This window comes from Tachypleus tridentatus, chromosome 8 (assembly GCF_004210375.1).
Source record: "Tachypleus tridentatus isolate NWPU-2018 chromosome 8, ASM421037v1, whole genome shotgun sequence".
Classification (NCBI taxonomy): domain Eukaryota; kingdom Metazoa; phylum Arthropoda; class Merostomata; order Xiphosura; family Limulidae; genus Tachypleus; species Tachypleus tridentatus.
This window is the reverse complement of record NC_134832.1, coordinates 62215075-62287163: the sequence shown is the minus strand read 5'-3', so window position 1 is coordinate 62287163 and position 72089 is coordinate 62215075. Positions and strand designations below refer to the sequence as shown.

At 33.8% G+C, this 72089-nt stretch overlaps 1 protein-coding gene across 1 annotated transcript; it reads right to left on the bottom strand.

Annotated features, from left to right (window-relative positions):
• Positions 1-32378: 32378 nt before the first annotated feature.
• On the bottom strand, positions 32379-71407 carry LOC143222503 (uncharacterized). Its single transcript, XM_076449107.1, has 3 exons — positions 70291-71407; positions 39665-39831; positions 32379-35870 (listed from the first exon to the last, which is right to left on the bottom strand). The coding sequence occupies exons 1-3, from the start codon at positions 70664-70666 to the stop codon at positions 35550-35552; spliced, it is 864 nt and encodes a 287-aa protein (XP_076305222.1). The 5' UTR covers positions 70667-71407; the 3' UTR covers positions 32379-35549.
• Positions 71408-72089: the final 682 nt, after the last annotated feature.

The following is a 72089-nucleotide window of genomic DNA, read 5'->3' as shown; positions in this document are numbered from 1 at the left end:
AGGCATCGAAACCCGATTTTTAGAATCTCGTTTAATAACAAGTATTGCGGATATAACTAGTTAAAATAACCCAGACGCATTTAACCAGAGAAAATGTGTTCATTAGAACGTCTGTAAATGCGATACGGAAGTAGTGAGAACAAGTACGCAACTTTTATTATAGCAAGTACTTGTATATACAACTTAGATATATGTGTAATAAGAAATTGCTAAAAATATAATATTAATAGTAGAGTAAAAAAATTACTTTTTTAGTTTTGAATCGTATGAGAATTTTTATTCCTGCGTTTAATATAAACGTTTTATCTGGTGTAAAAGATTGGAAACAACTGTGGTTTTCACATGATTATATTTTTCTCTCGGAATAACATTCTCCAAGTCGAGTGGTCAGACGTGAAAAGCCATAAATAACATCATTCTAAGTGTATTGTCACCTTAGTAATGAAGCACTTTATACTAATATAATAATAGGTTGGTGAAAAACGATTTATAACCATAAGAAAGAGGTTTATTGATGGTGGAACATACTGCAGGTTTGAACAGAGCATTGGTCTGTCTTCTTCAGGTATATTTGCCAGTCTATTATTAAATGTGTTGTCAGACTATAAAAAAACTATAAATAACACTGTCTGAGATGCGCGAGTATACGTAAAAAGCTATAAATAACGCCATCCTTAATGCGTGGTCACACATGAAAAGAAATAACTTCCACTTTGTAAACTGTTTGACCAATAAGGTCTGTATTTTGTATTTTTGTAGGTACAGCCTTCTTTCGTACAGACCCCTTTATTATGTGGTTTAAAAATTGTTTTACTTAAATGACTGCCCTTCATCTTGTTCTTCACTTCAAAGATATCCATCGTTCTCGTGTTTATGTGATAATTACGAAGTGATTTCGAAAAATAGTATACCCACTATATAGACGACTGAAGCACTGGGTCTCGTGTTCCTTGGAATGGAATGGACAAGTCAGATACGGCTATCTGAAACGTGATTTATAGACGTACGTTATTATTTTCATTTGGATCTTGTGACTCGTAATTTCTCTCCATCTCATCTTGGATTTCTTTAATATTCCTGCATTTTTCCTTACCTTTTGCGTTCTAGGTCCAATTTATTAGAATCGGTTTCTGCTATGCAGACGCATCTCTCTCTCGTCGCATCAAGTACCAGTTGGTTGGCTCGAGCTGCACTTTTATCCACAGTTTGTTCACTGAGCCATCCATATTGTTACTCCTGATTGAAACAACAGACTTTACAGATATCTAATTACGTTGAATTATGTTTCAGCAGGGCTACAAGAGACTGGAACCCCAGTGGTCGTACATACACTACAATAAAAAATTATCGAGTCATATTTTTTTTTCTTGCACGAGACCGTGACCTCGTTTACAATAATATTCGGCACTGGATATGGCTGCAAGAGTGTGGTTGATATGTTGTTATACATGTTTCTCATAACTTCTTACAGTTAATAACTGGAACGTTAACGTTAACTTACTGGTTTATCAGTTCTGCTAATGATGAGTGAAGTTAATTCGAGTAAAAATAGATAGTAATAAACTGATGTTACCATAATTAAGTAATATCGCGTTATTAATCTTTACCCATATTTTGTTTTGTAAATGGTTCAAATAAAACTGATAATTCTTACACTTGAGGTTCATCTAGTTCACACTTTAACAGTTGTTGTTTATGCAATTGATGATACAAATAGTGTCTCAACCATTACTCTAATAATCTTGTAAACATCTTGCCTAAGTATGACCTCTGACTCCTGAACTCATCCTATTACAGACAATACCTTTTTCACTGGCCTGGCATGGCCAGTTGAGGCGCTTGACCCGCAATCTGAGGGTCGAGGGATCGAATAACCGTCGTACCAAACAAGCTCGTTCTTTCGGCCGTGGGGGCGTTATAATGTAATGATCAATCCCACTAATCGTTAGTTAAAGAGTAGTCCAAGATTTCGGTGAATGGTGATGACTAGTTACCTTTCCTCTAGTCTTAAACTGCTAAATTAGGGACGGCTAGCGTAAATACCCCTCGTGTGCTTTTGCGTGAAATTCAAAAACAAACAAACAGACCTTTTCAACTGTTCGTATTGTTCTTCAGGATTAACAACAACTCTTGGCTTGTGTAGATTAACTTATTCTCTTCTCAGCTATTTCATATTAACTCCTAGAAAAATTTACTGTCCCTCTACCTTTAGAGCCAAACTACTCTCCTCTTTACTCTCTGATTCCTACCGTTCAATAACACTTTCTAGTTTCCTCAGGAAACTTTTTAAATACATCCGGGTACTTTTTCTCTTTTACGGATTATTATATACTACTTAATCCACAAACTAGATTTTTATTTCATCATTCTAGCATGGACGAACTCAAAGTTTCTGACACAATCGCTTCATCTCTCTCACGTCTCTTGGTATGTTTCTTTTTGACTTTCAACGACATGTTGATATTGTAAGAAATAGATACTTAGTATTCAAATGTTATTGTTTTTGTTTCCATTTACTTACATCCGTATTTTCGTCTGGTAAATGTAGCATAATTTTCATTGAAAAAACTTTCTCACGTTTCTTCGTCCTCTACTATGATATCCTCAAATATCAATATGTCTCCTCTTCTTTATATCTTATATATATGTCATTGACATGCCACACCCTAGACTCCCAGTTCATTTTTTTCCAATATGCTGATGATACAACCCTTTTAGACTCCTACACAATAATAATTACTTTGATAAAGTTGTACTGCCTACTTTCAGAATTTTTTGGTTTGAAGACGTCACTGGCGTTTTCTTATTATTGCTTCCAAGACTAGAGCCATATTTTTTTGTTCTTACACACCGTAAATACCATTTTATCTCTGTAATCCATTCCTATTTAATATCCAACCTGACGATGTTCCCATTCAACTATTAGATACAAACAAATATCTTGACATTTTTTCTGATAAACATCTTATACGAAAGGCTCAGATGATGGCTATCAGCTGTATAACAGAAGTGGTGGATTTAGTCTCTGAATGTTTTCTCCGCCTGTATCTCCTCCGTCGAACTCTCAAGAACCTCTTGCTTTGTATTTTTTTATCATTAACTACAAGTTCTGGATTGGTTTGCTTGTTTGTTTTGAATTTCGCGCAAAGCTACTCGAGGGCTATATGTGCTGCCCGTCCCTAATTTAACAGTGTAAGACTAGAGGGAAGGCAGCTAGTCATCACCGCTCACCGCCAACTCTTGGGCTACTTTTTTACAAACGAATATTGGAATTGACCATGACATAATAACGCTCCCACGGCTGAAAGGGCGAGCATGTTTGGTGTAGCGGACACGTTCTGGAAAGCCATGCTCTAGCCATGCGTTTTCTGACAAAATTTCTAATCCTACACAAAAACTGAATCAGCAAATGGCCTTCTCATCGATTTTCATCCGTGTACAAGATTTTTGCATTTGGTAAGCGCAACGATTTTGTCTCATGTTATATTTACTGATATACTCTCTGTGCTCTTCTGAATGTCTCGCAAAGATAATCATTTATTGAACCTTCATGTCCTGTCGCTTTCCCCGATGATCCTAATAACAATGATATTCCTCAACCGAATCTACCCAATTACAAAATTAATCATTTATTGAATCTTCATGTCCTGTCACACTCCCCGATGATATTAATAACAATGATATTCCTCAACCGAATCTACCCAATTACAAAGTTAATCATTTATTGAACCTTCATGTCCTGTCACACTCCCCGATGATCCTAATAACAATGATATTCCTCAACCAAATCTACCCAATTACAAAATTAATCATTTATTGAACCTTCATGTCCTGTCGCTTTCCCGATGATCCTAATAACAATGATATTCCTCAACCTAATCTACCCAATTACAAATGTAATCATTTATTGAACCTTCATGTCCTGTCGCTTTCCCCGATGATCCTGATAAAATTCACGTTTCTCAGCTGAATCTGCCCAGTTTCATTTATCTAAAGAAGTGATGAATTGATATTCTGACCATTTATGCCACTCATCTTTACTGGTTTTCAGTATCTACAATACTAGAATGTTGAAGGAAACCATACTTAGAGTTCGAAGAAAAACCCACTTAGAAACTGAAAAACAAAACTTCATTAAAATATTGAAGAAAACGATACTAGAATGTTGAAGGAAACCACACTTAGAGTTCGAAGAAAAACCCACTTAGAAACTGAAAAACAAAACTTCATTAAAAGATTGAAGAAAACGATACTAGAATGTTGAAGGAAACCACACTTAGAGTTCGAAGAAAAACCCACTTAGAAACTGAAAAACAAAACTTCATTAAAATATTGAAGAAAACGATACTAGAATGTTGAAGGAAACCACACTTAGAGTTCGAAGAAAAACCCACTTAGAAACTGAAAAACAAAACTTCATTAAAAGATTGAAGAAAACCATCTTAGGGCCCAGCATGGCTAGATGGTTAAGGCACTCAACTCGTAATCAAAGGGTCGTTGGTTCAAGTCCCTATCACACCAAACATACTCGCCCTTTCTTCAGTCGGGGTGTTGTAATTTAACGGTTAATCCCACTACTCTTTGATGAAAGAGTAGCCCAAGAGTTGGCGATGGGTAGTGATGACTAGCTGCCTTCCCTCTAGTCTTACACTGTTAAATTAGGAACGGCTTGCAGATAGCTCTCGAGTGGGTTTGCGCGAAATTCAAATTAAACTAAATATAAATGTATGTTTATCATTTGATCGTAAATAAATGTAGAATAGCTTCAAGGTGCTTCAGTTTTCGTTATTTCTTTGGTATCAATATTTTCTTATGTTATTTCGAAATTTAAAAAAAAAATTAAGGTATAAAAGCGAGAAAATGAGGTATAAGATCATTAATTGTTTGACTTCACAAGTTTTATGTTCATCTTGAACTAATGAGAAACTGTAGAAGTCATCATCAACTAATGAAGAAAGTTTGTAAAAGTTGAGAATCACCGCTGAAAAGGAGATATAAAATATACCAGTATAGAAACTACCACTAACTGAAGAATTGAAACTGTAGAGACTAACAGTAACTGAAGAATTGAAACTGTAGAAACTAACAGTAACTGAAGAATTGAAACTGTAGAAACTTACTGTAACTGAAAAATTGAAACTGTTGAAATTTACTGTAACTAAAGAATTGAAACTGTAGAAACTAACATTAACTGAAGAATTTAAACTGTAGAAACTAACAGCAACTGAAGAATTGAAACTGTAAAAACTTACTGTAACTGAATAATTGAAACTGTAGAAACTAACAGTAACTGAAAAATTGAAACTGTAGAAACCAACAGTAACTGAAGAATTGAAACCATAGAAACTAACAGTAACTGCTGAAGAGAAACCGAACTGACACTAGCTGTTGAAAAGCATTTATAAAGTTCAACAGATTAAAATACCTTCTAGAAAGTTGAACTATGTGGAATACAAACAGCTTGTAGTTAACTGATATTAATTGATGAAGATAATATGTAGAAACAGGCATAAACTACTGTAGGTAAAATATTGGAAGTTTAATTTAACTGTTAAAGAGAAGCCATAATAACTGAAGTAACTAATGATGCAAATAATCGAAATAACTTGTAACTAGGTTTGATATTTGATATCATTTATAAAGTGAATGAAGCTCTTATTCGCAATAACAAGTATGCACTATCATAGACGCAATAACAAAGTATGCCCTACCCTAGACGCAATAATAAAGTATGCACAATTATAGACGCCATAGTAAAATATACATAACCACAGGCGCAATAATAAAGTATGCACAATCATAGACGCCATAATAAAATATACATAACCACAGGCGCAATAACAAAGTTAACTTAACCATAGACGCCATAATAAAGTATGCACAATCACAGATAACTTTTTTAAAATTTCGCACAAAGCTACTCGAGGGCTATCTGCGCTAGCCGTCCATAATTTAGCAGTGTAAGACTAGAGGGAAGGCAGCTAGTCAGCACCATACACCGCCAACTCTTGAGCTACTCTTTTACTAACGAATAGTGGGATTGACCGTCACAGTATAACGCCCCCACGGCGGGGAGGCAAGCATGTTTGGTGCGACTAGGATTCGAACCCGCGATCCTCGGATTACGAGTCGAACGCCTTAACACGCTTGGCCATGCCGGGCCCATCTCAGAGAAACGCAAAACTAAACTGTGTAGCCAAGTGTTCTATGGAGATAAATTTTTTTATGGAAAATTACTCCTACACCCTGAAAAAAAGTACAGAAATAAAATATAGTTTCGGTAGTTTGAATATTGTATGATTATTAGTTTGAAATCACAAGTCTTATAAATTTAGAACACCTCAACTTTTGTTTAATGATTGTACGGGAACCTTGACGAAATAGATCAAAGACGACTTCGAATGCATGTGCTGCCACCTGTCGTTATGTAACCTCAATTATAAAACAAATAACAAAACATTGTTTGTTGTTAAGCCCAAAGCTTTACAATGAACTATCTGTGCTGTGTTCACTGTACGCACCAAACCTGAATGTTAGTTTATAAACTCTCATATTTACAGCTGAGACATGAGCATTCGATTCACTATTCCTGACGCATTTTAATTTCAATAAAGTGAAACACGATCTTACAAGTTGGTTGCACAATTATTAGTATGACAAAACAAAAAACATACCTGACAAGTGGAATGTCTTTCTACCGGAAGTTAAAACATGTAAAATATTGGACATATATCAGATTCATTATGATAAATAATATATCTACATAATTCACGATATTACTAGTATTCGAGCATTCTAATATTCATGAAGATTTTGAAATTAAAATATAGATGAGGATTTTTGTTTCAAATATTTAAAATACGATCAGTTCTGAAACATGTTATTGTTTAATTTAAATTGAATTGTCTCTACAAAATCCTTTAGTCTCCATATGGAAATGTTTAAAAATCTGAATAAAGGTAAGATCGACGTCGTGTTGCTTACACTTTTACTTCTAGATGGTTTTTAGACAGTTCCATTAAAGTAAAATACATGTCATGTGGGTAATACTTCCACTTTCATCTGATCTAAATCCACTATTTAGACAGTTACATTAAAGGTAAGATCTAAGTCATGTGGCTCATACTTCTATTTTTATCTCAACTGAAACCAATGTTTAGACAGTTACATTAAAGGTAAGATCCAAGTCATGTGGTTCATACTTCTATTTTTATCTCAACTGAAACCAATGTTTAGACAGTTCCATTAACGTAAAATCAAGGTCATGTGGTTCATACTTCCACTTTCCTCTGAACTGAATCGAATGTTTAGACAGTTCCATTAACGTAAGATCCATCTCATGTGGTTCATACTTCTACTATTATTTGAGCTAAATCCAGTGTTTAGACAGTTCCAATAACGTAAGATTCTTGTCATGTGGTTTATACTTCCACTTTTATCTGAACTGTATCCAGTTCCATTAAACGTAAGATCCATGTTAAGTGGTTCATACCTTTACTTTTATCTGAACTGAATTTACTGGTTATACAGTTCCATTAAACGTAAGATCCATGTCAGGTGGTTCATACTTCCACTTTTATTTGAACTGAATCCAATGTTTACACAGGTCCAATATACTTAAGATCTATATAATGTCGTCCATACTTCCACTTTTGACTGAACTGAATTCAATGTTTAGACAGTTCCATTAAACGTAAGATCCATGTCACATGGTTCGTACTTCCAGTTTTATCTAAACTGAATTCACTATTAACACAGTACCATGAACGTAAGATCCATGTCATGTGGTTCATACTTTTACTTTTATCTACTCTGAGTCCAATGTTTAGGCAGTTCCATTAAACGTAAGATCTATGTCATGTGGTTCATAATTCCACTTTTATCTGAATTCAATGTTAAACGTAAGATGCATGTCATGTTTTTATACTTCTACTTTAATGTGAATTGAATTCACTGTTAAACGTAAGATCCATGTCATGTGGTTCACACTTCTATCTTGGGAAACGATTATTAAGTGGTTAACAGAATCACTAAATGCGTGTGTCACAGAAAGTATTTTATGTGTGAATTTTCGATCAATTTAATGGTTTTGGAATAATTATATTAATTATCAGCTTAAGTCACTGAAACACGTGTATTTGATGATGTTATGTCATTACACTGGTCGTGGTTTCAAACCCATCCTAAATACAGTATGAATCATTATTTGAAATAACGTTGTAACCAAGGTAATGTTGCTTTTTAAATATTTAATATAAGAACGACAAAAGATGTTTATTCAGAAGAGTGCCATAGTAAATGTAATTTGATTAAAGTTTGTTTTGAATTTTGCTCAAAGATAAACGAGGGCTTATCCACTCTAGCCGTCCCTTATTTATAAACGAGGGCTTATCCACTCTAGCCGTCCCTTATTTATCAGTACAAGAGTAAAAGGAAAGCTGCTTGTCATCACCACCCACAGTCAACTCTTGGGCCATTCTTTTACCAACAAATAGTGGAATTAACTGTCACATTATAACGCCCCCATGGCTGAAAGGGCGAGCATTATTGGTTCGACAGGGATTCGAATTCGCGACCTTCATATTACGAGTTGAGCGCGGGGCCTTGACTTCATTAAAACAAAATATATTATGTCTGTGCTAATGACTGGTCTTTGTAATATTGATTTAAAAGTAAACGTAGCTTTTTAGTTTATATGTAACAATTACCAGTGAGCTGGTCTTTGTATCTCTCTTTCACGTGAAGGTGAAATATATTTAAGTGATCCCTGCAGATATAGATACAATTGATAAATAATATCAAACTGGTGGTTTTCTTCACCACATGATATTAAGCTGCAGGTTACCATTAGAAAATTATGTGAACCTAATGGTTATTTTTGGTAGCAAGTTAATGAATGTTTGCAATGGAACGATATGAAGTTAAAGATGAACCACAATTGGTCAATGCTAATCTAACTGCTATTTTTAACATACCAATTCCGAGATGGTGGTTGTTATGATGCAGGATGCACCTCTTAAAAGATGATAATTATATTCGTGATGTCATCTTCTGTTTGTAAACATCTTTTTGCGAGAAGACGATAATTTATTGCCATTCGTGTATATATTTATAAAAACCGATGTTACCAGTTTTTATACCTGTCTTATGTATTTGTGTAATTCTTGAAAAACCGGTTGCATTTAATATAACTGTTTCCAATTAAAAATATTTTCTTTTCCATTGTTATGGATAATGGCAATAAATCAATTATGTTATGTAACATCGAAGATGAAAATAATAAACAGTGACAAGAAGAAAACGATATATTTTTAACTTTTTTAATGAAGTTTACTAAAAAAGACCGTAATTTATTATAATAATAAATATCTATTACTGTCTAAATGTAATTACTTAAACTGAGTTACATACTAAGTATTAAATGAGTTGCTTTTTAGTTAATAAAATCCAGTTGTAGAACTTGATTCATGTGTTTTGTTCTTGAAAAAAAAATCTAAACATATAGACAAGTGAAAATAAATCAAACTATAAATTTTGTTCTTTTTTACATTCCTCTTAATTACAACCATTACTGGTTTCAAATCGAGACATATTAAAATAGAATTTTAAATATATACTTCGTCGATCATAAGTCATTGCCTAGAGATCATTTTATTCAATAATAAAACTATTTAATGGAAAAGAATGTACAGAAAGATCCACAGCTATATATAAAAAATATGAGGTTCAGGATAGGGGTTGATAACAGCAAGAAAAACTGGCGAACGAAGCAAGGCCTGCCCTAACTGTAAGCCTAAAAAACCTTTTTTCCAAGAAGAAGAAAAAAAGCGCTCCAGTTGCGCAGTGATACGTCTGCGGACTTATACTACTGGAAACTTGGTTTCGTACCCATGGTAGGCAGAGCACAGGTACACTTTGTGTAGTTTTGTGTTTAATAACAAATAACAACAATCATTGCTTCATTGGTTTCAGTTTTTGAAGGAAAAGCGTAGTCTCAGCAATATATTTTGTTTTAACTTACAGAGCGTGATAAGTGCTTAAGGCCAAAGTTTATCTCCTAGACAATAATTAATGATCGTATATTGGGATTTACGAACGTCTATGAATATATTTTGTGCTGTTGTCATTTCATGACACACAGTTCAAAGTGTAATAGATAATTTTTTTCTTCGATTAAACTCGCCCTTTGAAAATCCAAGCGTTGTTTAGTTTTGGATTATAGAACTATTATGACAAACAACGTGAATAAATTGTATAATTATAACTTCAAGACTGTCCTGCTCGAAACAGCTCACAGTTATGTAAAAATCACGTTTCGTTGTTTCTATTATAGCACTCAGATACAATCTTTATTTTATTAACATTTGAAACAAATTTCAAAATATAAATTTAATAAGAATAATTTTAATTTTAAATTTTACCTAAATTACTATTTCACGAAATTTCTTTACCTTTGTGAGCTTCATTTAGATTTATGTTCAAGCATAACGAAAGAGATCTATCACAGAAACTTTGTACATCTCAAAATAGGTGTACTTAAGATTATTAAAAAAAGGATATTGTGCTGCCATCTATCAATTTTATAGAGCGATACCTGATGTTCATAATATATTTTATTTTTAGTTCATGTGGTAGATCTTTAATAAATCAGTCACAAAAATAGATAAAAATTGGAGATTGAAAGTGGTTGAAGTTTGAGAAAAACTAAGGAATTTGAAAAGAGCCTAACATAAACATAACGAAGATTTATGTGCAAAAAATTAGGAAAGAAAAGTTATAAAGCAGCCGAAAACAAAGAATGAATAAAAGATGTAACAGAAATATGAGAAGAACCAATCCTAAACAATCTTGTTAAAATTACTGTGTTTATTATAGATATAATCTAATACTTTTAGTGTGTAAAGTATGTTGTTAAGTGAGTTTAAAAACTAAACTATTAGGTCCATAAATGTATCTTAACAACGTTTCTAGTTACTAAAGGTGCTAATTTAACGACGCTAGACTGATAATTGATACGTTTATATCAGTTTTATTCGTGGGTTAAGTTCATTCTTATATACTGCCATTCAGGGCACATGTCTTATAGCCTAACTACATTGCTCTTTTAAGAAGGTCTTCCCTGGGCTAAGATGATTTGGGTAGTAGTGAAGTTTGTTGGAACAGGAGAAAGAGAGAACATGAGAATAAACTATATTATGAGTCAGAACAACACAACTAAACATAGAACACAATTAATGATTCACTATAATTATTATTATTTTATTTTAGGTGGAGACAGCAAATAACCAAATGTGCTTTTGTTCTAAAACAAAAAGGTAGTCAGTACATTGTATTGAAGTAAAATGATGGTCTACAGCAGTCACTTCCGCTTAAAACGTTTTATTTATTTCAGGATTAAGTGAGATTGGAATCAGTGGCACACCAATATGTGTGCGGACTTAAAAGCTTGAAATTGGGCTTCGATACCCGCGATAGGTAGAACACAGATAGCCCGTGTGTAATTTTGTGATAATTACATTATTTTATCTAATTATATTTTATAGTTAACTACAAAATTACACGCTGGCTATTTGTGCTCTGCCCAACACGGGTATCGAAACCCTAATCTTAGCATTTTAAGTCCGCATATTTGCTGCTGAGCCATTAGGAATGTACTTTTGTATCTCACTGTATTATCGTTATATTTTATTTCAATATTCAACAACCGCACTTTGGTGCCGCACATGCACCAAAGGCGAAACAGTCAAATTCCTCTATTCAAACAGATAAGAATAGTGCAACAAATAGATGTAAGTGATGATGAGTAGCTACATTTTCTTCCTCTATTCAAACAGATAAGAATAGTGCAACAAATAGATGTAAGTGATGATGAGTAGCTACATTTTCTTCCTCTATTCAAACAGATAAGAATAGTGCAACAAATAGATGTAAGTGATGATGAGTAGCTACATTTTCTTCCTCTATTCAAACAGATAAGAATAGTGCAACAAATAGATGTAAGTGATGATGAGTAGCTACATTTTCTTCCTCTATTCAAACAGATAAGAATAGTGCAACAAATAGATGTAAGTGATGATGAGTAACTACATTTTCTTCCTCTATTCAAACAGATAAGAATAGTGCAACAAATAGATGTAAGTGATGATGAGTAGCCACATTTTCTTCCTCTATTCAAACAGATAAGAATAGTGCAACAAATAGATGTAAGTGATGATGAGTAGCTACATTTTCTTCCTCTATTCAAACAGATAAGAATAGTGCAACAAATAGATGTAAGTGATGATGAGTAGCTACATTTTCTTCCTCTATTCAAACAGATAAGAATAGTGCAACAAATAGATGTAAGTGATGATGAGTAACTACATTTTCTTCCTCTATTCAAACAGATAAGAATAGTGCAACAAATAGATGTAAGTGATGATGAGTAGCTACATTTTCTTCCTCTATTCAAACAGATAAGAATAGTGCAACAAATAGATGTAAGTGATGATGAGTAGCTACATTTTCTTCCTCTATTCAAACAGATAAGAATAGTGCAAACAAATAGATGTAAGTGATGATGAGTAGCTACATTTTCTTCCTCTATTCAAACAGATAAGAATAGTGCAACAAATAGATGTAAGTGATGATGAGTAGCTACATTTTCTTTCCTCTATTCAAACAGATAAGAATAGTGCAACAAATAGATGTAAGTGATGATGAGTAGCTACATTTTCTTCCTCTATTCAAACAGATAAGAATAGTGCAACAAATAGATGTAAGTGATGATGAGTAGCTACATTTTCTTCCCTCTATTCAAACAGATAAGAATAGTGCAACAAATAGATGTAAGTGATGATGAGTAGCTACATTTTCTTCCCTATTCAAACAGATAAGAATAGTGCAACAAATAGATGTAAGTGATGATGAGTAGTTACACTCTTCCCTCTATTCAAACAGATAAGAATAGTGCAACAAATAGATGTAAGTGATGATGAGTAGCTACATTTTCTTCCTCTATTCAAACAGATAAGAATAGTGCAACAAATAGATGTAAGTGATGATGAGTAGCTACATTTTCTTCCTCTATTCAAACAGATAAGAATAGTGCAACAAATAGATGTAAGTGATGATGAGTAGCTACATTTTCTTCCTCTATTCAAACAGATAAGAATAGTGCAACAAATAGATGTAAGTGATGATGAGTAGCTACATTTTCTTCCTCTATTCAAACAGATAAGAATAGTGCAACAAATAGATGTAAGTGATGATGAGTAGCTACATTTTTCTTCCTCTATTCAAACAGATAAGAATAGTGCAACAAATAGATGTAAGTGATGATGAGTAGCTACATTTTCTTCCTCTATTCAAACAGATAAGAATAGTGCAACAAATAGATGTAAGTGATGATGAGTAGCTACATTTTCTTCCTCTATTCAAACAGATAAGAATAGTGCAACAAATAGATGTAAGTGATGATGAGTAGCTACATTTTCTTCCTCTATTCAAACAGATAAGAATAGTGCAACAAATAGATGTAAGTGATGATGAGTAGCTACATTTTCTTCCTCTATTCAAACAGATAAGAATAGTGCAACAAATAGATGTAAGTGATGATGAGTAGCTACATTTTCTTCCTCTATTCAAACAGATAAGAATAGTGCAACAAATAGATGTAAGTGATGATGAGTAGCTACATTTTCTTCCTCTATTCAAACAGATAAGAATAGTGCAACAAATAGATGTAAGTGATGATGAGTAGCTACATTTTCTTCCTCTATTCAAACAGATAAGAATAGTGCAACAAATAGATGTAAGTGATGATGAGTAGCTACATTTTCTTCCTCTATTCAAACAGATAAGAATAGTGCAACAAATAGATGTAAGTGATGATGAGTAGCTACATTTTCTTCCTCTATTCAAACAGATAAGAATAGTGCAACAAATAGATGTAAGTGATGATGAGTAGCTACATTTTCTTCCTCTATTCAAACAGATAAGAATAGTGCAACAAATAGATGTAAGTGATGATGAGTAACTACATTTTCTTCCTCTATTCAAACAGATAAGAATAGTGCAACAAATAGATGTAAGTGATGATGAGTAACTACATTTTCTTCCTCTATTCAAACAGATAAGAATAGTGCAACAAATAGATGTAAGTGATGATGAGTAACTACATTTTCTTCCTCTATTCAAACAGATAAGAATAGTGCAACAAATAGATGTAAGTGATGATGAGTAACTACATTTTCTTCCTCTATTCAAACAGATAAGAATAGTGCAACAAATAGATGTAAGTGATGATGAGTAGCTACATTTTCTTCCTCTATTCAAACAGATAAGAATAGTGCAACAAATAGATGTAAGTGATGATGAGTAACTACATTTTCTTCCTCTATTCAAACAGATAAGAATAGTGCAACAAATAGATGTAAGTGATGATGAGTAACTACATTTTCTTCCTCTATTCAAACAGATAAGAATAGTGCAACAAATAGATGTAAGTGATGATGAGTAGCTACATTTTCTTCCTCTATTCAAACAGATAAGAATAGTGCAACAAATAGATGTAAGTGATGATGAGTAGCTACATTTTCTTCCTCTATTCAAACAGATAAGAATAGTGCAACAAATAGATGTAAGTGATGATGAGTAGCTACATTTTCTTCCTCTATTCAAACAGATAAGAATAGTGCAACAAATAGATGTAAGTGATGATGAGTAGCTACATTTTCTTCCTCTATTCAAACAGATAAGAATAGTGCAACAAATAGATGTAAGTGATGATGAGTAGCTACATTTTCTTCCTCTATTCAAACAGATAAGAATAGTGCAACAAATAGATGTAAGTGATGATGAGTAGCTACATTTTCTTCCTCTATTCAAACAGATAAGAATAGTGCAACAAATAGATGTAAGTGATGATGAGTAGCTACATTTTCTTCCTCTATTCAAACAGATAAGAATAGTGCAACAAATAGATGTAAGTGATGATGAGTAGCTACATTTTCTTCCTCTATTCAAACAGATAAGAATAGTGCAACAAATAGATGTAAGTGATGATGAGTAGCTACATTTTCTTCCTCTATTCAAACAGATAAGAATAGTGCAACAAATAGATGTAAGTGATGATGAGTAGCTACATTTTCTTCCTCTATTCAAACAGATAAGAATAGTGCAACAAATAGATGTAAGTGATGATGAGTAGCTACATTTTCTTCCTCTATTCAAACAGATAAGAATAGTGCAACAAATAGATGTAAGTGATGATGAGTAGCTACATTTTCTTCCTCTATTCAAACAGATAAGAATAGTGCAACAAATAGATGTAAGTGATGATGAGTAGCTACATTTTCTTCCTCTATTCAAACAGATAAGAATAGTGCAACAAATAGATGTAAGTGATGATGAGTAGCTACATTTTCTTCCTCTATTCAAACAGATAAGAATAGTGCAACAAATAGATGTAAGTGATGATGAGTAGCTACATTTTCTTCCTCTATTCAAACAGATAAGAATAGTGCAACAAATAGATGTAAGTGATGATGAGTAGCTACATTTTCTTCCTCTATTCAAACAGATAAGAATAGTGCAACAAATAGATGTAAGTGATGATGAGTAGCTACATTTTCTTCCTCTATTCAAACAGATAAGAATAGTGCAACAAATAGATGTAAGTGATGATGAGTAGCTACATTTTCTTCCTCTATTCAAACAGATAAGAATAGTGCAACAAATAGATGTAAGTGATGATGAGTAGCTACATTTTCTTCCTCTATTCAAACAGATAAGAATAGTGCAACAAATAGATGTAAGTGATGATGAGTAGCTACATTTTCTTCCTCTATTCAAACAGATAAGAATAGTGCAACAAATAGATGTAAGTGATGATGAGTAGCTACATTTTCTTCCTCTATTCAAACAGATAAGAATAGTGCAACAAATAGATGTAAGTGATGATGAGTAGCTACATTTTCTTCCTCTATTCAAACAGATAAGAATAGTGCAACAAATAGATGTAAGTGATGATGAGTAGCTACATTTTCTTCCTCTATTCAAACAGATAAGAATAGTGCAACAAATAGATGTAAGTGATGATGAGTAGCTACATTTTCTTCCTCTATTCAAACAGATAAGAATAGTGCAACAAATAGATGTAAGTGATGATGAGTAGCTACATTTTCTTCCTCTATTCAAACAGATAAGAATAGTGCAACAAATAGATGTAAGTGATGATGAGTAGCTACATTTTCTTCCTCTATTCAAACAGATAAGAATAGTGCAACAAATAGATGTAAGTGATGATGAGTAACTACATTTTCTTCCTCTATTCAAACAGATAAGAATAGTGCAACAAATAGATGTAAGTGATGATGAGTAGCTACATTTTCTTCCTCTATTCAAACAGATAAGAATAGTGCAACAAATAGATGTAAGTGATGATGAGTAACTACATTTTCTTCCTCTATTCAAACAGATAAGAATAGTGCAACAAATAGATGTAAGTGATGATGAGTAGCTACATTTTCTTCCTCTATTCAAACAGATAAGAATAGTGCAACAAATAGATGTAAGTGATGATGAGTAACTACATTTTCTTCCTCTATTCAAACAGATAAGAATAGTGCAACAAATAGATGTAAGTGATGATGAGTAGCTACATTTTCTTCCTCTATTCAAACAGATAAGAATAGTGCAACAAATAGATGTAAGTGATGATGAGTAGCTACATTTTCTTCCTCTATTCAAACAGATAAGAATAGTGCAACAAATAGATGTAAGTGATGATGAGTAGCTACATTTTCTTCCTCTATTCAAACAGATAAGAATAGTGCAACAAATAGATGTAAGTGATGATGAGTAGCTACATTTTCTTCCTCTATTCAAACAGATAAGAATAGTGCAACAAATAGATGTAAGTGATGATGAGTAGCTACATTTTCTTCCTCTATTCAAACAGATAAGAATAGTGCAACAAATAGATGTAAGTGATGATGAGTAGCTACATTTTCTTCCTCTATTCAAACAGATAAGAATAGTGCAACAAATAGATGTAAGTGATGATGAGTAGCTACATTTTCTTCCTCTATTCAAACAGATAAGAATAGTGCAACAAATAGATGTAAGTGATGATGAGTAGCTACATTTTCTTCCTCTATTCAAACAGATAAGAATAGTGCAACAAATAGATGTAAGTGATGATGAGTAGCTACATTTTCTTCCTCTATTCAAACAGATAAGAATAGTGCAACAAATAGATGTAAGTGATGATGAGTAGCTACATTTTCTTCCTCTATTCAAACAGATAAGAATAGTGCAACAAATAGATGTAAGTGATGATGAGTAGCTACATTTTCTTCCTCTATTCAAACAGATAAGAATAGTGCAACAAATAGATGTAAGTGATGATGAGTAGCTACATTTTCTTCCTCTATTCAAACAGATAAGAATAGTGCAACAAATAGATGTAAGTGATGATGAGTAGCTACATTTTCTTCCTCTATTCAAACAGATAAGAATAGTGCAACAAATAGATGTAAGTGATGATGAGTAGCTACATTTTCTTCCTCTATTCAAACAGATAAGAATAGTGCAACAAATAGATGTAAGTGATGATGAGTAGCTACATTTTCTTCCTCTATTCAAACAGATAAGAATAGTGCAACAAATAGATGTAAGTGATGATGAGTAGCTACATTTTCTTCCTCTATTCAAACAGATAAGAATAGTGCAACAAATAGATGTAAGTGATGATGAGTAGCTACATTTTCTTCCTCTATTCAAACAGATAAGAATAGTGCAACAAATAGATGTAAGTGATGATGAGTAGCTACATTTTCTTCCTCTATTCAAACAGATAAGAATAGTGCAACAAATAGATGTAAGTGATGATGAGTAGCTACATTTTCTTCCTCTATTCAAACAGATAAGAATAGTGCAACAAATAGATGTAAGTGATGATGAGTAGCTACATTTTCTTCCTCTATTCAAACAGATAAGAATAGTGCAACAAATAGATGTAAGTGATGATGAGTAGCTACATTTTCTTCCTCTATTCAAACAGATAAGAATAGTGCAACAAATAGATGTAAGTGATGATGAGTAGCTACATTTTCTTCCTCTATTCAAACAGATAAGAATAGTGCAACAAATAGATGTAAGTGATGATGAGTAGCTACATTTTCTTCCTCTATTCAAACAGATAAGAATAGTGCAACAAATAGATGTAAGTGATGATGAGTAGCTACATTTTCTTCCTCTATTCAAACAGATAAGAATAGTGCAACAAATAGATGTAAGTGATGATGAGTAGCTACATTTTCTTCCTCTATTCAAACAGATAAGAATAGTGCAACAAATAGATGTAAGTGATGATGAGTAGCTACATTTTCTTCCTCTATTCAAACAGATAAGAATAGTGCAACAAATAGATGTAAGTGATGATGAGTAGCTACATTTTCTTCCTCTATTCAAACAGATAAGAATAGTGCAACAAATAGATGTAAGTGATGATGAGTAGCTACATTTTCTTCCTCTATTCAAACAGATAAGAATAGTGCAACAAATAGATGTAAGTGATGATGAGTAGCTACATTTTCTTCCTCTATTCAAACAGATAAGAATAGTGCAACAAATAGATGTAAGTGATGATGAGTAGCTACATTTTCTTCCTCTATTCAAACAGATAAGAATAGTGCAACAAATAGATGTAAGTGATGATGAGTAGCTACATTTTCTTCCTCTATTCAAACAGATAAGAATAGTGCAACAAATAGATGTAAGTGATGATGAGTAGCTACATTTTCTTCCTCTATTCAAACAGATAAGAATAGTGCAACAAATAGATGTAAGTGATGATGAGTAGCTACATTTTCTTCCTCTATTCAAACAGATAAGAATAGTGCAACAAATAGATGTAAGTGATGATGAGTAGCTACATTTTCTTCCTCTATTCAAACAGATAAGAATAGTGCAACAAATAGATGTAAGTGATGATGAGTAGCTACATTTTCTTCCTCTATTCAAACAGATAAGAATAGTGCAACAAATAGATGTAAGTGATGATGAGTAGCTACATTTTCTTCCTCTATTCAAACAGATAAGAATAGTGCAACAAATAGATGTAAGTGATGATGAGTAGCTACATTTTCTTCCTCTATTCAAACAGATAAGAATAGTGCAACAAATAGATGTAAGTGATGATGAGTAGCTACATTTTCTTCCTCTATTCAAACAGATAAGAATAGTGCAACAAATAGATGTAAGTGATGATGAGTAGCTACATTTTCTTCCTCTATTCAAACAGATAAGAATAGTGCAACAAATAGATGTAAGTGATGATGAGTAGCTACATTTTCTTCCTCTATTCAAACAGATAAGAATAGTGCAACAAATAGATGTAAGTGATGATGAGTAGCTACATTTTCTTCCTCTATTCAAACAGATAAGAATAGTGCAACAAATAGATGTAAGTGATGATGAGTAGCTACATTTTCTTCCTCTATTCAAACAGATAAGAATAGTGCAACAAATAGATGTAAGTGATGATGAGTAGCTACATTTTCTTCCTCTATTCAAACAGATAAGAATAGTGCAACAAATAGATGTAAGTGATGATGAGTAGCTACATTTTCTTCCTCTATTCAAACAGATAAGAATAGTGCAACAAATAGATGTAAGTGATGATGAGTAGCTACATTTTCTTCCTCTATTCAAACAGATAAGAATAGTGCAACAAATAGATGTAAGTGATGATGAGTAGCTACATTTTCTTCCTCTATTCAAACAGATAAGAATAGTGCAACAAATAGATGTAAGTGATGATGAGTAGCTACATTTTCTTCCTCTATTCAAACAGATAAGAATAGTGCAACAAATAGATGTAAGTGATGATGAGTAGCTACATTTTCTTCCTCTATTCAAACAGATAAGAATAGTGCAACAAATAGATGTAAGTGATGATGAGTAGCTACATTTTCTTCCTCTATTCAAACAGATAAGAATAGTGCAACAAATAGATGTAAGTGATGATGAGTAGCTACATTTTCTTCCTCTATTCAAACAGATAAGAATAGTGCAACAAATAGAAGTAAGTGATGAGTAGCTACATTTTCTTCCTCTATTTAAACAGATAAGAATAGTGCAACAAATAGATGTAAGTAATGATGAGTAGCTACATTTTCTTCCTCTATTCAAACAGATAAGAATAGTGCAACAAATAGATGTAAGTGATGATGAGTAGCTACATTTTCTTCCTCTATTCAAACAGATAAGAATAGTGCAACAAATAGATGTAAGTGATGATGAGTAACTACATTTTCTTCCTCTATTCAAACAGATAAGAATAGTGCAACAAATAGATGTAAGTGATGATGAGTAACTACATTTTCTTCCTCTATTCAAACAGATAAGAATAGTGCAACAAATAGATGTAAGTGATGATGAGTAGCTACATTTTCTTCCTCTATTCAAACAGATAAGAATAGTGCAACAAATAGATGTAAGTGATGATGAGTAGCTACATTTTCTTCCTCTATTCAAACAGATAAGAATAGTGCAACAAATAGATGTAAGTGATGATGAGTAGCTACATTTTCTTCCTCTATTCAAACAGATAAGAATAGTGCAACAAATAGATGTAAGTGATGATGAGTAGCTACATTTTCTTCCTCTATTCAAACAGATAAGAATAGTGCAACAAATAGATGTAAGTGATGATGAGTAACTACATTTTCTTCCTCTATTCAAACAGATAAGAATAGTGCAACAAATAGATGTAAGTGATGATGAGTAGCTACATTTTCTTCCTCTATTCAAACAGATAAGAATAGTGCAACAAATAGATGTAAGTGATGATGAGTAGCTACATTTTCTTCCTCTATTCAAACAGATAAGAATAGTGCAACAAATAGATGTAAGTGATGATGAGTAGCTACATTTTCTTCCTCTATTCAAACAGATAAGAATAGTGCAACAAATAGATGTAAGTGATGATGAGTAGCTACATTTTCTTCCTCTATTCAAACAGATAAGAATAGTGCAACAAATAGATGTAAGTGATGATGAGTAGCTACATTTTCTTCCTCTATTCAAACAGATAAGAATAGTGCAACAAATAGATGTAAGTGATGATGAGTAGCTACATTTTCTTCCTCTATTCAAACAGATAAGAATAGTGCAACAAATAGATGTAAGTGATGATGAGTAGCTACATTTTCTTCCTCTATTCAAACAGATAAGAATAGTGCAACAAATAGATGTAAGTGATGATGAGTAGCTACATTTTCTTCCTCTATTCAAACAGATAAGAATAGTGCAACAAATAGATGTAAGTGATGATGAGTAGCTACATTTTCTTCCTCTATTCAAACAGATAAGAATAGTGCAACAAATAGATGTAAGTGATGATGAGTAGCTACATTTTCTTCCTCTATTCAAACAGATAAGAATAGTGCAACAAATAGATGTAAGTGATGATGAGTAGCTACATTTTCTTCCTCTATTCAAACAGATAAGAATAGTGCAACAAATAGATGTAAGTGATGATGAGTAGCTACACTTTCTTCCTCTATTCAAACAGATAAGAATAGTGCAACAAATAGATGTAAGTGATGATGAGTAGCTACATTTTCTTCCTCTATTCAAACAGATAAGAATAGTGCAACAAATAGATGTAAGTGATGATGAGTAGCTACATTTTCTTCCTCTATTCAAACAGATAAGAATAGTGCAACAAATAGATGTAAGTGATGATGAGTAGCTACATTTTCTTCCTCTATTCAAACAGATAAGAATAGTGCAACAAATAGATGTAAGTGATGATGAGTAGCTACATTTTCTTCCTCTATTCAAACAGATAAGAATAGTGCAACAAATAGATGTAAGTGATGATGAGTAGCTACATTTTCTTCCTCTATTCAAACAGATAAGAATAGTGCAACAAATAGATGTAAGTGATGATGAGTAGCTACATTTTCTTCCTCTATTCAAACAGATAAGAATAGTGCAACAAATAGATGTAAGTGATGATGAGTAGCTACATTTTCTTCCTCTATTCAAACAGATAAGAATAGTGCAACAAATAGATGTAAGTGATGATGAGTAGCTACATTTTCTTCCTCTATTCAAACAGATAAGAATAGTGCAACAAATAGATGTAAGTGATGATGAGTAGCTACATTTTCTTCCTCTATTCAAACAGATAAGAATAGTGCAACAAATAGATGTAAGTGATGATGAGTAACTACATTTTCTTCCTCTATTCAAACAGATAAGAATAGTGCAACAAATAGATGTAAGTGATGATGAGTAGCTACATTTTCTTCCTCTATTCAAACAGATAAGAATAGTGCAACAAATAGATGTAAGTGATGATGAGTAGCTACATTTTCTTCCTCTATTCAAACAGATAAGAATAGTGCAACAAATAGATGTAAGTGATGATGAGTAGCTACATTTTCTTCCTCTATTCAAACAGATAAGAATAGTGCAACAAATAGATGTAAGTGATGATGAGTAACTACATTTTCTTCCTCTATTCAAACAGATAAGAATAGTGCAACAAATAGATGTAAGTGATGATGAGTAACTACATTTTCTTCCTCTATTCAAACAGATAAGAATAGTGCAACAAATAGATGTAAGTGATGATGAGTAACTACATTTTCTTCCTCTATTCAAACAGATAAGAATAGTGCAACAAATAGATGTAAGTGATGATGAGTAACTACATTTTCTTCCTCTATTCAAACAGATAAGAATAGTGCAACAAATAGATGTAAGTGATGATGAGTAGCTACATTTTCTTCCTCTATTCAAACAGATAAGAATAGTGCAACAAATAGATGTAAGTGATGATGAGTAGCTACATTTTCTTCCTCTATTCAAACAGATAAGAATAGTGCAACAAATAGATGTAAGTGATGATGAGTAACTACATTTTCTTCCTCTATTCAAACAGATAAGAATAGTGCAACAAATAGATATAAGTGATGATGAGTAGCTACATTTTCTTTATCCTATCGTTGGAAGTTATGGAAATATATGCGAGAATAAACTTCGTTTAGTTTTGAGTGAAATTATAAAGCAAACGAAAAAATATTAAGCCTGAGAAATTTGAAATTGTAGGTTTACAGCGGTCGTAGAAAACATGTCTTTTGTCAGTTATGTGGAATATTTTAGAGATTTCTGTCAATTTTTAAAGACGATTTTTAAGCCATTAGGAAATACAATGTTTTTCAGGTAACTGTAGCAGTCACTTTCAAGTACAAGTATTGATTAGGCTTAGCTTGACAATAGATAAAGTTGTAATTTTTCTATTTTTACAGATTCTTTGCTTCTTAGATGTCATCCAGGACAAAACGCAATGTCAGTTATGTGGAATATTTTAGAGATTTCTGTCAATTTTTAAAGACGATTTTTAAGCCAATAGGAAATACAATGTTTTTCAGGTAACTGTAAGCAGTCACTTTCAAGTACAAGTATTGATTAGGCTTAGCTTGACAATAGATAAAGTTGTAATTTTTCTATTTTTACAGATTCTTTGCTTCTTAGATGTCATCCAGGACAAAACGCAAAGTCTTTATTGAAAAGGTTAAGATGAATGTGTCTAAATCTCAGAAATGTAATACTATAATAGAATGGATACTAAACATCACCGTGATTCATCTTTGCCTTAATTTAACCATAAAATTAATGTGAAAAGTGATTAAAGAAATTAGTTAAAATAGGAATTTTCCGTGTGAAATGATAATTAGCGGGATTAATTGAACTTTTGATGGCAATTATGTTTATATTTTTTGCCTAATTAATATGTTATTAGTAGCATCCACAACTAATCCATTTTGTTTTTGTTGAATTTCGCGCAAAGCTACTAACCTGCTATTTACTCCTCAAATTATAACCTACCCTCTTGCTGAGAGGGTGACTGGCTTAGAACCCTTTCTCAATTCGTTATCTGAGGGTTGCGGGTTCAAATACCAGTCACACCAAACATTCTCGCCCTTTCAACGGGAGCGTTATGATGCTATGATCAATCCCACTATATGTTGGTAAAAGAGTAGCCCAAGAGTTGGCGGTGGGTGGTGATGAGTAGCTTCCTTCCCTCTAGTCTTACACTGCTAAATTATGGACGGCTAGCGCAGATAGCTTTCGTGTAGCTTTGCGTTAAATAGAAAAACAAACAAACATTAGATTTCTTTACTCGCAGATTACGAGACCAAGAACATGGTCGTTAAAATACATTAATCTGTGGTAATGTATAAATAATAACAATAGAATATGGCTATTTCAGAGATTGCGTTTCACACATTTATTTATCTTCATGGCGTCAGAAAAAAACGTAGGTCAAGAAGTCCTGATATAATTTTTTAATCGTTTTATATTTATTTGCCTGGTAGACATAACCAAAAACATTCCTTTATAACTTTGATGATTTTAATATTGTTACTGAAATAGCTAAAGTATTGAAAGAGATGTAAAACCTTAAGCAGACGTTAAAATAAGTGTGCACAACGCTACAATTACAGAATCGTTTATTTAACTATCAGCACAACACTATAATTACAGAATCATTTATTCAACTATTAGCACAACGCTATAATTACAAAATTATTTATTTAACTATTAGCCCAACGCTATAATTACAAAATTATTTACTTAACTATCAGCACAACACTATAATTACAGAATCATTTATTTAACTATTAGCACAACGCTATAATTACAAAATTATTTATTTAACTATTAGCCCAACGCTATAATTACAAAATTATTTATTTAACTATTAGCACAACGCTATAGAATTATTTATTTAACTATTAGCCCAACGCTATAATTACAAAATTATTTATGCTTTTCGTTTCAACATAAATTACTCACAGTGTAATGAGAAATGACCTGTCATTAACCAGTAAAAAGAAGAATAACCAGCTATGTCATCATATAACTATGAAGTAAACTTAAAATAATGGTATTGGATAATTAGTCCACTATTTCTATTTAATGTCTTCTGTCTCTTTATATGCACCGAATCATCATTTTTAGTTTTTACACTCTTTCGCTAGATGGCGATATATATTGTTTCTGGTGTTTTTGTGCAACTCAGCACAACGCTACACAATGAACTAGCCATTCCCTATTTAGCAAGAGGAATCGAACCCTGGTTTATAATATTTTAATTCTATGAACGTACCACTGACCCACCACGGACCACAATTATGGTAAACAATGTAAGCTTTTGTAACTTATATTCGAAAAAAACAAGAACATTAAAAAGAGTAATTGGAGTAATATATATGTAAAAACGGTTCGTTTGGGTTGAGAAAATATTTTACGTAGAGGAGCGAACAACGTTCCGACCTTCTTCGATTATCGTCAGGTTCACAAAGAAAGAAAAAGGTAACTGACCGGAAGCTGACCACATGTTTGAAAGGGGCTGTGTTACGGAATGAAGAGGGCGTGCTTAGATGATTGAATATATAATTGTATATTATTTATTTTATTATTATTATTACTTATTATATTATTTTTAATATAGATATAAAGGTGTTCCTTTGTGTTGGTTTATTTTGGGCTTGAGTTGTTGTATAAGTAAGGCTTCTTTAATTTTGCGTTTGTTTATGTTTATTTCTTTTTTAGTGTTTGAGTGTTTTCTATGGTTATGTTGTATTTATTTGAGTTGCAGTGTACGAAAACGTATGAAGGTGACTTTTTATGTTCTTTGAATTCCAAACAAGCCGTTTTTACATATATATTTTTATCTACAAGTGGGTTTTCTCGACATCACTGAGTAATTGAAATAAACATCACTTACTTTATGACATGTCATTAACTTACCGTTGATTAATAGGCCCGGCATAGCCAAGTGTTTTAAGGCGTTCGGACTCGTAATCCGAGGGTCGCAGGTTCGAATCCAGGTCGCACCAAACATGCTCGCGCTTTCAGCTGTGGGGGCGTTATAATGGGGCGGAAAAGCCCACTATTCGTTGGTAAAAGAGTAGCCCAAGAGTTGGCGGTGGGTGGTGATGACTAGCTGCCTGTCCTCTAGTCTTACACTGCTACATTAGGGACGGCGCGTATAGATAGCTCTCGTGTCACTTTGCGCGTAATTCAAAACAAACAAACAAACCCCAAACAAACTGAATTTAAAAATCTTATTTGTCTGTTGTTTCCCTTAACACATGGATTTGATGCCAATGCTCACCAGTGAATATAAAAGTACTGCAAAGATAAGTGTAGATTACGTAATTATCCCCCTCGAATTATAATTAGGTTTGTCAAACGTTCACGAGTGGTTAGAAGAACCCTGAATCTAAACAACTGTCTTCCATCTCCATGGATATAATGCCAAAGAGATTCAGATAATTGAAATCTTAGGAGTAAGATATATTATATTAGAGATATCCCAATAAAAATATATGTTTCTATCTTTTCTTCTGATCACAGAAATGCATAAAGCAAAGTTTTTGCTTAGTTACATTTTGCAAAAGTTCACTCTCTCCCGGACTTACAACACTAAAATTCGGGGCTCGATTTTCGGCTGTAAACACAGTAGATAGTTCATTGTAGATTGATCTAAACTGAGTCACAACTTATTATTCCTGACGTGCTAAAAACACGTAGGTCTAAAACGTCGTGATAAACCTGAAATAGAAACCCTTATAACTCGAGCGCTTTCGAAAGTGGACCTTTCTTCTTCAGGGTACCCCCGCTAGTACAGCGGTATGTTTACGGATTTACAACGCTAAAATCAGGGGTTTGATTCCCCTCGGTGGGCTCAGCAGATAGCCCGACGTGGCTTTGCTATAAGAAAGCATACACACTCTTCTTCAGAGACAATTATTATGATATTAAGCTATCGCCATCTAGCGACCAGTAATACACCTAATCGTTTAGCATGCCAGCCATGTGTAATAAATTACCATTGTCTGGTAAGGTAAAGTTGGATATGTGCAAAATGAAGCGAGATTGTTAACTTCAATATTGCTACAAACAGCAACAAAAACATAATTCTAACGATAAAAATCACCCAGAGTTTCTCAGTGTAATTTATTTCGTGTCTCATCCTGAAATTGTTTGAATATTTCAATAGGTAATTAGTAAGCATTAAATAGTAATTATTTTAAATAATATTTTATAATAACGTAGTTAATTTATCATTTTGATTCCCATTTTAATTACAGTTTTATTTTTACGTTCTTACTTTCTACAGAATTTGTTTTTCAAATATTTAAATAACATTAATAAATTGTAAATAACTTAAACTTATTGAATATATATTATACAGGCCTGACATGGCCAAGCGTTCTAAGGTGTGCGACTCGTAATCTGAGGGTTGTGGGTTCGCATCCCCGTCGCGCCAAACATGCTCGCCCTTTCAGCCGTGGGGGCGTTATAATGTGACGGTCAATCCCACTATTCGTTGGTAAAAGAGTAGCCTAAGAGTTGGCGGTGGGTGGTGATGACTAGGTGCCTTCCCTCTAGTCTTACTCTGCTAAATTAGGGACGGCTAGCACAGATAGCCTTCGAGTAGCTTTGTGCAAAATTTCAAAACAAACAAACAAACAACACAAACGTAATCTGAGGGTTGCGGGTTCGCATCCCCGTCGCGCCAAACATGCTCGCCCTTGCAGCCGTGGGAGCGTTATAATGTTAAAAGAGTAGCCCAAGAGTTAGCGGTAGATGGTGATGACTGACTGCCTTCCCTCTAGTCTTACACTCCTAAATTAGGGACGGCTAGCACAGATAGCCCTCGAGTAACTTTGTGCAAAATTCGAAACAAACAAATATATTACAGAAATATATTTGCGTTGGCCACAGACAAACAATGATATTTTCGTCGTAATATCTCCCAGAATTGATAGTTTGAGAGTTAGCAATCCTAGTTACAGTGCATTAATCCCAATATAACCAGGTCTTGTTCTTAAAACATTTTTAGAAATACATCGAGTTTTCAAAATATTTATGAACACGGAGTGATCGTTTCGTTTCAAAGTCTGTCACTGTCTCAGAAAAATTGTAAATGATGGACCGCGTCCTGTGTGATTGGTAAGTGATTAACCGCGCGGAAACCAATAAAATGTAAATAAAGACGTGTTGTTGACACCCAGTCAACGGTGTAATTAATCTTCGTTGCGGGGTCTTGTCTTACTTACTTAACCCAGGAAGAGTAAACTTCTGCTGAGGTTCGTTACTAATAGATCCCAAACTAATTACCAGGAGTGGTTGTTGTTTTTCTTCTTCCAGTAAGTTTCTACGTTTACAATATTTTTGTATCTATCAACAATTTTGACAGGAGATTGCCAAATTGGTATCGTGAAATTTCATTTTTCTTTAAGTTGGATGGTTTATTTGTTTGTTTTGAATTTCTCGCAAAGTTACACCAGGGCTATCTGCGCAGGCTAGTCAACACCATCCACCGAAAACATTAAGCTACTTTTTTTTTTTCCCAACGAATAGTTGGATTGAGCGTTACATTATAACAACCTAAGAGCTGAAGGGAATAGCATGTTTTGTGGGAATGAATTCGAACTCGTGACCCTCAGGTTGCAAGTCGAGTGCCTCAATTACCAGCCTGAAAGATACTAATAACTATATTGATGTTTGGATTGACACATAACACGACTAAGTTAAGATGGATAGCAAACAGTGAATATGTGTTATCGAAACGCAATTATTTTATTAGATACTAAACCTAAACACACTCTAACGCTATGTGGCATTTCGGGTTACTTTCATTATGAATTCTCTTTAACGGTTATAAGTACTTTGTGCAGTATATTAAGTTAACATTTTTACATCAAACTGTAAGGTATTTATTTGAGATAAACAGGTATATATACCATTGTAAGAACATAATACCTAAAAGAATGTATCTTCTTTAGAGAATAAGGAGCAATATAGTAAAGTTGTGATATCGCAGTGAAATACCAAGTTAGGTTTAGTATAGCTTAACTTATCACGAATTACATTCAAAAGAACACGAGGCCCAGTCGGATAATCCGAAATCTGATTTAGTGATTTTCCAATTTTGAAGTTTTTTTGCTTTTCTTATTTTATAAATTTATTACGCACTAGGAATGTTTAGTAATATTAGATCTTAGTGCGTCGTACTTGAGTGTGGACTCCATAATATATTCTGATTGTTCTTTATTTGTTTTCATAGATTATTATATGTTCATGTTTTGGTTTTTGTCTGGTGGGTTCAGTTTGGGCTGTTGAAATTTTTATAATATAAATGTTTTATAATTAAATAAAAATTAACCTTGAACCTGGAACCTTTGGCAGTTTTCTATTTCCAACCATTAGATTGCTAAGACAAACGCCCCCTCCCGCTGGTACAGCGTTAAGTCTACGGATTTACAACACTCAAATCAGCGGTTCGATTCCCTTCGTTGGGTTCCGTAGATAGCCCGATGTGGCTTTGCTATAAGAAAAACAAGCTAATACAAACATTATCTTGAATGTAGAATGTTTGTAAAAAGTAATAATTAATTAATTTTATGTATTTGTCTCCAGAATACAAAACTTGTAAGGTGCGTTTTTGATTTGCTTGTTTCAGACCATAGCTGCACTGTACATCGCGAGGAATCGAACCCCGTATTTTAGCGCTGAGAAGTCCGTGTACCTTTATTATGGGATGGCAATCCGAACACAATATTAATGGTTCACAAAGTGCATTTCAATCGCGAATGAAACTTTCATTAACTCCTGTCGATATGAACAACAATTAACCATAGCAATGTTTTCCACAACTTTCGATGCTGAACATTTCTAACTTTCTTAGTTGGAGGAGCTACAATCACATTAAAAATGAGGCAGAACCACAGTTATCGATATTGAAATAATTAAGTTATTATAGAGCAAATAGAGAAATATGATTTTTTGGAGGAACATTCAAGCAAGTGACAAATAAAAATAATGATTTTATGAGTTGCATAGAAATTAAATTGTCGTATTAGAATTTTGCTATTTCAAAGACGAATAGTCGGAAATCGCCATGGGAAAGAACTATGTAAGATATTTTTTGTGACAATATAAGAGCTTATATATAATTAATTAAGAGAAATTACGTATGTTGGAATATATTTCCTTCAGTTTAATGTGAGAAAAATAATAATATTAGAAAGCATACTCTAGGTAAGATAATTATTCTTTCATAAAAAGGAAATTATTTAGTAAACCTAGGTTTCGTTAACGCAGAAGGAGATAGTGAAATAGGATGATGGTGATTTCATTTATTTTGTTTGTTTGTTTTGAATTTCGCGCAAAGCAACTCGAGGGCTATCTGCGCTAGCCGTCCCTAATTTAGCAGTGTAAGACTAAAGGGAAGGCAGCTAGTCATCATCACCCACCACCAACTCTTGAGCTACTCTTTTACCAACGAATAGTGGGATTGATTGTAACATTATAACGCACCTACGGCTGAAAGGCGAGAATGTTTGGTGAGACGGGGATGCGAACCGGCGACCCTCAGATTACGAGTCGAATGCCTTAACCCACCTGGACATGCCAGACCTGGTGGTTTCATTTCGAAGTAGAAAAGTGTTGAGATACATTCTGTGATTCTGAAAATTAATTATTTACTGCAAAAGAATTGAAAATCCCTTTATTCAGATTACATTTTGAAACGACAGTGTCATCTTGCGAATCTGTTTTGACAGAGTAACGTCCAAAACGTTTTAAATGTAGATCAAAGTGAAACAGTGAAGCCGAGAGAAACGAACATCAGTAGATTTGTTGATAACAAAAACCTCTTGTTAAGCTTTGACATTAATTTCTTAATAATGTAGCAGACTAAAATAATAATCGGTTCTGTCCATCACGTGGCCCTACATGACTAGGCGGTTAGGGCGCTCGTCCCGTAATCTGAGGGTCGCGGGTTCGAATCCCCGACACACCAGATATGCTCTCCCTTTCAATTATGGGGACGTTATAATGTTCTGTCAATTCCATTATTCGTTGGTAGAAGAATAGTCCGAGAGTTGGTGTAGGGTGGTGACGACTAGCTGCCTTCTCTCTAGACTTACATTGCTAAATTCAGGACGGCTAGCGCAGATAGCCCTTGTGTAACTTTATGCAAAGTTTAGAAAATAAACTGTTCATCTTGCTATAGAAAAGTCGACTTGAGCGAAGTCTACACATCATGATTATCTGATATAAGAGTTACGATTTTTAGAATATGTAATGTTACCCGAAATCAAAGTTTTCAGAGAAAGAAGTGTCAGAAAGTGTTTAGTAAATGAAACATTCCTGAAACAATGGAATTTTAATTAAACAAGAGATAAAAGTTGACTTAACATATTAATGGATGCTAACAGTTGTTAGGAAAACGGGATTTCCAAACTAATATTTCAATTTACAATGTCCGGCATGACCAAGTGGTTAAGGCAATCTACTCGTAATCCGAAGGTCGCGGGTTCGAATTCCTGTTACACCAAACATACTCGTCCTTTCAGCCGTGGAGGCGTTATAATGTTACCGTCAATGCCACTAGTCGTTGGTAAAAGGGTAGCCCAAGAGTTGGCGGTGGGTGGTTCCTCTAGTCTTACACTGCAAAATTAGGGACGGCTAGCGCAGATAGCCCTCGTGTAGCATTACGCGAACTTCAAAACAAATCAATTTAAAATGCATTTATTTTACTTTTAGAACATATAGTCATACTTTTATCATTTAAATGCATTACTGATGTTTGACACTACAAACGATCTGATCGGGTTAAGTCTCTCGTGACCGACTACAGACAGAATGTAATTTCCTAAGAGGTACTCAAGTTAATAATATGATCAAATAAAATATAGACTAACATATTTAAGATATGCTGAGCCCTTTACAATTATATCTCTTTAGTGACCTGACAATTGCATATATTCTTCAATAACTCCCTAATAGCACCCCTCTTTAGTGACTCAGCCGTATGTCTGCAGGCTTGAGAAGCTAGAAATCGGGTTTTAATAACTGTGGTGGGCAGAATGCTGATCGCTCATTGCGTAGCTTTGTGTTTCATTTCAAAATAAACAAATAACCCCCAGCAGAGAAATTACTAAACTGAACCCAAATCAGCAACCTGACAATATAACAATATGCTTTAACAACCACCACCAGAGAAATTATTAAACTTAATCTATAGCAGTACAATTTCATATACCCTAGCCAATTACAGAAGGCAGTCGAAAGCAAGCTTTTCAAAACAGAGTGGGAACTTTGGTTTTTTAGTTACTAGTTCTTAGTTAGTTTTAAATTGTTACAAAATCATGTTGTTGGGGCTAACAATAAACACATGTTGGTTGAGGAGTATGATTATCAGTCCAGAAAAGTTGTAATATATTTCTTTAAGCAGATCTATTTCCTTTGTTGTTGTTGTATAAATTGTTGAATAAACAGAACTTAATTGGTACTTGTCAAAACTACACATTTTAATAAATCACTTTAAAACTGCACATTTCGATTGCTCACCTGCCAAACTGCACACTTTAGTTTTTTTCACATATCAAAGCTGTTCTTATCAGTTGTTCACATATTAAATTGCACATTTTAGTTGATAACCTGTCAAATCTGCACATTTCAATTGTTTACATGTCAAAAATGTATAATCTAATAGGTTTGGTCAAACCTTGATAGTGATAAGACGTTTCCAACCTTGTTGGTCAGTACTAAGATGTTTAATACCTTTATGGTCTGTAATAAAACGTTTCCTATCCTGCTGGTCAGCAATAAGATGTTTCCTACCTTGTTGGTCAGTACTAAGATGTGTAATACCTTTATGGTCTGTAATAAAACGTTTCCTATCCTGCTGGTCAGCAATAAGACGTTTCCTACCTTGTTGGTCAGTACTAAGATGTGTAATACCTTTATGGTCTGTAATAAAACGTTTTCTATCCTGCTGGTCAGCAATAAGACGTTTCCTACCCTACTGGTCACACTTGAAATTTGCTACTCTAAATAATTTTTATATTAAAATGTACATGTACAGATTAAAAACAAATAATTTTATTATTACTTATACTACAAGAAATTTATTATCAGCATATTATTACTGATGCCAAATGTCTCAAAGATTTTGATTTTATCAGATTTAGTATGTCATCAGTTGTTTTTTTTAACTGAGAGAAACATTACAACAAAAGTTGTTTTTTTCATTCCTAGAAGTCTGGCCCTCAGTTAAATAACACATCATTTCAAATCGGCAGAAGTAAGAAAACTAAATATTTATAAATATCCTGTGGAAGAAGAAGTATTCGTTTCGTTGACCCTGGAAACATTTGTAGGATAGGGTGCTGAAAACCATTTATCGTAGTTGTAACTCCTGTATATAATGGAAACCATTCATCTTTACTGCACGACAGAGGGCGTTCACTTCAATTCCATTGACTTTTCGAAAGTATATTAAATATTTATCAATGTATTATTTCCACTTATTGAACAACATAAGAATAAATAATAATTTTTGATAGAATAACCAATTCTTTATTAACATAAAGATAGGGTAACAAGAGAAACAGAAGACAATATATTGTGGTGATTATCAAGTTGAGTTGATTTGATGTATTATAATTAAAAGGGAATATTGAGATTTAATTTTTAGGTACAGTCACTCAGCGCCATTATTATCGTTGTAAGAAACCTGTTTATCAAATTTTGAAACAAACAGACAAAAACACTCAGGAAATGATTAAAGTAAAATGGAAATATATACCAAAAAACTGAAAAGTTTGCTTGCAATAGTCAGCGGTAGGTTTGTGGGTTTATAACGCTAAGAATAAGATTTCGATAATTGGAACGGGTACAGCACCAGTAGCCTAATGTGTAGCATTGCGCTAGAGAAAAAAGCTCCTACTGTCTGAGAATCACTGCGAAATACCAAATGTTTAAAGTGTGATATACTTAGGCCAATTAATTATAAACATAAAATTGCTTTCGTCGGGGTGATAGCAGGTAGATGAATATTGAAATATTACAGGTTTGATTAAAGACAGCAAAAAATTACATTGTTCTCACTAAACTAATAGTAGCATAATGTATAATGATAGTAGTTTAAAACTCAAGTGATGTAGCATTTCATTAAATTAAATTAATGCAATCTGTTTAATGACGATAAGATAAACGAAAAACACGTTAAGATTGGTTTGAATTTCGCGCAAAGCTACACGAGGGCTATCTGTGCTTGCCGTCTCTAATTTAGCAATGTAACAATAGATGGAAAGCAGCTAGTCATCATCACTCACCGCCAACTCTTGGGCTACTCTTTTACCGACGAGTAGTGGGATTGACCGTCACATTATAACGCCCCCACGGCTGAAAGGGCGAGCAAGGGATTCGAGCCTGCGACTGTCGGATTACGAGTCGAGTGCCTTAACCACCTGGCCATGCAGGGCCCACGTTAAGATATAGTTAAACCAACGTTACACTGTTAACCTTCGAAGGTTAAAATTTAATTGGACAATTACGTGTAGAAACTGCTACGCGATCAAATAAGTACTACTTTCTCCATCATTTTTTGGATGGTTAGGTAGCAAACTGCACGGCTTATAATGCTATATAATTTATGGTTCGATTCCCACAGCAGATTTTGGTGCACGTAAATTTTTTTGTATATTTTCTCCTAAACAACGCTCTTCTTTTTGTAATTTAATTGCTTTCTGTAACAAATCTACAAAGATAAATATGAAATATTACAAATGATATGTACATTTTGCTTGTAAGTTTAATGTCTGCCATTTGACTAATTTATCACTGACCGTGATTATAAAGATTCGGTAAAATGGTTAGCTAATAATCAGTGTATTAGACTTAGAATATTAACGGAACTGACTTACAGTGGTAAGTAACTGCTTTTAGACAATGTCACGATAATTAATTTTTGTTATAGTGTAGAAGACAGTAGCCGTATATTTGACTGACGGCCATCTTTGTAACGAACATTTTGCTGTGGTCGATTCAAGAATATTCTGCACGTGACCGCTGGAAACACGTTAGCTGAATTGTACTAGCAGATACAATTGGTGGATGTGACATGATAGTAACAGACAGTTGGTAATCTATCCATATATTAACTTTTCATTTTAATAAGGTTTGAGGTCTGTAAGAGGGTGGTTTCTGGGGAGAGGAAGAAGGTATAATCATCTACAAGGTTTGAGGTTATTAAGGGGGTGGTACGAGTGGACAGGTAGAAGGTCTACTAATCTGCACACACTATACAACGGACAGTGTGATGGACGAAAGAACTGTTGCTGTTTTGCTAAAACTCTTGGAATTCAGTTATACCTGTATGTTTCTGTTAAGGTTCTTATACAAAGAGAGCATTTCGCTCGTCCTACGAATTTTTCGTAATTTCGACTGATTTTGTTGTTGTTCATAAGTTGCTAACGCTTAATACACACAACCAAATGAACTTCTATCTTCAAGAAAGAACAAACCAATCACACGAAGGACATTATTCCTGAAAACTGATCTCATCCATTCGGTCTCTGATGCTCTTCACCCTGGCCTAATATTTCTACACCCAAATCTCAAAATTTATTTTACCAAGTTTAATAGAAGCATAAACAAAACGTTTAACTCGTGGGTCCTCATAGTTCTGTAACAGGGAGGCTTTCTGTCTGTGAACGAACCAGTGCCATTCCAGAAGAATTCGGAGACGGACGAGTGGTGGAGAGGGAACCGACATTCGAAGACACATAAGGCACAAGCTGTCCGAGACCGTACATAGAGCAACCGGCTGGGTTAGGCACACCAGGGGGATAGCCGAAGAGCCAAAGCCTGTCTCCAACAAACATTGGACGAGCAGCGTGAATCCCTAATGACTGACAGTATTGTTGAGCCATGACCTCTAGGTCATTTGTATATTTCCGCTTCCACTTCGTCCTTCTATTTTGGAACCAAATCTTAATCTGAAAAGAAACAAACAAAATATATATTATACGTTGCAATAATTCTGAAGCTTTCCTGTAAAAATTGCATGGAATAAATGCATTTTACACAAAGATATAATCAATATAAATATTTAAGCTCACTTATTTACAACTGATATAGTTAACTAGAAATAAAATAGCGTTATCGTAGAGTTAGATAAAGGACTATTTTCATATAACCACCATATAAAAAAAATAATGTTGTCTTAGTTTCATAAAATGCTATTTGCGTATAGCCATCCCATAACCAAATGCTACTGTCGTGATTTGATAAAGGACTATATGCTAAACGCCATTATATAAAGAAATTGTATTGCCTTAGTTTCATAGCCTTCCGAAATTTTGAGGTTCTGACATAGCCAGGAGGTTATGGTGGTCGAGTCACAATACCTGAGGATCGCAGGTTCAAGTCCCCGTCATACCAAACATGCTAGCCCTTTAAATCGGGGAGCCTTTAATGTGACGGTCAATCCTACTATTCGTTGGTAAAAGAGTAGCCCAAGAGTTGGCGGTGGATGGTGATAACTAACAACCTTCTCTTTAGCCTTTCTCTGCCAAATTAGGGACGGCTAGCGAAAATAGTCCGCATGTATCTTTGCGCGAAATTCAGAAACAAACAAATCCTAATTTTGAAATGATAGACTAGAGGGGTGGTAATTACAGTTAACATTTAACAAAGAATTAACACTAAAACGTTTAACGAAGAAGATACAGTCCAGATGGCGTCGATGATTTCGTGTTGTTAAGTAAATTATTGTTAACTAACAAAGTATTATATTATGAATATTTTAATTAAAGTGACTGTAGACATGCATGCACCTTTTGGTTCAAACTGGCACTAACATCGACTGTCTTTACGTTTACACTTTCCATAATTTTCATTTGTTTATACTGACGAAGTCGTTACACAGAAATTTGTATTATTGGTTATAATTACTTTATATACACATAAGCATTATTTTTCTATGCTTGTCTGATTAGGAAGTACTTTCGTTATGATCTGGCGTGACTAGTAATTTATGAATGGAAATTAGAGAAGATAATTTACGTTTCTACAATAACGTAGAAACATGCATATATATATCTTTACTGTATAGTTGAACGAGAGAACTGTGATAGCGCACAAAAGCAACGCTAAAATTACAATAAATGTTAGATTTTGGTTTTATTATTCAGAACTGTATCCTTGGCAACTGACTTATATTCAATAAGGCTTCTTTATGTATTTACGTGTGTGTTTTCTTATAGCAAAGCCACACAGCTATTTTCTGGATGCTCCGAGAGGAATCGAACCCCAGATTTTAGAGTTGTAAATTCTTAGACTTACTGCTGTATTAGCGGAGGACATGCATTTATCCAAGACTGGAAATACCATTAATAGTTGTTAATATTGAAAAATCAAGTAACTAATTTCATGAATTTTTCTTTCACGAGTAAAATCAAACAACGATATTTTAGATCGATAGTTGTATTTGTACACTTTTCCATACGTTGCCAACTTATCACGATGTTTTTGTTTCTTAACACATTACCAATAATATTAATATATCGAATACATTTTGTTTTTAGGTAATGAAACTGCGTTATATTTTAATTATCATATGTCGCCCCCCGCTAGTATAGCGGTATGTCCAAGGATTTACACCCCTAAAATCAAAGGTTCGATTCCCCTCGGTGGGCTCAGCAGATAGCCCGATGCGGCTTTGCTATAAGAAACACACACACACACACATGTTAAGTACAAAACTGTATAAAGGGCCCTCTGTATTCTGCACACTACGGGGATCAAAACCAGGTTTTTGCAGTATAAGTCCGCAGACATATCGGTTTGTACATAGAAAGGAGAGAACTGCAATACAAAACACATTGTTTTGAAGCGCTAAATTATCTGTGTTACACTTCCTTGTTTTGCGTATTACTTTGTATGGAAACAAAATACATTTTGAATTGGTTTCTGTGGAAAATGTAAAAGAACAGGATATAAATAAGTTTTAAAAAAAAGCTATTTGTAGCTAAATATGAGATTGGAAGACTCAGTCCCTGGATTTATAATTTGTATTTAAATTTAAGAATAAAACCTTGTTGAAAGTTTAGTATTAAGGAATCCCGTACACGTACTGTTTAAGAGTTTGTAGTTATATATATATATATATTAAGAACGCGTAACTAACGTTTATAATCTAGCCACCTCACACCTTTTGTACCATAATTTCATAACTTGTTTGTTTGTTTTGAATATCGTGCAAAGCTACTCAAGGGCTATCTGCGCTAGCCGTCCCTAATTTAGCAGTGTAAGACTAGAGAGAAGGAAGCTAATCATCATCACCCACCGCCAACTCTTTGGTTACCCTTTTATAAAAGAATAGTGGGATTGACCGTCACATTACAACGTTTCCGTGGCTGAAAGGGCGAGCATGTTTTGTGTGACGGGGATTCAAACCCGCGACCTTCGGATTACGAGTCGAACGCCTTAACCCACCTCGCCATGCCAAGCCATTTCTTAACTACATCCGTTTAATAGTACTAATCAATCATATAAGCTAGAAACTCTCGTTAACAGTGTATCTCGATTACTTTTGATCTCTTTACGCCATAGTTAAGTATTAGTGGAACACCTGAACTGGTGTTTAGGGGGCTTTTCTTGATCTTCGTGTGGCTTTGTATTAAAACATACAAACCTAGTACTTTGTAAAAATGCTTCCGTTAAAAACCTACCATATGACAAATAGAAAAGCTGCTTCCAAAGTCAAAACTGAATCATAAGTTACGATACGGAAATTATTTGTTCGATATCAAGGACTTTCTGATAACATTAATTATATGGTATACATATAATGGGGTCTAATTTTAATATCCATAATGTAACTCCAAGCCTTCCATTACTTTAAAGCAAACTTCACCAGCAAACAATTCCTTCTTTCTCTCACAAATAAGCCCAGCATGGCTAGGTGGGTTAAGGGCGTTCGACTCGTGATCTGAGGGTCGCGGGTTCGAATTCCGGTCACACCAAACATGCTTGTCCTTTCAGCCGTGCGGGTGTTATAATGTTACGGTCAATCCAACCATTCGTTGGTAAAAGAGTAGCCCGAGAGTTGGCGGTGGGTGGTGATGACTAGCTGTTTTCCCTCTAGTCTTACACTGCTAAATTAGGGACGGCTAGCACAGATAGCTCTCGTGTAGCTTTGTGCAAAATTAAAAAAAACAAACAAACTTTCAGAAATAAATTTCCATCTAATCTCACGTGCAATCGTTCGTCTGTTGTTAGTTCAGAATTTCCGTTTGGAGTTGTGTGATGTTTTTAATTTGTTATCATTCTTCGAACACTGCTGGTTGTTTTGAGAAACGTTGTTTATTTCATGTTTGTTTCATTAAAACTTGTAAAAACTTTAATTTGTTGAATTTTTTCTGAAACTATACGTTACTCCAAACTGACTTTGAACGTTAATTTATAATAAAATTTATTTTGGTACTTGAAGATGGCCCCGCAACGACTGAGCGACAAATCAGAAGGCTTGTAACGCTAAGAAACAAGTTTTTATACTCGTGGTGGGCACATCACAGATAGCCCATTATGTACGTCTGTGCTTAATAATATCCAAACAAACACAAGTTTATGATGGAGCGCGTGTCTAACTTAACATAAGGTAAAAATGGATCGAGATTTCATTTAATAAAAGCTAAAGATATAACGTGCGTTTTACGTAACAAAAACTATAGATGGAGCGCATGCCTTATGTAAAAAAGCTAAAGATGGAACGCGTGCTTTACTTTACCTGAGTTTCTGTAAGTTTCAGTGTTTTGGAAAGCTGCATTCTTTTCGAAACCGACAAATACTTGCTTCGTTCGAACTCAGCTTCGAGAGCTTTGATCTGAGTAGCTGTGAACGCCGTTCTGGGCCGCTTTTTCCTTTCTTTTGACGAGTGACATCTATTGGTTGATTCTGAAACAAACAAAAACATTTGTACTGTAGGCATTTACATGTTCCAAGCTCATTCTGAATAACTTATAACTTATTATCTCAGTTAAACAACTGTTCGTTGAACGTCAGCACTAGTTTTTCCACAATGGAATCTACACATTTGTTGAGTAAATATTTGATAAATACGATAGAAACAAAGAAACTGTCGCTATTTTTAACTAATCATATCTTCAACCTTCATTTCTACAGAAAACTCTTTTGTTAAAAACAACTAAGAATTAATATTCTTAATTATTTTTGTTAAGCCCAAGGGCTGAACAATGGACTAGCTGTGCTCTGCCCACCACGAGGTATTGAAACCTGAATTTTAGCGTGATAATCCTCAGAATTTACTCTGAACCACCAGGGGTGTAAGTTTCTTAACTACAGTTGAGCAAGTGAGAACTCAACTTTAAAAATGAAAAAAATAATAATAAAAATCACACCAATAATGATGAGTTGTGTTTTTTTTTTACTTTTTGATGGTCTTTGATAACAGGGATTTAGCAAGATATAAAATCAATTAAAACTTGTTAAACTTTGAAAAAAATAGAAAATTAAGATAGCAGAACAGTTTAAGATAAACCTTAGTGTTACATAAGTTTGGAGCTGATCGTCAAATATTAATACAGAAACAGAGGGAACTGAAGTAATCACAATCTAAGCTAGGACATGGGAAATGTAACTTCAACTGTGTTTCAAAAAATAAACTAATATTTTGTTTAATTGTTCAAATAATAACAGATGAGTGCTTACAAAAATACAAAGTTTTAAACCATTCATTGAGGTATTGCGATAAACACTTATTTAGTGTCCTAACTTTTCTGATGAAACACAAAAATTACGGTTTTACCAAAATCACATAATCAGCCATTCCATCAATATACTAATTCTATTGTAGCGTATCAGACGTTCGTGGAATTTTATTTTATTTTTGTCTCTCAAAGGCTTACCATTCCCAGTGTTACAGCACATTCTAAATTATTCAAACTTACATCGATAAAGTTCCAGGTTCGATTCCTTGTGGTGGACATAGTAGGTAGCTTAATGTGGCTTTTCTCTACCAGAACAAACAAATCGAACTTTTAGTATTATTAATGAAGTTTCAAGTTGTTTCTCAGCTCCACTCTTATGAAAGTTTACTACTCGTTTTTATGGGTTATCAACACTGAAAATGTACGTTACTGTTAAGACTGTATCGGCTAATTCCAAGGGGCAAAGTGAGTAATATGAAAGTTGAAGAAATAAGATCGTGTCTTTCAGCTGCCTACTAACAAGTATACATTGTGTATTTCAGGAGAGTTGATATGGGAATTAACACTTTTATTAATATATCAGAGAAGATCGAAACTTCACGCGGGTTTCTCGTCATCACGAATCACTAAGTATAAATTAACTGTTTTATCTATGTTCTGGATTTTGTGTGGTTATTTATGAAGGTTTTGTATTTACTGATCATTTAAGAAAGTACAGTTTGTGGTTTGATCTATGTTTTGGTCTTTGTGTTGCTTTTCAAAACAAAGTTATATGTTTAGCGATCGCTCAAGTAAGTAGAATACTCGTTATGTTAATAAACACGCTTTCAAATGTTTGTATATGACAACAACAACAAATGTGGCAAAGATGTGTCAGTTTCTCTTCAAGGAAGAGGGCGACAGAGCTTTATTCGGAGCAGTTAATGGTTTAGACCGAATCCAATCGACATGCACCGCCTTCTCCCTCTTGTATTCACCACACGGTACCACGGAGCCCACCCTACGTCACTTACTCGGCATTTACGCCGAAATACGATAGCTAAACATGGCGGAGACTATCAATAGGGCGTGACGTCTCTCCCGTGACCTCAGAGGAAGTGAGGTCAATATTCCCGAACGGCAACAGTCACATGGGACGATTTGACATCTGTGTCCAATCAAAAGGCATCATTCTCATTAAACTGTTGGAGAAATCTCCCTGGAAGTACTAAGAAGGCTTCAAAGAGTCAGTCGACCTCTGATAACACTTAGAAAAGAAACTCTTTGTAACTTATTCTAAGAACTTATTTGTGAAAGTAAAGAAAAATGTAGAACAACAAATCAACTACAATATATCTGCTATATTTAGTGCCGACGAGCTCTTTCGGACATTACTAATACTCTTAGGGCCGGCTGGGTTATAACACACGCAGTACTGTTGAGACTATATTCATCCTATCAAACAATTGTTAGTGATGTGTATGTTTCATTTTGATGGGTGGTAGAGTGTTACAGAAGATCTATATATGTTATTCCGATGTTTAAAAAAGGACAATCAGAGGTATAACACTGATAAAAAATCTGTTTCTTCAACAATAACGTTCGATATGGGATTAGTAATTATATTCAAATTCTGTACAAGTATATATATACATTATAAACATAAAATTTCAAGCCATAAACCAAAACACATTAACGCGATTTTTTTTAAATACGTTGCACTTTTTTTTTAATGATCCTAGGGTGCAAGCTACAACGTGGTATTATAAAATGTATCTTCGGTTTTGGAGGTGATTGTAGAATTACGACCCACATTGTGGTGTGGATACACGGTGTATAATATAATTAATCAGAGGTTGGGATTTGCTGATTTTAACACAGTCCTTCCTCATGATTTTGTTTATTCATTTAACTTTAGTTAGATATAATTACTTAATTTCACTAATATATATATATGCTAAGAAATTAAAGCGGCGAAATATTTTAATACCTAGGCTTAAGCCTACTCTTACCAGCATATTGATTGTTAAAGAATGGCTTTACAATTATCTGTCGTCATTGTTAGTTTTCCATATCAAAGTTCACAATTCTCTTTTGTTTTGTATAATGATATTGTTACTTATAATAAGACGTTATACGATATCCGGGTTTTATATTACATTTCAAACTCTCATGAACTTGTAACAGAGTTATTGTAGAATACAACATTCAACACCTCTCAGCTCAGGAACGTTTTCTTTCATTCCTGAAAAAAACACAAAAAACTTGGACATTCTACGTTAACACGAGCTAGTGTTATATCTTTCATGTAACGTATACTTGTAAGGTCCATTTTTAAAGCTACCTCGCAACTATGATTCATCCTCATAGTCCCCCAAGTGGGACAGCGATAAGTTTGCGGACTTACAACGTTAAAATTTGAGGTTCGATTCCTCCCAACGGACGCAGAAGATAGCCAAACAAACAAATCATTGTCATAATTAAAGCATCTGTGAGGATCTTTTTCGACATGACATTTAACACAATTCCACCAAAGCAAGCACAGTTGAGAATTCAAGAGAAGCCTGAGCGAGCATGGCTAAAAGTTACAGATACATTATTAATAGTTCAGAAAATTAATAAGCCCCCTAAATAAATTTTCGTTACATACAATAAGTTTTTATCTATTCAACTGATTAGAATCTAAATTTGAAACGTTTTCTGTGTTACTCGACGCAGTATTTGAACGACATCTTGTATGACGAATAGATTAAATGACCCAGTCAGAGACCTCTAGGTTCAAGCATAGTCGTTAGTAATTTAGAACTCCTGACTAACGAGGAAAATCAGAACAAACATCTACCAACACTGTTACTTTTAACCGAATAGTGATATTGCCACCTTTTAAAGCATACGCATATCTCAAAGAATGCAGAATGTTAAAAATCTTATTGTTAGCTCGAACCTGCCCAGTATTTTTGATAACTTTTATGTTACCTCAGCTACATCCGGTGTATTTAGGACATGAAACAACAACGGTCATCGAAGAACAAATCCACTTCAAAAAATCTAAACACCTCATAAATATATATTAGATATGACATTGCATAATCTCAGTTGCTCATATTATTTTAACGGGCAAATACACAATGTGACGTCATTTATAGTCGCACAATATTTGTTATTAATTACTGATTTTTACTCTGTTGTTGTTATTGTTTTCTTAATAAAAAGCTACACACCCAACTGACTCTCAAATTCCTTATTTTAAAGTTGTGAGTCCATAAACTTACAGCTGATCTACGAAGTGTGTATGTCAGAGAGTGTTATATTAAAAACCATCATTGAAATTTCCAAAATCAGTAAAAACATTATTATGCAAAAAGTAAAATTATTTTTCGAAAGCTGTATTACTTAAAGAAATGATATGAAAAATTTACAGAGACACGTGGAGTTTTAAACTTTCGTAAACCCCACTGATAAGAAAATATTTTTTTTTGTATTGCAGTTTCATAAGTGTATTCTTTCGTTTAAATTATATTCTTAAGATTCCAAGCTGTATTTGTTTTAAAATGTTCCTTAGCCAGTAATGCTAACAAATATGTTGTCAGTCTTGTACGAACAAGAGATTCGTGAAACCTAATGATGTCGCATACAACTTAATGAAACACAAAAAGAGTCACTGATTGGTCCATATTTCAAATTTAGAAGCTTGAGTTGCGTCTCGGATATCCTCGCCCGACATTAGTGCCATCTCCCGGAGATGATTTAAAGCTTCCTTCTCACTTGCTAACAGATGCGTTTCTAGTGTAGGAATTTAAAACGAAACCATTTCTTTATAAGAAAGTTAAGGGCCAGTCGAAGTTCCGAGCAGCGGCCTACTGCCGCCAGGGAATGGGCCATTTATTTTCAACTATGTCGTAGTCTCCAGTTTCAAGTTAGTCAGTGCTGAAAATCCTGCAAAGCAAGAGAGCTGATAATTTGTATCCAGATTATGCATTTAGAGGATACTTTATGTTACGTCAACCACTCTTTTCCACGAAACGTAACATTCTTATAATTTTTTTACAATGTCTAACATTCTTTATGCTGTCTCCTTTAACATTTTTCACAGAAAATATTAAGGAACTTTTTTTTTTTTTTTTTTTACAGAGGATTAAGTTTGTTAAGTTAAAAAGATTCTGTACCCTCATCATGTCATAATATTCCACGCTCAACGTCCAGTCATGCTTAATCTGTAGCGTAGTTCTCTTTGTATAAAACTGTCATGTTCAAAGCATGGTGCTCCTCCCGGAAGCTTTCACCTAAACATAAGTGTATACCAGGACGACAATTTCTCATCGTCCGTTTTAAGAGTTCGATCGCACAGAAAATCACAGAAGACTTGATTGGTATATTTTTGTATGTAATAGTATGAATAATCGTTTCTTTCTTCTATTGCCTGGAGTATACGAAGGTTGAAAAAGAAATGTAACTGATAGTCTTATCTTGGTGAATCCATATCCTCTTGTCTTATCTTGGTGAATCCATATTCTCTTGGTTTTCTTTCTGTGCAAAGCCTATATATTGTTTTTTTTTTTTTGTAAAACAAAGGTCCAGAACATTGTTATGACAATAAACTTGGACTCTTTGCGTCTACTTTCTGATCTTTAGCTTACAATTAGCACATGATTCAGTGACGAATATGAATATCTTCGTAAACGTTTCGAATCGTGTCATGTATCAGGTTTGGAATACTTTTACCAATAAAACATTAGAAAACGGCACAAAACTTGTCACTGTTAACAAGATACACATACGCTTCGTCACAGTGTCCATTTTTCAAGAGCTATGCGCAATTCATTCAGTTTTCTACAGTTGGAAACAACTTGTTTTACTTTTCCAGATGAAAAGTATATTGTGCATCGTTGCTTGAGATATGAGAACGTCTTTCTCTACTGACGTTTGTACTTTTGAATTATCTCTTATTACAATACGACTTCTTTTAGGTCTCTTTTTTGGATGTTTCTGGGGCCCTAAATTGATCCATATTTCTTTGTTTTCCAATTACAATAAGTAAAAGAAATGGCCGCGCCTTGGAAGTTCTAAATTTCCGCTCTTAAAACCTATGTATGTCTGTGTTTTACTTATGGCAAAGCCACATCGGGCTGTCAACTGCGTCCACCGAGAAGAATTGAACCCTTGATTTTAACGTTGTAAATCCGTCGACTTACCGCTGATCCAGCGGAGGGCTAGATCAAAAATAATTATTTTTCGATGATACCATACAATTTGAAATTGTTTTCATACATTCAGTTTCACCACGACAATATATCACCTGTGGATGTCACACCACTTACTAATTTGCGCATTCAAAGTAGTTTTAATATAGCGTATACACCCTTTGCGTAAAGAATATGTCATTGGCTTTTCTAACCCGATTGCTTTATTAGATGATGTATATTGTGAGTAACTCACGTTCAAAGTAATTTCGTGACTGCTGCTGTATGTGTATAAGTACAATATACAGATTTGAAAACAAAACAATAATTTTGAGTTTTAAGTTTTCAATATAGTCATTATTAACATATCTGATCGAGCACTGACGATAACAAAACGCGTAGAAAAACAGATTAACTGTGCTAGTGAATATTATGTCATTTCCAATTAGAATAATGTATTATTTCATTAAATGGAGGTTTCAGCCATTTGTCATTCACTTATTTTAATAGTTTTAAGTTAAGCTGTTTACGATTTGTATCATTATTAATTTGTGTAGCAATTCTTGTACCTACTTGAATAGAGAGAGTTTGTTTGTTTCTTTTGAATTTCGCGCAAAGCTACTCAAGGGCTATCTGCGCTAGCCGTCCCTAATTTAGCAGTGTAAGACTAGAGAAAAGGTAGCTAGTCATCACCACCCACGGCCAACTCTTGGGCTACTCTTTCGCCAACGAATAGTGGGATTGACCGTAACTTATAATGCCCCTCAGTTGAAAGGGTGGACATGGTTGGTGTGACTGGGATTCTAACTCACGATCTGCAGATTCCGAGAACAAAAAAGGAAATAAATAAGTTACAATTTACTTTTGGTTTGTCTAATGTTTCATGTGTATTTAATAATAACTTGTTTTGGTCTTGTTTCTATATTCACATTAGTTTAGTAGTTCACAAGGTTTTCAAATTTTTATTATATCTCTTTCGAAAATATATTAATTTACTTTTATGTATATATATCTTAGAAGAAGGTTTAATCATGACGTTTCATGTGAGATTTTAGATATTTGTTCTAACAAATCATGTTATTGATTCAGCCATTCTGTTGAATATCCAAATACTACTCTTGAAAATTAATTTTAGTCGTTCATTTTTCTCATTTTCTTTGAAATCCAAACTGAATCAAAATACGCTTATAACTCCATAACTGTCGTGCTACCTTAGCTATTAGTATATAATTAATATTTTTTAGCGAGTAAATGAATTAAGGATGATGGCTTCACTGCCTGTCACTGGAATACGGATTTTGTATTTTAAATACAAAAATAATTTGCTGTCAAAATGTCTTCCAGTTCTTTTCCTGGAATACATGCCTCCCCCCCCCGACTTAATGGCAAGCTTGAGATTTGATCTTTGTGGTGATGTTGAAACTCCTTATCTTGACAGTTTATGTTTAAATATTATGTAGCAAACTAGACTTGAACTCACGATCAGAGCAAAGATAAAAGTGTGTTACAAACTTATGTTACACTGTACAGTGTATTATGTACTGTATTACACTGTACAGTATATTATGTATTGTATTACACTGTACAGTGTATTATGTATTGTATTACACTGTACAGTGTATTATGTATTGTATTACACTGTACAGTATATTATGTATCGTATTACACCGTTCAGTGTATTATGTATTGTATTACACTGTACAGTGTAATAATGTGTCTTATGTATTACACTGTACAGTTAACTTCAAATGGTAAATTTCTAAATTCTTTATAAATTAGTGTGTTTGCAATTCAACACAAAGGTAATGATATGAAAACACGTAAACTTTACTTTATGAGACGTGAAAAAATAACTTGAAGTAAAAAATGTAGTTTCTATTGAGTTATAAGTACTTATACAACACTACATCATTCCATTTGGGCCCGGCATGGCCAAGCGGTCGTGGATTCGAATCCCGGTCCCACTAAACATGCTTGCCCTTTAAGCCGTGAGGACGTCATAACGTGACGGTCAATCCCACTATTCGTTGGTAAAAGAGTAGCCCAAGAGTTGGCGGTGGGTGGTGATGACTAGCTGCCTTCCCTCTAGTCTTTCTCTACTAAATTAGGGACGGCTAGCGCAGATAGCCCTCGGGTAATTTAAAATAAACAAATAAACATTCCATTTGAATCACGATAGACCAACTATTTTACACCACATCAACATCTGAGTAATTTCTGCGAATTATATTATTATATAATCTGTTAAGTACAGCATTATACAACCACGTTTAGTCATCTGTTGTGAGTCCTCATTTTTGGGCAATAATATGACGATATAAACACATTAGTTGGGTTTAGACCTTTTTTCGATTCAGAAGAGGTTTTTAACCTTTCTGCGTACATGGAATTACTTAGCAAGAAAAGTAAGTTTTGACTTCATGTCTGTTACTGGATTGAATCCAAATACAGTATTTATTGTGATGAACAGTAACGGGATTTGATACAAACATAATAATAAGTGTTTAGTATCATAAACCTTGGGTCAGTATCTCATATTAAACTTACAACTGTTGAATTTACGGATAACTGTGGAAGAGCAGACACATTTAATTAGAAACATTCAACATATTTCATTTTCACAATCGTGCAGATATTTTTGGATAATCTGGACTTTAAGGGTCACGGTCAGATTCAACGCACTACTCAATCAGATTAGAGTAACCTAAGGTGTGGCGGCGGCTGTAATTGACTAGTTGCCTTCCTCTATTCCACAAATTCAAAATTATGGTCGTTTAGGCGCAGATCTTCTTTTGTATAGCATTGTGCCTGATTCTGAAACAAACATTTTGGTCTTATGATGGTCATGGTTTCTAATAAGTAATAACAATTAATTATGATTGGTTTTTTCGAAGAACATTGGTTAGCAAAATCGTTAATGTTAAAGTTGTGGCCTCTCAGAGTCCCCACTGCAAGTCTGCAGGCTTACGATGCAAAAATTCGGGTTTCGATACCTCTGCTGGGTAGAGCATAGGTACAACCCACTGTGTGGCTTTGTTCTCAATAACAACCAAACTAACTAACTAAATCAAAACTTGCGAGAAATGATACTTAAACACTCCAGCTTTGATTTTGCGAGAAGAAGCACTTGTTGCAAGTTAGAGTGTCAGTAGTCTGAAACATAAGTATTACAAATCACCGTTGGAAACACAAGCTGCTCACATAACCAAATCTCAGTGCTTACATGGACAGAAAGCAACAGGGCTTAAAATACGGAAATAAATTTATCATAGTAAGTATAATAGAGCAAACAAGAAAAGGAATGTTGTTGTTTTTTCGATTAGTCAATATTAATTATTCATTCAAAGCTTTTCTTTATAGTTGAACAGAAAGATATACCATGGGCTATCTGTGCACTGCCAGCAACGGGTATCGATAGCCGGTTTCTAGTAGTATAAGTCTGCAGAAATACCGTCGTTCCACGGGGTCCATAAACAAGCTTCACGCGTTGATTAATACGTGAGTTAAAATTTAAGTTGGTTTAAGAAAAAATCACTAAAAATAACGGCGTTATGAAAGTACGAAGAAATATGTATGAATATTTAGCGCGAAGTGCTTAGAATGTTTGGAAATACTTTGCACAACTTGTTTTGATAAAAGCTTAAGAAAAAATCACTAAAAAATAACGGCGTTATAAAAGTACGAAGAAATATGTATGAATATTTAGCGCAAAGTGCTTAGAATGTTTGGAAATACTTTGCACAACTTTATTTGATAAAAGCATGCAGCAGTGTAGTTATAGGCTTAACATGTGAGATGTGGTTAGACGTTCATCAGAAATGTTCTGGCTTCAAGGGAAAAAGACGTTGGATTTAATTTTTGGTTAATGAATCTTATTCAAAATGTTGAAGGTTCTAGGCCTTTTACAATACACAAACCAGTTTTTAACAGCATGTGCAACTTTCGTTACGTAATGAATATGCAGAAACTGTGCCTTTACCTAATAATAATTAGGCAAACAGAGATATTTAAAGAACTATTTACACATTATTATATCAGCATAACGTGTTTCTTTACTCAGGTACGTTCACTTGTCTGCTATTATCAGATGGACTATACAATATTATGAAATTAGTTTGTCTATATTAGATAGTAAAGTTTTATGTTAGAAAACAAATATTTCGAATGATACATCATTTTTTCACAGCTGTGTAATACAATAAACACAGTCAAGGTCTGCCTTTATGGTGGCTTCAGTGATAACACCACAGTATTGATAAATCATGAAATTTTTTGAAATGTATTCACACCTTGACGAAGTTTTACTTTCCAAAAGTAAAATATTACATGTTTATTGTAAATGTTAAGTAACAATGAGAAGCCCTTCATCTTATTTACGTTCTTCTGTGACGTTTTACCTTGAGGAAACATTCTGAGACTCTTTAAAAATAAACTGACTCCTGCGGATATGTGGTGTTTTTTATATGTGTCTTAAATTCTGTTCTCAACTACGGTGCTTTCTTAATCTTGCTTTCTTAATTATGAACAAGCATTACCTAGCATTAAAACCGAAATTAACACACATATATAGTTGTTGTATAATACAAAAACACGTATTAGTCAAGTAACATTTTCAGCCTGTTAAGTGTTATTAATAACACATTAAGTAAAAGCAAATTATCTACAGATCAGAACTGAAATAAATCAGTAAATGATGAAGCTAACTTAATACACTAATCTAACCTACATGGATTGTATAGTGTCGTAAGACAAAAACTTACATTGACTTATCAGTTAGGTACCCGAATTATTATTCACAACTTTGAATGTAATCCCAAAATTATTCATATCTCTCAAGGTTCGGCTTGTTTAGGAGATTTGACTTGTATGTTCAATCTATATATAGTTTTGATTTATCACACACACACACAAACACATAGAAGAAAAACATCAAATAAATTCCATAGAATTTGCGCTTCATTGTTTTGAGTTCCGTTTGATTCGAAGACACGTCAAATATATATATATTCCGACAATGTAATAAAGGGATCTCCGTTCTTATCGTATAATGTTTTGTTGGCTGTTGTTAGTGCGCTTTATGATGTATTTTGATAGATAAACTTAATTATAAGCACGCTTCACCAGCTTAGAAAAGACGTCATAACAATTGTTATTCTATAAGAAACATATTTGGATATTATTATTTTATGAATTTTTCTAATTTTTAAACTAATGAATAATATTTTAAATTGCCAGCTTAGTATGTAGATTTACAACAAATCATAATCTCCCAATACTGAGACTGGTTTTCGTTTGTTTTGAATTTCGCACAAAGCTACACGAGGGCTACCCGTTCCAGCCGCCCTTAATTTAGCAATGATAGACTATTCGTTGGTGAAAGAGTAGCCCAAGAGTTGGCAGTGGGCGGTGATGACTAGCTGCCTTCCCTCTAGTCTTACACTGCTAAGTTAGGAACGGCTGGCACAGATAGCCCTCGTGAAGCTTTGCGCCAAATTCAAAACAAATCAAACTAAACAGAACTGCCCCCCAGTGGCATATTGGTAAGTCTGCGGATTTACACCGCTCAAAACCGGGTTTCGATACCCATTATATAGAGTTGCGTTTAATTCTAAACAAAGAAACAATACACAGAACTCATTTAATCAGCTGTTAAATTACTTTTTAAATTATGGTTGATACAGTTAGCTCAGAATAACAAGCAGTCACTATATTATCCTTTCACGTAATTGAAAACCCTTGATTACGACAGAGAAAAATGAATTTTTAGCTGCTTCTTTATCCGTGATAAGTATCATCTAGGTTTGGGTTTTATGAACCAGTGACGCTCAGAAATAAACAATTTTTTCCCCTTCTCATGAATAAAGAGACGAAAGTAGAAAAATTCGTAAAGAATGTGAGAGAAGGATTTTTAACTCATTCGGACAGTGGCAGCGAAAGTTCTAAAGCTTTCAGGTTCTTGATGGTCGTGCTTTATGTAAACTCAAACTTAAATTAATTGTCAAAAAAGAAGAAAAAATAATAATAAACTAAATGCTAATAAACGAAACGAATAGTTAAATATATTAAGACAAGAGGAAAAATAAACAAAGATGAAAAATATGAGGGATCACAGAATCCAACAAAGCGGAAAGAAGAGTCAAAAGATACTCCATAATGTGTTGTGAGGCGGTGAAAATATCCCGACAGAAACTCAGTGACTGTAGAGGTAATATTCTACCCGAACTATGTCCAAGTTGCTACCTAAACCGATAGAGAAAATCGGGTTATACATGAAATGAACAAGTTTAGTGTAAACTCAGGTCTAAGGACTTAGCGGTGCCATGGTAGAACGGGTAATTGGCGAGAAAATATGATAGTTTTCAAGGGTAGAATGTAGCGGTTTATTGTCTGGCTGGGGTAAATATCGCTGGTGGCGGTTTTCAGGAGTAGACTCAGTTATGATGGGAAGATCTCAGGGGCGAATGTAGCCCTTCACGAGAGTCTTCTGATTCCCCTATACTAGTCTGATTTGAATTCTATTGGTATTTCTGCCTGCGTCTGTTTGTGTTTTATTCTGATTATTGTTATCTAGGCAGTTTGGCTGAATATGGAGATAGAAAAGCAGTTTTTTTCGTACTCTGTGGTTTCAATGGTTTGGTCTTTTCATGGAACTGAGTTCGTCTGTGTCTAAAGCCTCACTGATGTTTTACGTTAGGATCAGTTTGCTTGATTTAGTCTTGGGGCGTCGATTTGATTAGGTCAAAATTTTTATTCCTCAATAAGACTTTTTGGTTCTGAATTGAAATAAACAACAACTGCGATGAGGAATTCTTTCGTCTGTCTGAAGAGACGTGACTACTACTTCCATGAACAGGGTCTTTTTAGACGAGATTCCGTGAACAGCGTGGAACGTTGATAAGTGGTCTCTGTTCAGAGCTTCTTTAACTTACTGAGAAGTGACTGATAAATCCTCATTCCTCAGGTACATGAAGAAGAGTTGGCTGGAGGAAGTCACCAGTGGCGTATTTAGGTAGGGACTAGAGGGGGCTCAGTCCCAGAGATCATGGTCTTAATGGCGACTCATTGATAATTTTATTCTATGTAAAACTACATGGGATGTAGGACCTCTAAAAATTATTAGTCTCAGGCCCACACAGCTTTAAATCCGCCACTGTTCAAGTCACTCTACAAGAAGTATAGAGTTCCAGAGAAAACATAAATAACTGTAGTTTTCTGGTTAATGTGATTGTTCGAGGACACCGCCTCGATGAAGACGGTTAATTTATTCGGCAATTGAAGATTCTTGGCTTTAGGTTTGTTCTTCTTGATTAATTCGCAAGCTTACGCCTTAAGGTATAAGGCAACTTGTATGAAATTGTTATAACTATCTTTCTATTAAGCCCGATTCTGTTTTGCCTTCTACGTCTGTCTCTCAGTCAAATGTCATTTGAAAACTAGCTCCCAGACAAAAACTTTCACAAGTATCAACTGATATTCGAAATGTGATTTCATGGCAAAACACTTATTACGAAAAACAAATTATATTTGAAAATTTATAGTTGGAGTGTGGTTTTATGACGAAAGCTGCAACATGAAAATCCAATCATCAGAAGATTAAGAAGTCAACTCATATATTTTTGCTCCACACAAGAACTTACTTTTATTTTGTTTCTGATTTAGAATTTTTGTACGAAGCTAAACAAGACCGCCTATAATTTATAACTAATATATTACAATGGTCGCAACCACTTCTTTCTAACCGAATATAGAAACATTTGACAGACACTTTTGTAAGATACAGGAGAACACTTTTTGTTAATATTGTTGGATATTGTAGGGTACAGGAGAACACTTTTTGTTAATGTTGTTAGATATTGTAGGGTACAGGAGAACACTTTTTGTTAATGCTGTTGGATGTTGTAGGGTACAGGAGAACACTTTTTGTTAATGTTGTTAGATATTGTAGGGTACAGGAGAACACTTTTTGTTAATGTTGTTGGATGTTGTAGGGTACAGGAGAACACTTTTTGTTAATGTTGTTGGATGTTGTAGGGTACAGGAGAACACTTTTTGTTAATGTTGTTGGATATTGTAGGGTACAGGAGAACACTTTTTGTTAATGTTGTTAGATATTGTAGGGTACAGGAGAACACTTTTGTTAATGTTGTTGATGTTGTAGGGTACAGGAGGAGAACACTTTTGTTAATGTTGTTGATATTGTAGGGTACAGGAGAACACTTTTTGTTAATGTTGTTGGATATTGTAGGGTACAGGAGAACACTTTTTGTTAATGTTGTTAGATATTGTAGGGTACAGGAGAACACTTTTTGTTAATGTTGTTGGATGTTGTAGGGTACAGGAGAACACTTTTTGTTAATGTTGTTGGATATTGTAGGGTACAGGAGAACACTTTTTGTTAATGTTGTTAGATATTGTAGGGTACAGGAGAACACTTTTTGTTAATGTTGTTGGATGTTGTAGGGTACAGGAGAACACTTTTTGTTAATGTTGTTGGATGTTGTAGGGTACAGGAGAACACTTTTTGTTAATGTTGTTGGATATTGTAGGTTACAGGAGAACACTTTTTTTTTTTATTGTGGTTAGATACTGCATACACACGACATTTACAATAATTAAGTCAATTTCTTTCATATACAAGTCCATGCCCAGACTTATAATAATTATATAAACTTCTCAGTTATCTGATTTTTACGCCTCAATGAGTCTTGACTTTCTGTAGATGTTAATAATTATATATATATATATTGTGTGTGTGCGTAACTGTAATACAAAGTTATTTATTACAAAATTATAACTGTTAGGTTTTTTTCAGAAACTGTTTCCGCTGGACTTCTGAAAGATTACCCATAAATAACTAATCTTATGACAAGTTGCGATTTCTTATAGATATTCAGATTTCTTCTGAATAAACGGGTTTTATCTTTGAATATATTTTATTTACGTTTCGTTTATATGTTTTGAATTAAGCACAAAGCTACACAATGGGCTACCTGTGTTCTGCCCACCACGAGTATCGAAACCCGGTTTTAACGATGTGAATCCGGAAACATACTCCTGTGCCACTAGAGAGAATTTACGTTTGGATCATACGGTTTTACACCTTTAACTAGGATCTCAGCTGCTAACGAGAATCTACTATAACTAAAAAGACAACTTAGGAGACACAGAAAACGTGACACGTAATCTTATATAGAATTGTTACAAGAACGTTAGTTCTAATAATAAAGCAATATTCAGATTTCGACATAAATAGCTACGTACTTTTTTATTTAAACACATATAAATCCCCAAAGTCGTTTACTAACAAGGTATTTAAAATACTCCTGCTCGTGTTACGTATTCTGAAACCGAATCAGATTTGTTATTTTGACAAAATGAAGTTAGATATTAAAAACACGTATTAGTATATATAAAAACAGATATTGTTTATTTTTTATAATTTTTATTTGTAAAAGAATGATCTAGTTAGATATTATTGGTTTCTAATATACCTATATACATTTAGTATATATAGAAACGGTCAGATAATTCCTACTATATAGTAAATAACGTATATAGAAATATATCACGTAGTGGTGAACTCATCTCTTGTTTTGGTACTTAGTACAAATTGTCTTGATTTGTTTAAAGTTTACTAGTTTTGGAATAAAAAGATGTATAATAAACTATTTATTTTTGTTTTAACAGTTGACTTGCTTAAATGATATATAGGAAAAATATATAAAACACACATTAAATTATAAAAGTCCGCCTATAAAACAGAACCTGTAAAAAGGAGAAACATATATTTACGGAAGGTGGACGGCTATGAGTCGTAAAATGTGCATTTCTAAGACTAGCAGTAAAGTAGAATCACTATTGAAAGTAATACTAAAATTACGATAATACGTGTAAATTATCACAATTTAAGAAAGAATTAGAAGGTTATTTTGAATTTTGAAAACTTGCCAAACCAGCATGCTCTAACTTTCTTAAATACAATGATTTGTATTCATACATGAGAATGTTTGTCATGTGACATTAGGCCTAACGTTCTTAGTACTTCTACGTATAAATATATATCACAAGTTAGATAATGCTTGGAAATTTAGGATAGTAATCGTTATTTATATATAAAGTTTTTAAGGTATCGCTCGTTTCTTTATATAAGTGGACGTTTTAGCCACGATTTTTAACGTTGTGTTTATGTGTGTGTATTTTTGTGTGTACACGTTTATGTCTCCAATTTGGTGGAACATGAAAGTTCTAGTTATCTGGCGTTTTGTGTCCAAGTTGAATACATACCATATACGTCATTTACTGTATCAGGTCAGTGTGATACAAGTTACACTAGACAAAGATCATTCCTGTACGCTTCCATCTTATTAGGTCTAAATCTGTCGACCTTTCAATGATTAACTGATACACAAGTTTTCCCGACGGCTTTGAAGAGGCCATGTTTGATAAGCATGTCTTCTTGATGACTGATGATTTACTGACAGATTCTTCAGGTTAGATCTGATAGAACCAAAGGGTTAGGTCATCATAGTGAAGGCACACAAGTAGAGCACACTAAACCATTTGCTTTTCTTTCTTTTAAAGTCGTAAACATTATGTGTGTATATAAGGTTTCAGTTTTGTTTTTCTTTCTTATTTTATTATTCTTTCTTTTAGCTTCCCTTCAGTAGTCTTTCTATAACCTCTATTCGCTGCCATTCTGTTGTTAAAATACATAATCTCATCATATAACCTTTGATAACAATTTCGTGTTTTCTTCTGTTTTCGCTTGCCATTAGAACATGGTTCTAATCTCCTTGTTTTTTTCATATATCTCACCTTGCATTTACATTCCACTCTTTCTTTGTTAATTTTCTCTTCAAATTTAACAATTTTGTGGATGTGGTTTAGATAGTTATAAAACGTGAGAGTTAAATTTTGTTATTTTTAGAAGGTATGATTTGTCGCAGGCTTGCTTACGTAACTGTTAACTAATCATTTGTCGTGTGGTTTAATTGTTCTGAACTGATGGCACTTATTTGAACCATTTGAATTTCTCTTATTCCATTAAGTGAGTATTGTTACATCACAATGTTTCGTAATTTGTAGAAAGTTCTAGGCTTGCCTCAGCTGAGTGTTATATATATATATATAGGGGACCAAGCTAACTTAATGAAAGTGAAAATAAAAGTGAAGTATTGTAATAACAGAGAAAGATGAAAATAAGTTGTCTTGTTAAAAGTTATTATAAAATATTTTAATCCGCCTATGTGAGCTTTAACAAAAGAAAGATACAATTATTTTGTTTTTGAATTTTGCGCAAAGTTACAGGATGACTATCTGTACTAGCCGTCCCTAATTTAGCAGTGTAAGACTAGAGGGAAGGCAGCTAGTCATTACCACCCACCGCCAACTCTTGGGATAATCTTTTACCAACGAATAGTGGGATTGTCTGTCACATTATAATGCCCCCACGGCTGAAAAGGCGAACATGTTTGGTGCGACGGAGATGCGAACCCGCGACCCTCGGATTATGAGTCGCACGCCTTAACACACTTGGTCATGCCGGGCCTCCTACTGTTATTTAAAGTTCTGGTTACATTCATGATTATCAATAGTATAACGAAGTTTTGTACATATGATTGACTTATTTTGAATATATCACTTTTAGAAAACAAAGTGGATTTCATACCGCCCCTTTATTGTTGAAATTCATAGCCAACAAATCACAGGTTTATACTATAAAGAATTCAGCCCAATAAAAACCTGAAATTAATCAACTTTCATTACTTATATTTCAATATTCTCTCATATTTTTGTCCTCATTTTTCATTATTCTGATTACAGTAAAACACATTTAAAATAGAACTAAAGCTTACGTCTAGCACATAGAGCAATTTTTACTTCTGTAAATAAATATCAGCTGCAACTTTATTGCTACCTGGGTCAGAGAATGTTTTACGGTAGTTTCTTGTTGAATATTTTACGTAAGTACAACCTATGATACTATAATCGGTTCAAATTACCATAAATATTTTTCTCATATTAATAAATACGCATGTAATTTAAGTGTATTTCTACATAATAGGAAATACTTTATGTGACGTATTTCACGGAATTGTTCTCGTTGTAATCCTACACCATATACAAACCTTATTTAAATGCAATTGGAGAAAGATGAGATAAGGAAAATAGCTTCGATTTTATTGGTCTGTTTCAAATATATGCGCAAGAATACACAAGTGATATCTGCGCTAGCCGTCCCTAATTCTAAGCTATCAAAGCAGAGGAAAAAACAGCTAGTTTACATCTCTCGTCAGCACCTTTCTCATATCGAGTAATTAAAATAGCACGTTAGCCACTAGGCCAGGTAATTCACACCTGGACCAAACGAACTATCTGCGCCATTCCTCCAGCAAGGATCGAGCCTCCATATCTTGGCATTACAAGCCCATAAGCAGGCGACAAATCCACAGGTAGGAAACATTAATTTGATATTGAGTATTTTCCTCCTTCACAACATTTTATACTACAAATATGATCGACATTTGTGCATTATTTAAACGTTAATGAAAATACTAAAATAACGTTTTCATGTTTTCATCTACACAGTTTCAAAGACTTTATTAAAGCCGACAACGACTGCACGTCCCGACGTTGTCCACGTCATCTGTTTGAATTATTCATAAAATACAATAATTTATATCCATGTCATGTGATATAACAATGAATTGTTATTTACATAATTTCTTTGGCCAACCCTTACACACTCGACTCGTAAACCGCGAGTTCGAATCCCCTTAACACCAAACATGCTCGCCTTTTCAGCCGTGGGCGCGTTATATGTGATGGCCAATCCCACTATGCGTTGGTAAAAGAGTAGCATGAGAGTTGACGGTGGGTGATGATGACTAGTTGCTCTCCCTCTAGTCTTAAACTATTAAATTAGTAACGGCTAGCGCAGATAGCCCTTGTGTAGCTTTGTGCGAAATTTAAAAAGAAATAAACATTTACATCGAAATAGGAAGTCAATCTAACAATAATTAAAGATAACTAAATGTATTACTCTTACATTCCTTCTTGTAAAATTAAAACGGTTATTATATGTCACAAGGAAATGTGTAAGCCTAATATTTATATAACTCTAAAGATCAAAATATACGTGTTGTGAGTGGACGAAAATATTACATCTACCATTCACTGGTGTGAAGTGACCAAAATATTTTATTTTAATTACTGTTTTATGTAATTGAAAAGTAACCAGAGTTATCTTTTATAGTAACGGAAAACTCTTCAGCTGATTTACTTTTTTTTAACTAGAATGTCTTTATTGTGGATTTCCATCGTTACATGTTATGTTTGTCATTAGCTCGAAAATAATTGTGAATTTTAAACTATAATGTCAAACTTCTTACATTTCAAAACATGCGTAGAATTTATCGTTACACCATATAGAAACTCGTTACACTGATAAATTAATATTTAAAGTGTATAATGTATGATAAAAAATAAACCGAAATACACTACTTCTTTATGATAATACACAAGCAACAATTAGCGATAAATTTATTATTTGTTTGTTTTGAAATTCGCTCAGAGCTACACGATCGTTATCTTCGCAAGCCGTCCATAATTTAGCATTGTAAGACTAGAAGGAAGGCAGCTAGTCATCATCACTCACTGCTAACTCTTTTACTGCTCTTTTACCAACGAATAGTGGGATTGACTGTAACATTAGAACGCCTCCACATTACAACTAAAACATTAACGTTAGGACATTTCGCCAAAGTCATTCACTTCTTATTTGTGTGGATGACTCGGCTGTCAATTTGTAAATTGATTTGCAAATTCGTTATAATGCTTTTACGTTGGTAATTTTTTTATACACAGCAAAAACATGTGTGACAGACAACAATATAATTTGTCTTAAAATAAACGTCCAAATGTTAGTCGTATTTCTTAAAATATACATATTTCTCTAATACAAGGTGTTCGGAAAGTCACTGTGCAGTTTTGTAATCATATTTTATTCAGTCTATTTCAAGCCAGCAACTGATAGCTGTGTTTAGAAACAAAATAAGAAGGATCCAGGCCTGTATTGATGCCAACGGGGGTCACTTTCAACATTGTTTATAATTGTCATTCATATTTACCTCCTGTATTCTATATTGAAACATGCCTGTTAATAAATATACAAGTGCACAGTGACTTTCCGAACACCCTGTATAATATCTTTGTGAACACTATCAAAATAATCAGTATATAAACATCATTTAGACTATAAATCAAAACTGGTTCATTAGGTTCAGATCTAGCTGTCTATTACATTAAAATATCAAAGCATTGTAATAAACGTTTGAATCCTTTATGGCTCACAATGCACAATATCAGGGTTCTGTCCTTGTAAAGAACACATCATAAAGAGTCCATTGTGTATCTTTGTACTTATGCCCAAATTTCAATCTTTTATAAGAGACGGACTGACTGTATTTTTCCTTCAATAACTGTCCCCCAGTGAGACAGATGTAAGTCTACGGACTTACAAAATTAAAATCTAAGATTTTGTTACCTATGTTGGACACAGCAGATTACCAAATGTGGCTTTACTCTAAAAAAATAACAGTCTTCACTAATCTCAAACCTCCACATAGATGTGTAAACACTTCACTAATCTCAAACCTCCACATAGATGTGTAAACACTTCACTAATCTAAAACCTTCATATCGATGTGTAAACACTTCACTAATCTCAAATCTCCATATAGATGTGTAAACACTTCACTAATCTCAAATCTCCATATAGATGTGTAAACACTTCACTAATCTCAAACCTCCATATCGATGTGTAAACACTTCACTAATCTCAAATCTCCATATAGATGTGTAAACACTTCACTAATCTCAAACCTCCATATCGATGTGTAAACACTTCACTAATCTCAAATCTCCATATAGATGTGTAAACACTTCACTAATCTCAAATCTCCATATAGATATGTAAACACTTCACTATTCTCAAACCTCCATATAGATGTGTAAACACTTCACTAATCTCAAACCTCCATATCGATGTGTAAACACTTCACTAATCTCAAACCTCCATATCGATGTGTAAACACTTCACTAATCTCAAATCTCCATATAGATGTGTAAACACTTCACTAATCTCAAATCTCCATATAGATATGTAAACACTTCACTATTCTCAAACCTCCATATAGATGTGTAAACAGTTCACTAATCTCAAATCTCCATATAGATGTGTAAACACTTCACTAATCTCAAACCTTCATATAGATGTGTAAACACTTCACTATTCTCAAACCTCCACATAGATGTGTAAACACTTCACTAATCTCAAATCTCCATATAGATATGTAAACACTTCACTAATCTCGAATCTCCATATAGATATGTAAACACTTCACTAATCTCAAATCTCCATATAGATGTGATATAACTAAGAAAATGAAATAAAACTATCAATGATTTATTTTAATTTTCCGTGTCCTCCTTTTCTTTCTATCAATTTATTTTTCTACCCATTGGTATCTTAGAGGAACTGTTCCGCTTAAATGTCCACTATAGGTTGGAGTACCAGCATGAATGTTCAACCTTTGTTTTTCTCTGGGAAATGTTTAAACTCGGTTTATTACGACAGTTGACCCCCAGTGGCTCAGCGGTATGTTTGCGGACTTACAACGCTAAAAACCGGGTTTCGATATCCGTGGTGGGCAGAGCACAGATAGCCCATTGAGTAGCTTTGTGCTTAATTCAAACAACAACAACATTTCGACAGTTTGTTTGTTTTAATTTTCGCGCAAAGCTACAAATAAAAATATTTTGTCAAAGTTAGCAGAAACATTTAACTACAATTTTTAATTAAATTATATGATTAATAAATGTTACTTTTATTTATAATATGATCGTATACATTAGCTGATGTATCAATAATCCGAATTAATCTTTCAGATGAATAATTATTGGTTCGTTACGTGGCTAAAATGATATTAAAAAGACACGAGGAAGAAATGGCTTAGCTATTTCAACATTATTTGAATATAACGTTGGGGCATTCTTTAGTAGTAAAGTTTCTTAATTCGTCTAGTCTACACGTATAACTTGAGATATGTTCAAGAAATTGTTATTTTCAAAATTTCCGCGCAAAGGTCTATTTGCGCATAGCCGTTCTAATACAAAATTTACAGATTAGAAACAACTAGTGGACAACACTCACTGTTAACTTTCAGGCTACTCTTGTTTAACCGAATAATAAATTTAATTGTCGCTCGTACGGCCCACGCAAGGTTCAAAGTACGGACCACAGAATGAGGTCAGATACAAACAATTACGCATTTGCTACGTATAAATATTCCAACAGATACCGATATTTATTAAATGTTTATTATAACTAAACCAACAAATGTCAACATTTACTCAGTTGGTAATTATAATCAAGCCAAAAGATGCAAACATTTGTTCAGAACCGCCAACTCTTGGGCTACTCTTTTACCAATGAACAGTGAAAGGGCGAGCTTGTTTGGTGTGACGGGGATTCGAATCCGTAACAAAGAGCAGTCAACCAAATAATATGTGTTTTGACCTTCACTATATGCATAAAGGTTTAATGTATTGATAAAAATGTCATATACTACGCATCAGATCTCGTTTATATTATGTTAAAAAGTCCATAATACTCAAATCTGAAACAAAGGTTACTTTTCCGTTTTATTGAAATGAATGTGTTCCAGATTTTCTACACAGCTGTTATCTATGTTCTTATATGAATTTTACCGTTTTAGACTTACTGCTAAACTACTGGGAAGTAAACTTTCATTTTTGTTTTTGCTTTAGTGAAGACTGTATATCTTATTCTCTTCACCGCAGAGTATCAAACTCTGTATTCTCGCGTTGGAACTTCGATACTACTCACCCACCAAATGACGTCAAATTGGACCACCTAACAAACCTATATATATAAAACCATATTTGTTTCGGAAGTTCTCAATATGATGTAACGTTCGTGATATCATGCTAGATTTATGATGTTTTTCCTCACAATTGTCTTAATTTGTTCATTAGAAATTTCAAATTAGGCAAGTTTAAGGGCAGACTTGGAGACATTATATTTTAGCTGCTATAATTTACCGTCGAAGAGGTCTTTCGCACATTACTAAAAGTTGTCAGCTAAATTATGCTATAGCCACTAAAATTCTATCTGAAACGTATCCGAAAAACAAATACACACACAAAATATTTATAAAGTTATGAACACCGATAAGCTGGTGAATGTCAAATTTATTAACCCTAAAATTAAAAATTACGTTAAACTGCGGATGTTTTTCACATTCTTCGCAACTTGCCCATTATGGATTTCAAATCACAGGCATATGCTTTTCAATGTTATCTTTTTCTTATCCTATTTGTTCTTTATCATTATTCGATATTGTTGCTTGTACAATATATATCCCAAAGAGGCGCCCAAACGTTTACACCCCAAGGCTACTCAAAACATTTCGCAAGAATTGATTAATATCTTAACAATATTTGTTTTAGTTATTGTATTTGCTACGGCTCCTCTGACGTTTTTGGTGGTGTTTTTTTTGCGGCCCGCTGTGTTCCGCGATTCTCATATTGGGAATCTTCTGGACATGTGACACATTAGGTGTAATATTAATATTTTAGTACAGTTATTGTACGGGATACGTACAAGTATGATGAAGCATTTTTTTGAAATGGAATATTTAAAACTAAAGGTGTTGCTTCAAAATTATGTTTCCTTAACTGTGGTCATATAAACATGCACAACAAAATGTCTTTACTTGAAGGCTAGATTTTTTTATTGGTTACTTGTACACTGTACACTGCCCACCGTGGATATTTACACCCAGTTTTTGGTGTTACATGTCTTCACACTTACCGATGAGTGCTGGATTCGTGTATGAGTATTGCATCTTAGCCTCTTAAGAAATGGACCATTAAAATAACACCATTAAAATAACTCAAGAACTCTAAATGTAAAGTAAGACAGTTTCTTTGTAACGAGAAACCGATGTATTAGTCCTGTATTTTGGGGTTAGATTATTAAAGCAAATTATTTTAGCCTGAAGTCATGAAGTACAATCTTAGATAAATAGATTACGTAAGTACTGTTACTGGACCACTAACATGTATCAGACAATCGTAGGTTAAATATTGCTAAACAAATGTAATATGTAACTACTATACGAAAGTACGATGATATGTTATTTCTGTAAAATATGTAATTAACATTTCTGTACCAAAGATACTATCAGAGGTTAAATACTGCGCTGGTACAGACATTAATTGTAAAGTTTAATGGAATTTGTTACAAGATACTATGTACGTTTCATTCATCCACTACGAAATATTGTATGTGTACATATATAACAGTAATATTAACAACACGTTCCTTCAGGAATATAAGTATTCCCTGTAGAAGGCATAAGTTGGAAAAACAGCAACTTAGAAAACTAACTTCTTATGTAAGCGATGATACATTAACTATTAAATGTTTCAATCTGCGATGAGCGAACCAACAAACAAGGAATTTATGGGAGGTTTTCTTAAATAAACTTTGTAAAGATTCAAATCAACTTCAAGCCCCTCACCCATTCCAGGAACAAAGTTCGAAAAAAAAGAGAAGTTTCATATGTTTTCAGTGATGTCGAGAAAACCCACTTGTAGAAAAAAATATATATGTAAAAACGGCTCGTTTGGGTTGGGAAAATTTTTTACGTAGAGGAGCGAACAACGTTTCGACCTAGTTCGGTTATCGTCAGGTTTACAAAGAAAGAAAGAAGTAACTGACCGGAAGCTGACCTCATGTTTGAAAGGGTTTGTGTAACTGAGTGTCGAAATGGAGAAGGCGTGCTTAGATATGTGTGTGTGTTTTTGTACAGCAAAGCCACATAAGGCTATCTGCTGAGCCCACCGAGGGGAATCGAACCCCTGATTTTGGCCTTGTAAATCCGGAGGCTAACCGCTCTACTAGCGGGGGGCGCGTGCTTAGATGTTTCAATATATAATTTTATACTATTTATTTTATTATTATTATTTATAATATTATTTTTAATATAGATATAAAGTTGTTTCTTTGTATTGGTTTATTTTGGCCTTAAGTTGTTGTATAAGTAAGGCTTCTTTAATTTTGCGTTTGATTATGTTTGTTTCTTTATTTAGTATTTGGGTGTTTTCTATGGTTATGTTGTGTATATTTGACTTGCAGTGTTCGAAAACACGTGAAGGTGACTTTTTGTGTTCTTTGAATCTGGTTTCCATTTTTCTACTTGTTTCTCCAATATAGAAGTCGTGGCAGTTATGACATTGTATTTTATAAATAATGTTGGTGTGGTGTTTGTCAGTGTAGTTTTTACAAAGTATAGACCTCAGTTTTGTGCCTGGTTTTTGAATAAATTTGGTATTAACTGGAATGTCATATTTTGTAACTAGTTTTTGCCAAATTTTGGTTATTTTTCTGCTGATGTCGGGAATATATGACATGCAACAGTATATGGTTTCGTAATTTTCTGATTCGTGAGATATATTTACTTTTGTTGGTTGATTTTGCTTTCTCTCTAGGTGTGTGCGTATAATGTTTTCTACGGTTTGTGGAGGAAACTTATTGATGTTGATGAAGTATTGTTTTATTTTATCTAATTCATCGTTAATTTTATCTGGTGAGCATAGTTTTAAGACTGTGTTTATTTGGTTTCTAAGTATGTTGAGTTTTTGTTTTGTTTCATGTGCTGAGTCCCAAGGAATGTATAGTCCAGTATGGGTGATTTTTCGGTAGATTTTTGTTTTAAATTGTGTATCGGTTCTTGTAATTTTGAGATTAAGAAATGCTTTTTGATTGTTTTCTTCCTGTTCACATTTGAAGTTAATGTTGGGATGTATAGCGTTAATGTGATTGAAAAAATTAAGTGTGTTTTCTGTAGATGTAAATCCCGCAATCGTGTTGTCTACATATGTGTACCAGTATAGTGATGGATGTAATGCTGTATTAATTGCTTGTGTTTCAACTTGTGTCATAAAAAAATTGGCTAGAACTGGTGATACTGGGTTGCCCATGCTTAGGCAACAACCAACAGAAAGAAGTCAACTTAGACAATTTTATTGACATCCAACAGCCAAACTTCCCAAGAAAAATTAAAAATTAATATTTTCAGAAACACTTAAAAACAACATCTGAAACGATTTTTTCAAAGAATTTTCTCACAAAACAGGAAGCTAAAAAACAATCTTACAAAAAGAGATATTAATTAAGGAAATGTATTTCTACTTGAGGCAGACATTTTGTGACAAAGAGAATGATTATATCACATGATCTGTTATTCTTTCCTGATTGGTTGTAGGCAAAAGTTCCTGAAACACGTGACTGTCTTTGAACAGTACTGAAATATTAGTAATCTGTCAACAATTTGCCAGAACATAGAAACTTTCCAACGTCCATTGGATAGCTTTGATATGTACAAAAAATTAGTTTTATCAACATGTGTTTGTTTTGAAGTTTAACACTGTGAAACCTTGTTTGTACTCTATCACACCAATTCCATATAAACTTAAATTAGTTTTGTTTACATATATTAGTCTGTTTTGGGTTTTAACACTGTGAAACCTTGTTTGTACACATAAACTCAAATATTTACAACAGTTGTAAAAGTTGCATTATTTTAATCATCTGTACAACTCTTTAAGTAAATATATCAGTTTGAATATTTTTCACAGCTAAGTCTAACAGCAAAATATGTTAATATATTTTTAACCTGATAAAAAGCGAAATCTTTAAAGACGTAGACATTTTTATAACCATTTAATTCGGACAAGTGAATATTTCTTAGGCCTTGTTTGGTTTCTGAGATATGTGACGTTATTGTATTGATGTGAACTACAAGCTCGAAGCTAAATGAAGAATGGTATGAGAACGGTAAAAAACGTTTTACACGTGTTGAACAGTAAAAGGAATCTAAGTCTTTATCGTTTCGCAATATATATATTAAATGAGCGTAAGATATAAAGATTTCTACTTTTATCAAATTACGACATTTTTCAAAAGTGTAAATAAAAGATAGGTGTTAGTGTACAACATATGTGTTACAATGTCACAATGTAGCGTAAGTTATTTAGAACGGTTTTAACCGAAGTTGTGTTGTTAATTAGAGTTTGGCGTTATTTCTGATAACAATAATAATGAAGAAACGCTCATGAAGATTACGTTATTTGATTATCGCGATGACAAATACCCGTCAAGGCTGAGGTAAACAAAATTATATACTGGGTTAAGAAGAATATTTAAAACATTTTACCTACAGATTAAACAGCAAATGACATTCGGTTCACCATTCAGTATTTGAGCTGTATTCAGATCAAAGGAGTGGTTGACTAACTCATAATATTAATGCCACATACTTAGTGAAAACAAGTTACCACTACACTACACCAGTCCCGGATCACATACGAGAATCGATCAAGACTGGATAAAAAAAAAAAAAAGCGATTCGCACCCAGCGACCCCGTTCTGATCATATGACCCACGAGGTAATGGGATATTATTCAAGAGATTCTATCTGTTATAAATGAACTTCGATCTGTAAATAACAACACAGTTTCACATCAGTTACGTTTGTTCAAAATAAGTTACATGATTCGTCAAAAAACTGTAACAGTATTACATATGTCTATCATAACTTTGTAAAATTGTATTCTATTTTTTCTCTTTGTATTTTATAAACTATTATAAAGTATTTTAACTCTGTAAGTAGTTAACATCCGTTACCGTTTCACAAGTTTCTTGCTATTGGTATTGTATTATTATTTGGGACACATCTACCGACGTACAGGCTTAAAGTCCAAACTTGTAGTAGAATTAACTAAGACGTAGAGGCTTGTTACATAGAAAACACATAATAGCATATTATATTATTATAGCTATTTCAATACTATAGCATTCGGTCTCTTATAGTATTCTGTATGCAACGTGTGACTATTTTTGTATTTCTGTTTATGCTAGACTACCTGAAGACAAGCGTTTACGTATAAAGTGGTGGTCCACCTGCTCACACCACATACATACACACTACAAAATTCTGAAAATATATCAAGGTCGTCTAACATAAATAAACAAATAGACAGATGATGAAATTCTAATATTTCATAATATGTTAAGCAGTAAACACTTAGGAATTACTATAACTTCTCCAAACAAACTAGATTGCACTAAAAAGAAAATATTATCATTTACCAATCCTTTAATTAGTAAGCACTGAATATTTATCTATGTGAAATGTTATGGTAGGTACACGTTAACTATTTCGAAGAATAAATACCCTCTAGGATTATAAAACGATAAGCCAGCAGCTAGCTGTCCTCCAACAGAAACAGTATAGTAATAAATTAACCTGTTCTCAGTACCAACTAGCGGTCTTCCAGCAGACAAATCATAGTTTCGAAGCTTACCTGTGCTTGATAACAGTTAACGGTCCTCCAACATATAAAGTGTAATTTCAAATTAACCTCTACTCTGTAAAAGCTAGCGGTCTTCCAACAGACAAATCATAGTTTCGAAGCTTACCTGTGCTTGATAACAGCTAACGGTCCTCCAACATATAAAGTGTAATTTCAAATTAACCTCTACTCTGTAAAAGCTAGCGGTCTTCCAACAGACAAATTATAGTTTCGATTGTTTGTTTGTTTTTTAATTTCGCGCAAAGCTACACGAGGGCTAACTGCACTACCAGTCACTAATTTACCACTGTAAGACTAGAGGGTAGGCAGCTAGTCATCACCATCCACTGCCAATTCTTGGGCTACTCTTTTACCAACGAGTTGTGGGACTGGCCGTCACATTATAACGCCCCCACGGCTGAAAGTGCAAGCATGTTTGGTGTGACGAGGATTCGAACCCGTGACCACAAGATTACGAGTTGAGCACCCTAACCAGACTAGCCATGCTGGGTCGTATAATTTCGAAAGGAATCTGTCGCGAGCACAGCTGAATACAAACAGTTCAATATATAGCTTTGTGCTTAACTACAAGTAAACAAGACTGTAATTGGTAATATTTATTTAGAAGGAGGATTTATAAATTAGTATTCTGTTACAAGCCACGTGTTTATGAATTCCAGAAATTAGTTGCTTCAATTTCCAACAAACTTCATCACGAGGGTTAAGAAATATGTATTTCATTAAAAATGCATTTTTCTATATTTTATAGCATGTTTAAATAGTTATGTAATCTGATAGAATCTACTCAAATCTTTAAGGAATTTTTGACGTAGTTTTTCATGTATACAGTTAACATCTTTAAATGTATACATCATTATAAATATATTTGCAAAGTTTGACGCAGTTTTCATATATGTAGTTGATGTTGCTAAATGTGTATACCATTCATTAAATAATTTAAGATTTTCTGACACTGATTAAAATACACGTACACCATTTGTTGACTCGTTTATATGCATTTGTATTTGGTATGCAAATTACATAACGATTACTCCACGCCTTTTTTATTTACAAACTAATTTAAAAAATAAATCATTACAACATTTTGATCAGTCAATAGCCATTATCTGATTATCGTATTAAATAATTATTTAATTATCTTTCTCTCTCTATAGCTATTTTGTTTTTCATAACTAAAGAACTTGCGACCTTTACGGGTTGGAAAAAGAACCATGTTCTTGAGTCACTAGTCATAGACATGATAAAGTACAGATGAAGAACTGTGACGAAAAACAGGACATAGATGAGACGTTCAGTTACACAGTCTTTGGCCTTTAAGCTGTCTGTCATTTCATATATGCGTGAAATAAACTACAAATTAATTAACTAGTTATTACAGTTTTATTTTATTTTTTCTGGCATTTCGTGAGAAAAATCTTCTGGTCTAATAATTCTTTACTTCTTCTTCACGTGAAATTAACCAAAACAGAGCATCAATGTTTATCATTAGATCAAAATGTCAACATTTACGTAACGTTAGAAACAACAACAATCATTATTACATGTCATCGGTCAAGCATTACTCTAATTAAATGTGTTCTTTTATCAAAGCTTTGTTGTTTTGTTTGGTCATTATGTTATAAGTCAAATTTTATGATTGTTCTGCACGTGCGTAATACGTGTTTTATAGTTATAAGTAAGGTAGAATAATATGACGTATTTGTAATTGGTATATGTGAAACAGTTTGTTCCCAATATATTTTTTGTTTATAATTAAGCACAACGTTACACAATGGACTATCTGTGCTCTGCTCACCACGGGAATCGAAACTCGGATTCTAGCGGTGTAAGCCCATAGACATGCCGCTGTGCCACTAAGGCACTGATTCCCGATATAACTTAATCATGAATAAAACATCTTAAGTAGAAGTGACCGTTTTATTTAACAAAATCTACAAATGTTCTGGCGATTGTCAAGATAAATATACAGCACAAATATTAAATTTATTTTCAGTATATTTCCCTTCGAATAATGGGGAGATTATTTAGTACAAATATTCATTTGCACTTATCTGATAGCCTACCTTCACTTTCAGATGGGCTATCTACTTGACAACTATCCAGTTCCTCTCCATCCTGAGCAGTGGTCAGAGGACTAGTACTAGGTGTCACTCCTGTTGACCAACGATCAGCGTAAGAAGAGTGGTGCTCCCATGTATGCGTTAAGTTCGATGTTGAGCGAGAAGTGATATCTTTATTAAAAGTTTCGTTTTTTTCTGGCATTGCGGGAAGGGTGTTACAAGAAGACCTTCGATTGGCCATTATCCAACCTTTGTTAGAGTTCACTGTTGGTTGTCTGGAAAGTAAATTTTCTATTAGAAAATCAGAGGACGTTGGAAGAGAGGACTTAATATTGCTCGTTTTTCTCTCGTCAAGTTTTTCTGTGTGGTCAGCACTCATCTTTGTAGTTACTAAAATAACAAATAATAGATTAGCCAATGGTTCTGATTAATATACCCTTTATTCCCCCAAGTCTGTTTCACTGTTGACCGTATCAATTTTTACGGCTACGCTCACAGGTTCTCTCTTCTGAACTCTGTGTCTCGCACAACGTCAACACAACACTATCACCTCCCGACTCCTCCCCTGTGTTATACTGGCTTCTCAGTGGTGGCAGAATTATGGCAGTCTTGAGGTATATCTAGTAGCTCTAGTCTATTCGCTATTGGCAACCACGCTGACATTCGTGGACTGATTAATTGATTTTAAGAAGTGTTTAATGAACTACTGCGAGATGAAATGGGTAATTAAGTGAGGGCCTATTTGCGAAGTTGTCTAGGACGGCTGATCCGCTTTCTTAAGGGTCGGGAACGCAGTAACAAGCACATCGTCCAATCGTCACACTTGGCATCGAATGTCTACGTGCTGGAAGACTGGAATCATAAACATGAAAATTTATTAATTCGTTCACGTTACACTAGAGACCGTTAGGATACTATTTTGAACAGGCTTGATGAAGCCAGCTCTTTACCGACTCTGTGCAATTTAAGACCGTTTTGTGCATGGTGATAAATCATTCCGCTTCGAGTACTTCTCTACAGCGCCTAACCTTAGCTGTCTTGTTATCCCTAACTTAATTGATAACTGTGTCGTAATGTTAACAGTTTACACTGACAGTTTTTTATTTTATTTTTACTGAACACGAAGGGAGGATATTTATAAATGGAACGCCTCCAAGTTTATAACTACATACAATAGCTGAATTATCACTGGGCTGAGCCAGTAAATCAACTCTACTTCTTGTTTTAACTCTTATGAACTGTTGTATTGAACTAAATTCTTCTTCGGCATTATGAGTCTTATAAAGAAAATATTGGAACCTGCATTATATTACGAAGGGTAAATTCCACTAAGAAGATGTGACCTTAAGTTAAAGCCAAATGTATGGTTTGTAGCTGTTTTAATGTACTTAATTTAAACTTGGTCTTAGAGAATTTTAGTTTCCTTACAGAAGGTATATATAAGTTTTGTTAGAGTTGTCTCTACGTTTTCCCGTAGAATCTTTAGTATATACTACTAACCTTCTTTCACCACATTCTGCTATGATGTAATAACCATGGCTTTGTATATAATACAGATGGAAATTCATAACTGCTTTAGTTAGTGTATCATGTGTTGTTAAGCTCAACTTGAAAAACTTCATGTAATAACGCGTATGTTTGTCAGGTAAAAGTACTTTGAAAACTATTTTCCTGTAGATTCTGATTTTTTTACACCTAATAATATGAAAGCAAAGAGAAATTACGCTTTAACTTCTACAAAGTTACAAATGTTGAAGAAGCTCCTGAATTTATCTCAAATATCTTGCTGATACTGGAACTCC

What these genes read in the sequence shown, in the direction of transcription:
- LOC143222503 (XM_076449107.1), bottom strand. Translation starts at nt 70,666, where the DNA reads ATGAGTGCTGACCACACAGAAAAACTTGACGAGAGAAAAACGAGCAAT. An exon ending in TAGCCCATCTGAAAGTGAAG is followed by an intron (nt 39,832 to 70,290) that starts GTAGGCTATCAG and finishes TGTTTGTTTCAG; the next exon opens with AATCAACCAATAGATGTCAC. An exon ending in TGAAACTTACAGAAACTCAG is followed by an intron (nt 35,871 to 39,664) that starts GTAAAGTAAAGC and finishes GTTTCTTTTCAG; the next exon opens with ATTAAGATTTGGTTCCAAAA.